The sequence below is a fragment of the Triticum aestivum genome, chromosome 7A (genome assembly GCF_018294505.1).
Source record: "Triticum aestivum cultivar Chinese Spring chromosome 7A, IWGSC CS RefSeq v2.1, whole genome shotgun sequence".
Taxonomy (NCBI): Eukaryota; Viridiplantae; Streptophyta; class Magnoliopsida; order Poales; family Poaceae; genus Triticum; species Triticum aestivum.
This window is the reverse complement of record NC_057812.1, coordinates 628,783,185-628,854,705: the sequence shown is the minus strand read 5'-3', so window position 1 is coordinate 628,854,705 and position 71,521 is coordinate 628,783,185. Positions and strand designations below refer to the sequence as shown.

Sequence of the window (71,521 nt, the reverse complement as noted above, 5' to 3'; positions counted from 1 at the left end):
CCACCAGGGCACATGTCTTAATTCAGGGAAGGTATTATTAATTGGGGGTTGCTCCCTGTTGATGGACCTTCGTTGGGCACGCTTGATGGATGGGCATTGGGCACTGAACATAGGCAAGAACATGTGGATGTATGAAGCAGCATGGTCTCTCGACTATGATATGAGCCATACCTGGAGTACTAACCGAGAGGTTGAAATCTAAAAAGGGAATAAGAAATAAGAATAGAGATCATTGGATGGAGAGATCCAGATCCACCATGCAAGACCAGACTGATGGAATTACTATCGGAGTATGGAGTTTTCGAACAATTGTTAATAAAGAGGTTTGTAACAAGTTATGCTCGGATGCGCTAGGAGATCATGATGAAAGTTATGAGGATCAATGAAAGTGTGCTTCAACAAGCATTTAACACTAGAAAATGCATATGATCCGATTTGATTGCCCGCAATACAGGTTCAGACATTAGTCATCTTAATTAGATTTGCATCCCTTGTTATTTAATTTTCATTTGTGAGTACTTCAAATTCACTAAACATAATTAGTATTTTGTTTTATAAACATTATGGGATTCCGTTACATGTTTAATAAATATTTTCTCTACTTGCTTAATGATATTTGTAGAGATCATTTGCTCCAAAAATGAAGCGAACCGATCCAGAGATCGAGTCGGCATCTTCAGCAAAAAAGGTGCAAAGCTCCACGGCCCGCTCAGTGATTCCTACTTCATGAACCAGAAAGGTTTTTTTTGTGGACTCTTTACCTAAATAATGGGATCTTGCTAATTTCCTTGAGCCTATTGATGGAAATAAATGATGTTTCATTGTACCTCGAGCCGCAAGTACTTATAGCCTGCTTACATGGAAATTTTGTCCATGGTGGCATCCACCGCCATTCCAGCTGACATCGGAGTGAATGGCGTGGGCCCACGGAGCCGTCGACATGGTCATGGATCTAGAATTCGCAGAATTTTAGCAAGAAGTACGTCCGCCAGGGGGATAAGGGGGGATTGTGAAGATTGAGGGTGATTGGCACGTGATCCTGGATATGCACATGCGAGAGGTTGGCAGCGGTGTCCAGCTCAAAGATGGCGAAGGGATTGCGATCCCCGGAGTGGGAGGAGCAAGGCGAGGCCATGGTGAGATGGAGGTGCAAAAGCGTGGTTGTGGATCAGCAATGAACGTCTGATGCCATGAAAGAAATTGAGGGAGAAGAGATTGTGCGGCAACTTGATGTATTCAATTTCAGGAATTTTATACAAATTACAACAGCTAAAGGATCGGCCTAACATAATCCTAACTATCAGCAGATGTGGTGTGGGAGGTGGTTTAGCTATCAAGGAGATTATGATTCGTACGTGCGCTAGCTTATCGACTACCGTGGCAGGTGAAATGGCTGCCATGGCAGTGGTATACAAAGCCTGTTCAACCATCCTGCGCTACCCGGGTTGGTTGACTTTTGGTACAAAACTCTGTGATAGCATCTGACAATATTCTTGTTGACCACAAATTGAGTTTCCTACTACCTCCTATTCCCAAGTATTCTTGTGGTCTCAACAAGTCAAACTTTGCATCAACTTCCATGGATGTCCTCCCCATGCTTGCACAACTAACAACGTAGAACACTTTCCTTATTCTTATGAACTCTGTAGCACTACCAGTGTCTGGTTATTTATCAACTGAGTGATGAGGGCAAGGGTGCATAAGTGCAACACAAGTGCCTTCACCAACTGAATATTGGTGAAAATAAGCGCTAGTTGACTATCCGGTAGATGATGGTTGATGGATGAATTTAAAGCATCACAATATCTTCTTCTTTTATTTACCGATGAAAGCAGCAGAATTGTATTAACTAAGTCTCCTTATTTTTAAGCATTTGAAGTTTCATTCTTCTTTTACGTGTCCAGTAGAGTTTCGTTATATTTTTTGTTAAGTTTTAGCCACCTTTGTGATTTCAGTTACTTTTTTTAATTTTCAGTCACCCTTTTATTGTTACTTAACTAGTTTTGCATTTGTTGGAAATACATTTTCCTTTTTGTGGAATTGCAAGATGCACAGCCTCTGCATTGCAAGAAGAGAAGGGGGAGACAATGAAATCTTCGGTAAAAAAGAAGAGAACTTCACAACTGTTGTAATAAAAAAAGAACATAATATCACAGCTGTGGCAGCAATGATCATCAAGAAACGGCCGCATTCTCATCTGGCCACATTAAAGACTAGGCAAAGAAACCGTATCGGAAAATATCATGTATACATCACAGGAACACATCATTCTTAAATGCGGTGAAGCAAAGGCGGAGAGAAACAGAGCGAGGGATGCAGAGAGGGGGGCACCATGGGCATACTACTGGATACGTACATGTTCTTGAAGAACAACTATGGGAAGGAACCCATTTCTCTAGCCCTTCTCTCTCTCTAAAACATAGACTTTCTCTCTACTTCCGCACCAGGACATGAAACCTCTCATTAGGGCTGGACACAAACCTCTCATTAGGGCTGGACCGAAAGCTCATAGTCGGCCACCACAAGAGAGAAGGTTCGTCATCCATCCTGCTAATATCATGTCAATGTTTTGGATGATGGGTCAGAGCAAATGTTGTGGGATTTCGTTACTGGAAAGCGAAATTCTGAGGTAGGTGCATGGCAGAGAGATTAGGGCAACCCAAAATGTCCATGATCTCATCCGCCGTCATTTTTTCAATATTGACTGGAATGAACGTGATCTTGTGATAATTAATTTCAGTTCCGAGAAGTCTGAGAAGCATGTTAAGATATGCTTGGTCATATGGGCTTGGTCAGTGATGCCATGAACACGTACCAGCATGCCATGTGCATATTTTAGCACCGGGAACGTGCCGTGTCTTTCCAACGGGTGATTTTGCTAGCCATTGTTGAACTCTCTAGTACACATACACTGCAAGATGTTGGCAGCCAAAATGAAAAGACATGGGGAAAGAGAATCACCCTGCCGAACTCCCAACTAGAAAGAAATGGCTTCCCCAGGGGTGTCATTGGTTAGAACCTGAAAATTTCGGTGACCCAAGATTTCATGCAGGTAGTCCCAAAGAAATGTAGCAAAGACCTTTTTTTAAATCCAACTTCAAAACAATCATCGGCAATTTCCTCTTGAAGCTGACTAATAAATCTTTACTGCACAACATCAATAAGCTCCGCAATCAATTTTTGTAGTCTATCTGTTGACACCTTTGACATGATTTTTGTTGTAGATCAAAAAGTTCCACACCATTCTGCACCAAGACTCTGATCTTGTTTAATTAGTGGCACACATAACTGATCATACAAAAAGTTAAGACATCCCAAAAAATCCGGCAAAATCAGAATCTTTGAATTGTTGTCCCATGAAAAATGTTTCTACCCGCCAACCCAAACTGAAAATAACACAATGCCATCAAATCCAGGACAAATTTTTATAGACAATAGAAATACAATTATCAACTTTGTGTTTCCTATTTGATGAGATTTTAACCAGAAGATCGTGGAGTTGCCAGAGAAACATGGCATATGCAAACATCCTTAAAGTAGCGACCAGAGTTGGTGACACACTAGGGAGGATGCTCCTGGGGGTCAATAGCACCTCCACTAGATGTAGCAGTTCGCTACAGACACACTTCACAATTCCTCTACTTGTGTCTCCTTTCTTGATGTCTGTTACAACAATGTTCTCTGATAGGATCCAACAATCTTCTTGTTGGCGACAAATCAAGTTTCCTGCTACCTCTTATTCCCATCTATTCTTGTGTTCTCGACATGTTAAACCTTGCTCAACTAGCAACATACACCATTTTTCTTCTTCTTATGAGCTATGTAGCAGTAGAGGTGCCGATTATTTATGAACGAGGGGTGAGGGAGAGGGTGCATAAGTGCAACACAAGTACCTTCACCAACTGAATACTGGTAAAAATTAGCGCTAGTTAACTATCCGGTAGATGATGATTGATGGATGAATTTAAAGCAGCACAATCTCTTCTTTTATTTATGGATGAAAGCAGCAGAATTGTATTAACTAAACTCTCCTTATTTTTAAGCATTTGAAGTTTCAGTCTTTTTTACGTGCCAAATTGTGTTTCAGTATTTATTTTTGTTAAGTTTCAGTCAGTTACTTTTGTGAAGTTTCAGTAACTTTTCTGAACTCTCAGTCACCATTTTATTGTTACTACCTTTGTACAAAAATATATTTTGGTATAGAGGTAGTACTTCACAAGTTTTGCATTTGTTACAATTACATTTTTCTTTCCGTGGAATTGCAACTTGTCCTCGTTGTAATTGTACTTCACCTTTTTTGTAGTTTATTTTTGTTTCCTTTTTGCTACAATCGCACTTTAGTTTAGTGCAAAAAGAACAATATCCCTCTCATCATTAAACCCCCCCCCCCCCCACACACACACATCAGTATCTCACTTTATAGTAACCAATGAATTGTTATCCACGTGCAAAGACCTCTTCTGACTGGGTCCGCCGGGTAACCAGAGGAGAGCGGCATTGAGATTTCAACGACAAACCAAGTGTCTGGCGCTGATGTCCCCAGAGTTCTTCTTCCTCCACCCTTTCCATTACAACCACAAAAATCCTGCCGTGCATGCTATGCAAGAGGCGATTCATCTTCACCGCTGGAAAAAACTTTTGAATTTGCGGATACTAGTTTGGATGCTGGGCTTAACTCCACAGTCTCAACATTTCAAGCCTATGCACATCAACAAGATACCCTCTTCAGGCTCTCACCACCTAAAGTTCACCATGACCGCCTTCCTCGTTGTTTTCACCATCCTCTTGTGCGCACGCTCCCCAGCGAGTTCCGCTGTGACAGACACCATCTTGCCCGGCCAAGCACTTGCCGTCGACAACAAGCTCGTCTCTAGCAATGGCAGGTATGCGCTTGGCTTCTTCCAGACTGGACACAATGCCAACTGGCACCTTGGCATATGGTTTAACATGGTACCGAAATTGTCGTTGTAAACTGGCACCTTGGCATATAGTTTAACACGGTACCAAACGCCAATTGTCCCCTTGTCATACTGATCTCCCATGATGGCAACATTGTCGTCGTAAACCAGTCCACCAAGTCCGTGATCTGGTCTGCAGAAGCAAACATCCAACAATAAGCTACTCGCAAAGGGCGCCGCCTCGCGATAGCCATGTCATGAGCGCGACTATTCGGCTATGTCGAGGAAAAATACCAAGAGATAAACACAGCGATTGCCTTGTTTCCTTTCCAAGGAAGGCAGCTCCGAATCGTGCCGCACGTGCTCGTCTTCCTGTCCACCTCTCCCCAACACACTGTTTCCTCCTCTTCCTCGGCGCCGCCAGCCGCAGCCGCCGTCTCCCCCTCGTTGTTGAGCCTCCTATTGCGCTCATTCCTCTCTAACTAGATGATGTAACTCTAGTTGAAATTCAGTGAAGAGAGGGCCTTTTATCAGAAAATGCGAATAATCTGTGTTAGCTGATTTATCTGTACAATGGTTGTCCGAATCTTTCCTTGCTGCAAAGGAGGGTAGTAATTAGGGATGTCAATTTTATCTATGGATCTGGGTACCCACGGATACCCTGCCCAGTTGGCCAAGGGTATGGAGCGTGATTCTACCCATGGATCCATGGATCGGGATACTCGTGAACAGGCTGGTTGGGCATGGTTATAATTTCTGCTCCATGGATATCCAATGGATACCCATATAACATGTGGGCACATATGTTTATCTGTTTTGATAGCTTCTTTGTTTGCCAGGATGAATGTGAATCCATCATTACGGAAGACTAAGTTGGAGCCAAGTGTGCGCATGCTGACATGCGGCTGGATCCAAGTACTACTAGAAGCACATAGTACTAAAACTGTAGGGCCATTTCGATTTCGAATATGCTACTCCCTCTAATCCAAATTAAGTGTCATGGGTCTAGTTTTGAACTAAAACCATGACACTTAGTTTGGATCAGAGGTAGTACTAGTTGTGATGTAATAAGAATTCACAACTTTGGTTTGTGATAATATTTAAGACAAGTGTTCTAGTATGAGATTATTTGAGTCATCATTGTGTGGTCAATGTCTTAATAGTGTACTTGTTTTCTATTTATGCTTGTAGGTTGTGACTTGTTAATGAACCTGATAAATTAATTTGATGTTTGTAAGGCTTTGCAAGGTGATTTTTCTATGCCCATGGATCTCCATGGGTCCCCAGGTATCCAATGGGTTTGGGCATGGACACAAGCTATGCCTATGGATAAATTGATGGACGGCCAGAGGGTAGGAAGATGGGTCATGGGTTCGATTTGGACCAACTCCACCCGACCGACCCATTGTCATCCCTAATAGTAATGATGCTTTCTTTTTTAAAGAAAAGGTTAAGCTTTTGTGTTTGATGATTTTATTCTCCCTTATTAACTGCAAAAGATTGAAGATAATTTTTTATTTTTAGAAGGAAAATAAAAGGAGGAACATATGTTTGAAATTCTCTACAAGATGTTGTTAAAGTTCATTTCCCTGATGAAAGCCAATGACCAAACTTGATCCGGCACAATCGCACTGTTGTGGTGGTTGATGCTGCATTTGCCCAAAAATCTAATTCACAACTTGCTCGCTTTAAGATCTTCATTCTTAGATACATGATCCTTTGCGACTTCTGGCTGTTGTGAAATTCATTGGGCCGCCTGCACTTAAGCTTCAAGAACATAAGCAAAATATGCATCCAGATACATGAACATGTCGGGCTACTATTTTTTGATCAATGAATCGTAAAAATAAAATATCAAGGTTTTGAATGCCATGTGGCATACAAGTGATAATTTTGTGAGCTATCCTAGAATGAGTGTACAATGAGAGTAGAGAAGGATATCAGACACTTCCGAAAGACATGCAAACCATGAGTTAGCAGAGGATGAAATCGAGTATGAAAATGTTCTCGACTATAGGATGGGGTGTAGAAATAGGAGACTTGTAAGTAAAACCAGAGGTGTTTGCAAGTTTAATGTACGTTGATGTAGCACAATGACCAAAACCCACATGTATCTTCATTCAGGCAAGATGTTATTATTTGGGGGTTGGCCCCTGCTGATGGCCCTTGGTTGGGCACTCATGATGGATGTGCATTAGGCATTGAACATAGGCTAGAACACATGTAGATGTAGAAAGTCACATGGTCTCGACTCTGATGTGAGCCATATCCCGAGTAATAATGAGGGAGATTTACATGTAAAAAGCACCCACCATATATAAATACATAATCAATGAATGAATACGAGCAAATTGGCTCAAACTACATTGCTTATAAAATAATGGTTGATAGATGAATTTAAAACGACACACAATTGTCTAACTAGCTTCTCATAATATGAATCATGTCCTCCAACACTATTTTTGTCAAACCTAAATCCTCATTTCCCATGAACTCTCCAAGGAGTCAAGCTGTCCTCCAGGTGTTATCCAAGTTACCATAGATAGGTACTCCTTGACACCTCCCACCTAGAACATTGGTTTTACTCACAATATTTAGAATTAGGTGATAATCAAATACTAAACATATCGACATTAGTTAGGTAAGAACAATCACTACCTTATTGTTTGACCTTCCAAATTTTGGGTAAGGAAAAATATCCACAAATAAAAGCTGAAAAATTGATTATAATGGAAACGGGTGCCAATACCATCGAATATTTGGCAGTGTTAGCAGATTGAAACATAGGATTTACTTTTGGCTAACTCAACATGATAGAATTAACAGGTCAATGCTCAAAATAAAATGTTTTTTATGAATGACTACAATTGCCCTTTGTGTAACAATGCCACTGAAGAAACTTTACTGCATCTCCTATGCCACTGATGTTGATGGGATACCTACTTCCAAACAGGAAAAAGAGTGGCCTTTGTTTATGAAGACACCTTACTAATAATCAGTATGCTACCCAAGGCCTTTAGAATGGAAATTTTCTACGGTACAGGGCTTTAAAAAACAGGCCATCACAACCAGAGCTTCATTGGTGGGTAGGATAATCTGACAACGGAATAGGTAAATGTTGCAGACGGATTTATTTTCAAACCATCTAAGTTTACTCCCTATGGTTAGCATTTTTTCTCTAAGACAGTTGTAAACCACATCTTTTTTTTCTCCTTATCCTCTTTCACGCGGCGGCTGGATCGCCTCCACCACATCCTACACAAGAATGCCTTCCCCCTCTTCAGAGTGCCCCCACGTGCCACCTGTTTCCTCACAATACCTTCCGGATCTACCTCACCATGGAAGGAGATGGCTTCCCCGCACTGCCACACCGAGTAGGTAACCATAGGGTCGTGCCCCTGTGGAGGAGAAGGGGGCCACACAAGCATGCCCATTGGCTCGAGCTCGAGGGCAGTTTTCGACACAAATCCAACAGGAGCTTATTCCAGTTGGTCTTAGATATAAATGTATAAAATGTAATTTATTTAATTACTAACACGCACAACTTATCATGTTGATAGTTGGACACTTATCACCAAAATAGCCGGCAAAATCGAATAATCTTTGAATTGTTGATAGTTGGACACTTATCACCAAAATAGCCAGCAGACGCAAAATAACACAATGTCATCCAGAACAAATATGATAGCCGAAAAAATATGACTATCAACTTTGTATTGTCTGGGTCACGAGGTTTTAACTAAAAGATCGCAAAGCTACCAGAAAGGTGAGGAATAGTCAAAGTAGCGATCAGAGTAGGTGACACTCTTGGGAGGACGCTCCTAAGGGTCAATAGCACCCCAAACGGACGAAGCAATCATTGCACACATGTGGGTCACACTTCAAAATCAATCATGGGGCCTTGTGTTCCGCGACAACGTCCCATGATAGGGACTGACAATATTCTTGTTGGCAACAAATTAAGTTTCCTGCTACATGTATTCATGTGGTCTCAACATATCAAACTTTGCATCAACTTCCATGGATGCCTTCCCAATGCTTGCACAACAAACAACGTAGAACACTTTCCTTATTCTTATGAACTCCGTAGCACAAGAGTGCCGATTATTTATCAACGAGGGGTGAGGGAGAGGGTGAATAATAGCAACACCAGTGCCTTCACCAACTAAATAGTTGTCGTACAAATCATCGTTTTCTATTTGCTAGATGATGGTTGATGGGTGAATTTAAAGCATCACAGTCTCTTTTTCTTATTACGGATGGAGAAGCAAAACTGTATTAACTACAATCTCGTTTTCTTAAGCATTTAAAGTTTCAGTCCTTTTTACATGTCCAATTGGGTTTTACTTTTTTTGTTAAGTTTATGTCAGCTTTGTGATTTCAGTTACTTTTGTTAAGTTCCGGTCATTTTTCTAAACTATTCACCCTTGTATTGTTACTTTACTAGTTTTGCATTTGTCGCAAATACCTTTTTATTTTTGTGGAATTGCAACTTGTCCTCGTTGTAATTTCACTTCACCTTTTTTAAAGATCTGTTTTGTTCCCTTTTTGCTATAGTTGCTCCTCCGTTTCGTACGTGCTCAAACGGCGTCATGGTAGTGATCATAACAGTCAAGTCACCAGGAGGACGCTCGGGGTCAATAATAACATGTTCTTAACTGGGCTAACTCCCTTTCTATTAAAAGCATAACGAAGAAATATAGTACAAAGATTACAGGATGCGAGTATGAAGGGAAAGCAAGTCCAAGCGCTACTGGGAAACCCACTGCACAAGCTCGGCATCAAAACGTCATAGAACATCCAAACATCCAGCTTAATAACAATGGTTGTCGAGATCCTGGGGCATACTCAAACATATGCAAATTTGCGATCAAACAACTGCAGATTTGTAGTTCACAGTTCCTCAACGAAGATCTCCTACATTAATTGCAGCCCAAAACCCATCACTTTTGCCAGAGTTCTTTCTTGTTGTGCATAAATTAAGTTTCCTGCCAGCTCCAACTCCCATCTATTATTGTCTCTCAACATGTCAAACCTTGCATTAATTTCCATGGATATCTTCCCCATGCTTGCACAAGCATAGCTAGCAACATAGAAGATTTTCTTCTTCTTATGGACTCTGCAGCACTAGAAGTGACATTATTTATCAGCTGGGGACGAGGGAGAGGATGCATAAGTGCAACATAAGTGCCTTCACCCAACTGAATAACAGTCTTTTCCACAAATACAATGAGGGAGCTGGAAAAAATCAGAACTAATTCACTATATTGTAGATGATGATTGATTGACGAATTTAAAGCAACACATACTTGTATTAACTAGATTCTCCTAATTTAAAAGCAGTGCTAAAATGCAGGCACCGTTTTATTTGTTTTCAATGTTTTTTGTGTCTTCAATTGGGTTTTAGTCACCTTAATTTGGTAATTTCACTTACTTTTGTGAGTTGCAATCCCTTTTCAGAATTTTCAGTCACCATTTTCTTGCTACTTTGCTAGTTCTATTTTTGTTGCAATTACACTTTTCTTTTTGTGCAATTGCACCTTGTTCTTGTTGTAATCCTACTTTCACTCTTTTTGGCATATTTGTTTTATTTTTGTTGAAATTGCACACAATTATTGTGTGCAGTTGAACTTTTAGTAGTTGCAATTGCATTTTTCTTTTTCATGAAACTGCATTTTAAATGTTGGGGCATATGAATGACACATGCATTATAGACTCTGCCTGAAAAAAATCCCAATTTCAAGGAGCACAAATCAATATTGTCGTTCATGCTTATATTTTTTTGATAACTAAAACCCTCTTTATTCATTGGTGATAACACTTACATCTTTAAGTAAAAGAGGAAGAAGCTCATTAGGAGCAATTTCAATCCACTCGCTACAAAATTTAGATCTAGCTACACTAGCTAATTCATGAGAAACAACATTTGCTTCTCTAGGACAGAATTGAAACTGAATTGAACTAAACTCACATGCCAAATGGTAACACTCATCAATGATGGCTGCTGCATTGCCCGCATACTGACCGTCCATGTTCATAATCTCCATTAGTTCCAGACTGTCAGAATTAATGACTAGCCTATTACACCCTGCCGTGGAAGAGAGTTGTAAACCGAGTTTAAAAGCTAATGCCTCTACAGAAAGAGGGTCATAATAGGAGTATTAGTTTGTTTCCGAAAACTATGAAATGACCTCTGTCGTCTTTTATAATTGCTCCCATAGCTTCATGTAGCGCGTCACAGTCAAAGACGACATCTATGTTCAGCTGAAAAAGGGCATTAGATGGTTTTCTCCATCCATCCTTCTTTAGTACTGCCTTCAGGTCACCTGTAATAACAAAATTTTCTTCCCGCGCTCTCACAGATTGTGATGTTCTTTTTGCATCTTGCACATGCTCCTTGTGAACTAGTTTTCTTCTTTCCCACCAGAGGTACCAACAAGTGATAGACATGAGCTCATAGAAATTTTTAACGCCTAGAACGAGTGCCTCCTGTGCGAGAAATTCAGCAAATAAGCAAGCACTGCTTCCCCCACTCGAGCCACTTCGCATGCATGCACTATAACATCCTCCAGTCCTAGGAGGAGCCACACTTCCTTGGCTTTTTTTTTTTGCATCGGAACCACACATGCAAAACATCATCCGCACTTTGGCCACATGCTAGACACGCCGGTCTAACAGGTATATGATGATTTGCAAGAACAACATTACAAGGCAAAGTTTCATGTAGTGTTTGCACGAGAAAGATTTAGCATACAATGAATTTAAGTTTAAAAGGTTTGGCATTTGTGCATTAAACTATTAATAAATCAAATACATGTACACGGAACAAAAGGAGCAAGTCGCTCTTATCATTAAACCACACTTACACATCAATATCTCAACGTCGGCATCCTTCTCGGCTACACGTTCTACTACCCCTAGGCCGGACTGCCCATTGTACGTCATCGGGGTGCTTCTTAGCGATGCAAGCGAACGCGGTTGTCTGCGAAGAAAAACGAAGCAGTTAATCACTGCTAATTTAATAGTAACCGTGCTAATGCAAATTGATGAATGTGGACGCTCGCAGGCTTCATGGACGCGTCCATCTGCATGCCTAGTGCTTCTAGAGTGCGAAGAAGCAACGTCCGTAAAAAACAGGTTACATGTTGGTTTTGCCACCGGCATTCACCTTTTTCTGAGATTGCCGCACATAATTGAGAGACTAGTAACAGTTAGGGCATCTCTAACGTCGATCCACAAACCGCCCGCAACCATCCGGATTGTGGTCCATATGTGTTGTACCATCCAACACGGTTTATATCGGTCCGCAGAGCAATCCAGACGTATTTTCTGCTGTAAACCAGAGACAAATGTGGGGGGCTTTGCGGACGTCCGGACAACACTCAAGCCCGCTTCCGACCACACTGGCCCACCCAAATCCCCTCTTCCCTCGCCCGCGCATGTTCCCGCCCTATGCCAGTTGTCCGCATTCATACCGTTGTAGAGCGTGCCGCTCCACATTGAAGACGGCTCAAGACGGGCATGACCTCTCGCTGCCTTCGCGGTGCGCCGGCCGAGGGCGCCGTCCCTTCCACGTCCGGCTGAACATGCCTCCTCGCCGCATTCATACGCCTCCATTAAACCCGTGTGGAAACTGAGAAACCTACTTCGCTCACACGTCCGCTCAGGGACGGGCGGCATTAAACACAACATCGGGCAAGCTTCTTCCTCCCATCCGCTATTTAAAGGAGGCTACACGCCGGGCAAGAATTGCACCACTCCGCCGCTCCCATCTCCATCTTTCGCCATTTTCTCTACCGTTTCGATGGCATCCGACGAGCAGGAATAGCAGTTTCTACGGCATAAAAGCCGGCTAGGTAGCCCCCCGAGCCTGCTGGATACGAGCGAGGCAGCTCGCTGCTCTACCTCCAAGTCCGACAGAGCAAGTTGCCACTCAAAGCCGGTGAAAGGTTCAGCAACTTGCTGCTCCAAGCCAACTCGCGGAGGAACGACGAGTTGCTCCAGGACAGCACGACCACGCCATACACCGTTAACTTCGCCCTGCCGGCAGAGAAAGAAGCCGGCTGCGCGGAGATCAATGAGTCGGTGGTCAGTGCGTCCGCGTCCGCCGTCAACATCGAGGAAAAGTAGAACACGGGAGGCTACCACCACTTTTGTCCAAGGAAGGCCACCGCCCGGCGCGTTGCCGGCTTGTATAGTCGGTGATTTGTCCGGTTCTTTATCTCATACCATCATGGGCCCCCGTCTAGACTCCACGGAAGCAGAGGAGCCACCCCTTCCTCTCCATTTGAAGAACCCTCTTTGTCACTCCCATGAGCAGCGCAGCCGGACATATGGAAGATGCGGGGGGAGAATATACCTCTAGGGCTCCCGGCAATCCGATGAGCGGGCTGCCGGACATGGAGAAGACAAAGGGATCCGCCGTGGCCGGTCGACCACTAGTGTAGTGTATCCGTGTCGTGGGAGTGGAACTCCGCCCCGTACCCGCACATAGTTTTACTTTTTTTACTTAAAATATATCCAGAATGTAGACGATTTCGACCGGATTATATGGAATACGCTGTGTTTGAATGAATTTCATCTGATTTGTTGAAAAGTGTTTGAAATATATGCGTACAGTGTTGGATGGCGGTCTTCCATATCCGTGTCCGTTGACTGGTCCCTCTTTGGGCGGACGCGGAAGGAAATTTACGGATTGCCGGAGATGCCCTTAAGATTAAGATCATGTCAAGTTCATAAACCTAAACACACCGAAAATCCTAAGCCTATGAACATGGGTTGCAGACGTGGGCTAATTGGGACACATCCCACTAAACACACTCCTACATACCATGACACTTAAAACTAAGAAAAAAAAAAGGTAAGCAAAAATATCTATGCTAGCTTCCAACGGGCTACTGTCTCTGCATCCTGAGCTCCTTGCGGAAATTGCCGATGAACCTCTCCGTGTTGGCGAAAAGCTCCTGCCGACTCATCGTCACGTCGCCGTCCAACAGGTCGACCTGAAAATCATCCTGCTCCTCTTGCCGTCCCTTTTCCTCTCCGCCGGCCTGGCTGCCGTTCAGCGCGCTGAGGAAGAAGATGCTCGCCGTCGACGGGCACTTCTTCAGCACCTTCAGCACCACCTCCTTGGTCTTTGTCTTCAGCTCGATTATATTACTCGCTACATAAGCAGGAACCACCACACGATCATCATCCGCAACCGTCGTCCGGTCGTCGGGACGGACTGATCCAGCCCTCTGGAACGGCGAGGCGGCCACGCCTACAGGCGCGACAGCGTGATCGGTACTCGAGGACTCGTCGGCGATGGAAGCTGTGCTGCCGACGAAGGCCTGGATGCCGAGCGCGAGAACGATGCCGTTGAAGAGGAGGTAGCCGTAGGCGACCCTGAGGAAGGCGGGCAGCAGCAGCGCGAGAAGGAGGAGGGCGAGGAGGGAGCCCAGCTTGGCCACCTGGGAGAGCAGTGCTTGCGCTGGGAGCGTGAGCTTGACCGCCATTAATCGACGAGCTTTGCTGACTTCTTGCCGATATAACTAGCGAGTGGTTCAGGTCTATGGTCTGGACTCGGTCTCTATCGGTCTAGCCCGCCGGCCCAGTATATATAGACAAAATTCAGATATTTTCTTGCGGTAATTAATTTAAAAAATTCAGATATTTTCTTTCTGGCTAAGAAAAAGAAACATACCTGTCACCGCACTGACGTAGAGAAATTTGTAGTGGGTATACCTGCCGGTTGCTCCACTAGTAGGAGACCAAATTAATTAGCGGGAGAAAACAAAGCGTTGGCGAAACATCAAAGCTATGCTGATCTAAACAGATCACTGCGTGCCCTTACCATTTTTCCTCAACGAAAAAAAATACGTAACTGCGTGTCTGTGCTGTGCACCAGCAATAAGGCCATAAGGGATTCCATGCCTACCCAAATTCGTGCATATTCTACACTACACGCACGTACAGAGCCGGCCCTAGGCCTAGGCAAAGAGTGCGACTGCCTAGGGGCCAGCCAGGGGAGGGGCCCATATCTTATATTCTTATGTTCTGTGTATATACTACAGAGCCAGCCGTTGATACTTTTTCTCTAAAGAAACACATGGACGCTTCGTTTTTTCTTCTTTCTTCCTCTACTTTCACCCCCACATGGATTACCACAAGTCTCAAAGAAGGCAGGGACCCAACGATGCTAATTTAATGATTTTTCTAGGTGTATCACCACCTTAATCTTTCTCTTTGTTATCAAATGGATTTGTTCGGTTGCACACTTGCACTAGGGCCTCAGAATTGCTAGGGCCGGCCACGTACATGTAGAATAGCGCGTTAGACGGCATGTGCTATGTACAGTCGCCATCACACACACAAGAGCTAGCGTGGCGGTCAAAGTCATGACACGCAGGCTGCGGACAGGCCATATCGGCATGTCGACCAAGATTTGTGGCAGTAGAATGTACCAGAGGTTGCTTTCAACTTGCTTCTATTGAGAAACGATCTTGCCGGGTTTTTTCTTAAACACAGACGCAGACGCGCTCTGCTAGTTGAACCCGAGTGACATTATTGATAGGAAAGGTACGTGCCTGCAAAATAGAATTTGTGCCCCTTGATGTGGAAAGCTCAGATGTGTACATGCATGTATATTTGTTCTCGGTCTCGGTCACGCTCTGCTTCTTCGACGGGACGGAGCCGTGGACCTTAACCTTCAAGGCCGTACTCTGGTTTTCTCTCGGCGATCGCGAGTTTATGATGTTCTGGCGTCACCGATGGATGGATGGCAAGGGGGTGGAACAATTGGCCGTCCATCTTCTGCAGTTTGTCCGAAATAGGGGCATTAGGGGCCCGATTTCTGTCCAGGCGGTTGCCGGGTACCTCGTAGTTTGGGCACCCTGCGAATGGTGAGACCGGAGGATGACTCTTTCTCTTGACGGCTTGCTTCGCATGGAAAATACTCTGCAAGATCGGCATATCTGGCTCTGTTTTTGGAGCTGAAGTTGCACCGTGCGTGGTGAAAATTTTCGCTTGACTGTCCGTGGAATGGACCGTGGATCGCCTCGCTCGACGGATTACAACATCCTGACGGCCGTAAGTTGTGCGATCAACTACCTGAGGACAATGACCATATGCTGCTGGGATGTCCTTCCTAGAGGGAGGTGCGGTTCTCGCTGCTGATGCCTCTCCGGCTACACTGATTCACGCCGATGACCCAAGTCCGGCTCCATGAATGGTGGCCACGGGTGACCACGGCGGTGCCAGGCAAGCAGCGGAAAATGGTAAACTCAGTGATCACGGCTTGCCTCCAGTTCATCTGGCTCGAAATAAACAGAAGGGTCTTCGACCAACAATCCACTTTGCCAGCCGAGGTCGAGCTCAGCTCTCTTTATGGAATATATGGTATGTGGTGGCGGAATAGGCGACGATATAGTGAACTTCCCCATTCCTCCTATCCCTATATGAGTTCGAGCACATACACAAACAATTCATCAAGGTATTTGATAACATCACTGGTGGTACGCAGGATCAAGAACACCATTGAACCGTAAGTGTTGAACTCCCTCGTATGCAAGGCGATAATTATGAAAGGTATGGATGTGTGTGGAATGGGTGGGAATAAGGAAAGGGGCTCCTTTTATGGACATGAGGTGCACATGGATCTTAAAAGGCAGGGGCAAATATATGTGTTAGAGGGTACCAAAACAATGATGGGGATGAAGAGAGGTGTGTCATAGCCCGAGGCCACGACTTCGTCGAACAGAAGGTGGAGGATATAAATACATCTTGTGGAGAGCTGCGACCTTGGGATACTTGCTGCTTGTAGAGAGCAGACACCAAAAAGCAGAGGATTCGGAGTAGAACGGGAGCAGGGCAGGGGAACAAGACAGGTTCAGTCCTTTCTGTTTGATGTCTCGCTTGGCTAAAACTGCTTTCATTTGTAGCTAGCGGAGCAAAGTCACCGGCTCTGTCCCACAGCCATCGGCCCATGTCCATCACGCCCAATACACTCCCATCGACGGGTATGACAAGGTGTGGTAAACTAAAAGTCTGAAATGTAAAAGAAAAACAAATTTGCTCGTCCTAGATAAGGATACTTATCTGAGATATGTAGATGGTTCACCTATGAACATTTGGGTGCTTCACAACTCGTGGAGGGTGCAAGAGGGGAGGTTGTCACGTACTCATGTGAAGTTAACTCCGGGGGTCACCCTCCTTTTCGAAAAAACAAAAAAATGCCTAACTATCTCTACATGTCGGATGGCATGTACAATAGACATGGACAAATGTAAATTTGACATAGCACAACCAACTTGAACGTGAGCTAGGGTGGCAAATCGAGCCCCTAATTAAAGGAGGGCTACCGACCCTACGTAGGAAGAAAACTGAGAAGATTATTGGGAGACCTCTTTGAGTTGTGTTGTGTTTTTAGTTATGAAAAATAGACAGAAAAGTAGAGCCTTTGGATATATTAGTTGCGGCTAATTTGTGTTGTGCTGATTTATCTATTTGGTGGTTGTCAGGATCATTCCTTGATGCTGAGGCTGGTAGTAATGATGCTTTCCTTCTTCAAGAAAAGGTTAAGCTTAATGATTTAATTCTCTCTTATTAAGTGCATAATGGTTGAACACAATTATTTATTTTCAGCAAGAAAATAAAAGGTGGTACATTTGTCTGAAAAGCTCTACCAGATTTTGTTAGTATTCATTTCCCTGATGATAGTCAATGACCAAACTTTTATCCAGCGTGATTGCACTGGTGTGGTGGTCTCTTGTAGATACATTTCACGCTCATAGATACATGATTCTTTGTGACTCCTGGATGTTGTGAAATTCATTGTGCCTCCTACGCATCAAGAACGCAAGGAAAGTATGCATTCAGATAGATGAACATTTGGTCTACTATTTTTGATCGATGGATCATAAAAATAGGCAATCTATGAAGATTTTGATTGGGGGTTGCTCCCTATTGATGGACCTTGGTTGGGCACACTTGACGGATGGGCATTTGGCATTGAACATAGGCTAGAACATGTGGATGGATGAAGCCGCATGGTCTCTCGACTACGATATGAGCCATACCTGGAGTACTAATCGAGAAGTTGAAATCTAAAAAAGGAAATAAAAAATAAGAATAGAGATCATTGTATGGAGAGATCCAGATCCACCGTGCAAGACCAGACTGATGGAATGACTATCGGAGTATGGAGTTTTCCAACAATTTTTAATAGAGAGGTTTGTAACAAGTTTTGCTTGGATGCGCTAGGAGATCATGATGAAAGTTGTGACGATCACCGAAAGTGTGCTACAACAAGCATTTGGCACTAGAAAATACATACACCATACATATAATGTGATTTGATTGCCTGCAATACAGGTTCAGACGTTAGTCGTCTTAATTAGATTTTCATCCCTTGTGATTTAATTTTCATTTGTGAGTACTTCAAATTCACTGAACATAATTAGTATTTTGTTTTATAAACATTATAGGATTCCATTACATGTTTAAGAGATATTTTCTCTACTTGCTTAATGATATTTGTAAAGATCATTTGCTACAAAAAATGAAGCAAACCGATCCAGAGATCAAGTCGCTATCTTCAGCAAAAACGTGCAAAGCTGCACGGTCCGCTTAGTGATTCCTACTTCGAGTCGGCATCTTCAGCAAAAAGGCGCAAAGCTTCACGGCCCGCTCAGTGATTCCTACTTCATGAACCAGAACCGTTTCTTTCGTGGAGTCTTTACCTAAATAATGGGATCTTGCTAACTTCCTCGAGCCTACTGTTCTGATGAAAATAAATGATGTTTCATTGTACCTCGAGCCGCAAGTACTTATAGCCCGCTTACATGGAAATTTTTCCCATGGTGGCATCCACCGCCATCCAGTTCACATTGGCATGCATCAGGCGCCGACGGAGCCGTCGACATGGTCATGGATCTGGAATTAGCAGAACTTCAGCAAGAAGTACGTCCGCCAGGTGGAGAAGGGGGGCTTGTAAAGATTGAGGGTGATTGGCACGTGATCCTGAGTGTGCACATGCCAGAGGTTGGCGGCGGTGGCCGGCTCAAGGACGACGAAGGGATTGAAATCCCCGGAGTGGGAGGAACTAAGCGCGCGAGGCCATGGCGAGTGAGAGGTGCGGAAGCGTGGCTGTGGATCAGTAATGAATATCTGATACCATGAAAGAAATCGAGGGAGAAGAGTCTATGTGGCAACTTGATATATTCAATTTCAGGAAATTTATGCAAGTTACAACAGCTCATGGATCGGCTTAACATAATCCTAACTATCAGCAGATGAGGTGTGGGAGATGGGTTAGCTGATCCAGGAGAATATGATTTGTATGTGCGCTAGCTTCTCGGCTACCGTGGCGGGTGAAATGGCTGTCATGGCAGGGTATTTGGGCTGCCACGACAGCGGTATACAAAGCTTGTTCCAGCATCCTACGCAGCCCGAGTTGGTTGGCTATTGGTACAAAGCTCTCTGATAGCATCTGACAATATTCTTGTTGACCACAAATTGAGTTTCCTACTACCTCCCACTCCCATGTATTCTTGTGGTCTCAGTATGTCAACTTTGCATCAACTTCCATGGATATCTTCCCCATGCTTGCACAACTAACAACGTAGAGCACTTTTCTTATTCTTATGAAATTTGTAGCACCACTAGTGCCGGTTATTTATCAATTCAGTGGTGAGGGTGAGGGTGCATAACTGCAACACAAATGCCTTCAACAACTGAATATTGGTGAAAATCAATGCTAGTTAACTATCCGGCAGATGATGGTTGATGGATGAATTTAAAGAAGCACAATCTCTTCTTCTTTTACTTATAGGTGAAGGACGCATAACTATATTAACTAACTCTCCTTATTTTTAAGCATTTGAAGTTTCAGTCTTTTTTTACGTGCCCAGTTGAGTTTCGGTATATATTTTTTGTTAAGTTTCAATCATCTTTGTGATTTAAGTTACTTTTGTTAAGTTCTAGTCACCCTTTTATTGTTACTTTACTAGTTTTACATTTCTTGCAAATACATTTTATTTTTGTGGAATTGCAAGATGCACGGCCACTGCATCGTAAGAACAGAAGGAGCAGACCATGAAATCTTGGGTAAAAAAGAAAAGAACATCACAACGGTCGCAGCAAAAAAAGAATCGAAGACCATAGCTGTGTAGCAGCAATAATCATCACGAAAACGGACGCATTCTCATCTGGCCACATTAAAGACCAGGCAAAGAAACCATATCAGAAAAGATCAGATGTACTGTACAATACAGGAATACATCATTCTAAAATTTTCCTCGAGGACCTGCAAGATACCCGTGACTCTTACGCTGGCCCCTGGCTCCTCGGCGGTGACTTCAACCTCGTTTCCTCATCCAGTAACAAGAGTAACAGGAGGATAAACAGGCGTACTTCCAACCGTTTCCGTCGCTTCATTGCTGATATGGAGCTGCGCGACGTCTACATGCACGGCCGCCTCTACACCTGGTTTAATGAGAGGGACTCGCCCACGCTTGTGCGTAACGACCGCTTTCTTTGCACCTCCGAGTGGGATCTCACACAGCCTCATGCTATTCTCCGCTGCCTTGCCACGACGGTGTCCGACCACTGCCCGCTTTTCCTCGACTGCACTCCGCGCTCTGCTGGCCCGAGACGCTTCCACTTTGAGCGGTTTTGGATCAAACTTGAAGGCTTTCAGGACACGGTGGCGGCTGCTTGGGGCTCCGTCCACGACCCGGACCCTTTCCGGCGCATTTACCTCTGCCTCAAGATCACGGCTCGCCGTCTCCACAGTTGGGGCGCGCGCACTCATGGCCACGTCTCCCTGCAACTTATGATTGCGCGGGAGCTTATTGCCGGCCTCCGCGCTGCCCAGGACATTCGGGCTCTTTCCCCCTCTGAGGTCTGGCTTCGACGCAGCCTCAAGCGTGCCTACCTTGGACTTGCTTCGCTCGAGAGATCCATCGCTCGTGAGTGGGCGCGGTTTGGCTGGCTTAAAGAGGGCGAGACTAACACCGCCTTCTTCAAAATCCACACGGCCCACAGGCACCAGAAGAACCGCATCCTCTCCCTTCAGCATGAGGGCGCTACGGTCACTGAGCAAGATATGGACAAGGCGGCATACCACCACTTCTCCTCGCTCCTTGGCACTCCAAGACCCCATGATTTCTCCCTTGACCTGCAACAGATCGACGACCGCTCCTTTGATCTCGAGGAGCTTGAGCTGCCTTTCTCTGAGGAAGAAATCTGGACTGCGGTCAAGGCGCTCCCCCGTGGAAAAGCCCCGGGCCCCGATGGATTCACGGCCGAATTCCTTGTGGCGTGCTGGGATACAGTCAAAGCCGACGTCTGCGAGGTGTTCGACAAGTTCTACACCATGAACGGGCGCAGCCTCCAGCGCCTCAATGAAGCCCTTATCACGCTGATCCCGAAGAAGCCGGACGCCTCCTCTCTCTCGGACTACCGCCCCATCAGCCTAATCCACCTGATCGCGAAGCTCATCGCCAAAGTCCTCTCGCTTCGCCTTACTCCTCGCCTGGGCCAGCTCGTCTCCTCCAACCAAAGTGCATTCATCGCAGGGCGGTGCGTGCATGGCAATTTTATGCTGGTCCAGCAGACCGCCCGCCAGCTTCATAACCTCCGCGTGCCTCGTGTCCTTCTCGAGCTCGACATTGCACGTGCATTTGATACGGTATCTTGGGCTTTCCTCCTTGATGTGCTCCGCCACCTGGGCTTCGGTCGGCGGTGGATCGAGTGGATTGCCATCTTGCTCTCCACGTCCAGCACGCGCGTCCTCATCAATGGATCCCCCGGCCCTCCCATCGCCCACGCTTGCGGGCTGCGGCAAGGCGATCCCGTGTCCCCGATGCTGTTTACAATTGCCATTGATGCTCTCAACTCCCTCCTTCTCCATGCCCACCGCAGCGGCCTCCTTTAGCGACTCACCACTCAGCACGCCTCTTCGAGCATCTCTCTCTATGCCAACGACGTGATCATATTTTGCCACCCCTCAACCCGTGATCTCCGGGTCATTCGGGAGCTGCTTCGTGTCTTTGGCGAGGCTTCCGGGCTCTGCACGAACTTTGCCAAGTGTTCGGCAACCCCGATCCGCTGCGACGACCCCACGCGAGCTTCCATCGCGTGCGAGCTAGCTTGCACTGTCATGGACTTCCCTATCACCTACTTGGGTATTCCCCTCTCGCTCCGAAAGCCGTCCGCCTCGTCGTTCCGGCCGATTGTTGAGAAGCTGGCCAAGAAACTTTCCTCCTGGCGTGCGATGCTCCTGTCCCGCGGCGAGCGTCTCGCCCTCGTCCGCCACGTGCTGTGCGCGATCCCCTCCCACATCATGGTTGTCATCGTTCTCTGCCCGACGATTCTCAAGCAAGTGAACTGAACGATCTGCGAATTCCTCTGGCATGGCAATAACGAGACCCGCGTTGGCCACAGGCCAGTCAGCTGGCAGCGCGTCTGCCGCCCCCTCCATCTGGGCGGCCTCGGCATTTCGGACCTCCATCGGCAAGGGATCTCCCTCCGCGTGCGCTGGCTGTGGCTGCAGCGCACCGACCCGGCCAGACCGTGGGCACACCTGCACTTGCCCTCTGATGCTGACTCCTCCTCCATCTTCCGCGCATCCACTACTTGGGTTCTCGGGATGGAAGGTCTTGCCGTTTCTGGACTGAAGCATGGATTGATGGCATGGCCATTGCGGACATCGCCCCTGCCCTCCTCCCCTTGGTCCCCCGTCGGCGACACAAGCGCACCGTGGCAGATGGGCTCCAGGACCGTTGCTGGATCGCAGACCTACGTGGCGCGCTCACGCCCACTGCGCTGGTGGAGTACGTCCAACTCTGGACTAGATTCCGTCACCTTCACCTTTCTGCCTCCCAGACCGCCTTGTCTGGCGCTGGACTGCGGATGGGAAGTACTCCGCCAGATCATGCTATCGAGCCCGCTTTGCCGGCTCCACATCCGCCCCATTTTGGCGCCTCGCCTGGAAGTGTTGGGCCCCCTACGAGTTAAGATGTTCACCTGGCTGGCTGACCTTGACCGCTGCTGGACTGCCGATAGACTGGCTCGCCACGGTCTCCCCCACAACCACAGATGTGCTCTTTGCGACCAGGACGCTGAGACCATGCAACATATTATCATCGCCTGCCCCTTCTCCAGGCAGATTTGGCATGATGTCCTATCTTGGGTGCGCGCCACCGTCCCCCCTCCGTCCGGTCCCGAAGAGTTCCTCCCTTGGTGCTCCTCGATGATCATGAGCTCCCCCACAGGGCACCGCAAGGGGCTTGCCACCCTCGCAACCCTGACGGCTTGGTCTATCTAGAAGCAGCGCAACCACCTCCCGGCTTCTTGAGCTTATCCAGAACGACGCACGTTCCTGGGATAGGGCTGGAGCTCACGGTTTAAATGCGCTGCTGGCATAGGTCCTTAGCCATGCATCCGGGCTGAGCAGCCCGTCATCACTGCTCCCCTGCTCCCTGTCTTGCCTGCGCACTAGACACTGATCACCCCCCCCCCCTTGTATTCTCTCTTTTTCTTCCTATCAATGAAAAGATACGCTCTCAAGCTTATTCACGAAAAAAAAGTTTTTCAAAAGACCACATCATTCTGAAGTGCTGGTGAAGCAAAGGCGGGGAGAAACAGAGAGAGGGATGCAGAGCCACAGAGAGAGAGAGGAAGAAACTAGGGGCATAGTACTAGAGCACTCAAAGGGAGGATCACAAAATTCTCTCTCTAGGGATGAGGAACCACGAAGGAACCTGATGAGGCACAAACTAGCGAGATGCTAATTCGCGCGCGTAGATGGCCCGATCTTTCACGGCGATGTTTGATGAGCAGTCCGTCTCCCTGTTCCTCCTTGCAACCTCCAAGAATAATTTTCACCCGTGTACAAAAATACACGAACAAAAATAATGATCCCCTCGGATCAACACGTAGGCGGCGATATTGATGATCAACCCTCCGTCGCTAGAAAATTTCCACGATGGGAAAATCTCAGATGATATACAAGATATAGCCGCCCAAAACCTGGACGTTTTACTGTGTTATTCCTGTCTCGCAAATAAACTCCCAAAAACTCAAATCTCTACCTGGCCGAAGCCATGCCTTTTAACATCAAACAGACCTCGCCTAAACCAAGTCTCACGTGATTCCCAAGTAAACTAGGGATAAGGAAATATTTAAAATGGAAAGAATCCTAACAAGCCAAACAACGTGAACCTACCTATAATATTATAATAACTTAATTAACTGTGCACGCATGTGAATCAGCATGTCACGTACATACGCGCCGTCGAGAAAGCCAACTTGGAGGCGTATGGAAATTGGGCTCGACCAAAGGTAGTGTTGGCTCCTTATTAATCTCCGATATTTTTCTGTAATGCGGCCGAATAGAATGATACAATTTCCTTTGAATTTTGTTCTGGAAGCTACCTTGATCTCTTGACTTGTTGGGCCATGTTAATCCTCCCCAGCGTCCCATTTTTTTATAGTCCAAATCTGGTTGTATTATGTGTGCAGGACCGTGCAGAACATCTCTTGAATCTAATGCATGCACCGCGTCATTGGTCTTTGGTCTGTTAATTATAGAATTAACTCTCGGTCCACACAACTGACGCAAGTTACCATCCTTTCCTTGATGAAATATGGATGCATGCACTTCATTATTTGCTGTAACTTTTTCATGGCTTAATTCTGTAACTAGCTCAGCTTGAATAGTATCATCAGTCACTGGTACCATGGCCGTATCAGAACCTACTTCTCTCGCCCTTCTCTCTCTCTGAAACACAGACTTTCTCGAAAAGGGAGGGTGGGGACAAAAGGAGGACAATGCGAGTATGTATGCATGAAGCCTACACAAGAACAGATTAAAAATAGGTTCAGGGGAGTATGTATGTATGTATGTATGTATAATTGCAAGATGCACACAACCATCCATTGTTGCGAAGTACTGGCTTAAGCTTAATAATGGGCCAGGAGTTGTTAGCAAACTGAGATTTCAATGAGCTGCATTTGTCTATGGCGAATGAGAAGAGCAGATCAGCAGAATACAAACAGTGGAGGCAGAATGATATGTTAGAGCCGTCAACTGGTGCACAATGCGTGGCATCCATGACCACCAGAATCACTAACTTGAGAGTCCTCCCAAGCAACAGTATCCAGTTTATGCTTAGCAGGGTTGAAAGGGCGATCGCATGAAGCTTGAAGCCAATCCCAACATGGAATACTGCTGCCCTGCAAAACGAGGTTCATTAGCTTGCACAACATTGCAGAGTTGTGTGCCACTAGATTGCGGACGCCCAAACCGCCACTCTCATTGGGTAAGATCATATAATCGCATGCCACAAGGCAATGACTCCCATTAGAATTTTTCCAGAGGACCGACCGACACAGCTTGTCAATTTTTTCGACACTCTCTTCAGACAGCATCATGCAGGATATGAAATATTCAGCGATCGCTGGTAAAACGGCATCAACCATCTGTAGCCGGCCACCACATGAGAGAAGGTTCGTCATCCATCCTGGTAATACCCTGTCAATATTTTGGATGATGGGTCGGAGCAAATGTTGTGGAATTTTGTTAGTGGAGATCGGAACTCCGAGGTAGGTGCATGGCAGAGAGCTTATAGGGCAACCCAAAATGTCCACGATCTCATCCGCCGTCATGTTTTTAATATTTGATTGAAACGAGCATGCTTTGTGACAATTAATTTCCAGTTCCGAGAAGTCCGGGAAGCCTGTTATTAAGATGTGCTTGATCATATGTGCTTGGTCAGTGGTGCCATGAAGAAGTAGCAGCGTGCCATCTGCACATTTCAGCACCGGGAACGGGCCGTGTCTTTCCAACTGGTGGATTAGCTAGCCATTGTTGAACTCTCTGGCACACATACACTGCAAGACATCGGCAGCCAAAATGAAAAGACATGGGGAAAGAGAATCAACCTGCCGAACTCCCAACTCAAAAGAAATGGCTACTCCCCGCCGGACCGCCGCGTCCCCCCACCGCCGGGCGTGCGCCGCTATGATCTGCTGATACACGTAGACCGAGTTGAAGACTGGACCCCGCTCTCGCCTCGCTCTTCGCACTCGGGCCAGAGTGGGATCCCCTCCTCCGATGACGACGACAACCGCCCCTACCCCCGCGTCGTCGAGCCCGGCTCCTGGACGGGTGGTGTCGAAGATGGCCAGGCGCAAGCTCGCCGCCCAGAGGCTTGGCTGGCCACCGCTGCTTGCCGGTTGGCTCCTCGGCCGATCCGGCGCAACCACGACGACGATGACTCCGGCGAGCAGCGACGCTCGTGGCGTGACACGCTCCTGGGCACCTCTTGCCATGCCAGGGGCAAATCCACTGACGTCATCGAGGCGGCACCAAGGCGGCGCAGCAGGACTCCGGCGGGCAGGAGGCACGGCGATCAGGAGGGGGGACACGCCAAAAGCAAGGCGGCGACTGTGGCGACGCCGCTTCGGGCCACCCCGCCGCTTCCCCTCCTCCAGAAGCCGGTGGCCACGCGCGGAGAAGCCCTGGAGACGGACCCCGTGGCCGCCTTCTTTTCCTTCCCTGGTGGTCGCGCGCTCCCCCCCCCCCCCCCCCCCCGCCGCGCACGGATGTCATGCAGCTTGAGATCGAGAACGCCATGATCGACGCCCTCAACTCCCCGCTGGCCTTTGAAGATGGTGGACACTCACCCCCGCATGCTCGCACGCGCTCTGGTGTGATGGAGGAGTTCCACGAAGACGACGACATCCTTCCGTGCATCGCCGACCTTTCGGTCCCGCTATCCAGCCCCTGCGTCTGCTCGCCGGCAGCGGCCGCGGTGGGATTCCACGTCGAAGCGATCACCCACAAGGTCGACAGCCTGCAGCTTGGAGGAGCGCCTGCCCACGGCCCTCCGGGGCCAACGGACGGCGACAACTGTGGTGCGCTGGAGCTCTTCGCTCCGGTGCCCCAGGCAGTGCTGCCCAGCCCTCCGGTGCGGCCACGGCCCTCTGCTCCACCCAAGGTGCGGGCCACCTCGGTCCCAACGTGCCGCAGTGCTAGGCAGGCAGCAGCGGCCTCCCCCGTCCCGGTGGCGCAGAGGGCGGCGATGCGCCTCGTCCAGGAGCTTGGCGGGCTTGGGCCTAAAGACAAGATGACACCAAAGGCTGCTGCTGATCTCCTTAGGCGTTTCCAGGAGCCCCTCTCTATAAAAGACATCGCTACCATTGCCAAGCTCACAGGCCTGGACTGCGAAGCTCTGAAGATTGCTGCGGGCATGGCTGGAGCGAGCGGCGAGGATGCATCAGTGCTGTGATCATGCTAGTTCTTCATCGTAGTCTTCGTCGACGGCTGGTCTTAAACCAGTTTGAGTTAGGTTTTATTCCAATGTGTCGTGCCCAGTGTAAGGTAGGAGTAGTTAGGCGACGCCGAAGTTTGGGGTCTATTGGTGGCTGGTGTCGTTCCCAGCAGGATTGTAAGGCTTGTGTGCTCGTTTTTACCTTCAGTAGCTATGTTAGTCGACGAAGAGAAATCCCCTGTCCCCATGATTGATACGAACTTCAGAATCATGTCCTGGAACGTGCGGGGCCTAAACTCCCTTGCAAAGCGTTCGGCCGTCAGCGAAGTGGCTCACGCTAACAAAATCACGATCCTAAATCTACAGGAAACAAAGATCGAATCCTGGTCTTCACAACTAGCAGTAGAAGTAGGGGGGCCTTCACTTCAGGGCTGTGTGGTGCTGCCCGCGACAGGCACTAGAGGCGGTGCCGCAATTTTTTGGGATAAGCAGGTGGTTGACATAGTCTCGCACATGATCGCTATTTTCTCCATCACGGTTAGGGTCCAGTTCGTCGGCAGCTGCGATTTCTTTTGGATGACAACCGTCTACGGGCCAACAGAGGACGATCAGAAAGAAAACTTCCTTTCTGAACTTGCCAGCGCGGCCCCTTCCCCGTCTGAACCTTGGATGCTTAATGGCGACTTCAACATGATTTACCAGGCGAGCGACAAAAGCAATGGACTGATCAATAGAAGGATGATGGGCCGTTTTCGCCGGGCAATCCACTACGCAGGGGTCAGAGAGGTCAAGTGCAAGAACAGGCGATTCACTTGGAGTAATGAGCGAGACGAGCCTACTTTATGCAGCATTGACAAGGTCTTTTGCAACTTGGCATGGGAAGACATGTTCCCCGACGTGTTGCTTACAACGGCTTCCACGTCCTTCTCCGATCACTGCCCCCTGCTGTTAGCCAACGGTGCGCCGCCAGTTAGGAAAGCAAGGTTCAGGTTTGAAAGCTTTTGGCCGCAATTCCCACACTTCCATGAGACAGTGCAGCACGCCTGGGATCGGCCAGTCAACCACGACTGCCCGTTCATACGCATCGGCAGGAAACTACAGAGGACAGGGGCTGACCTGAAAATCCGGAGCAGATCGCTCTTTGGAGGCGCCAAGATGCAGTTCCACATCGCAAACACGGTGATATTACAGTTGGACATAGCGCAAGAGACCAGACATCTGACGGAGCCGGAGCGTGTGCTACGCAAACAACTTAAACTCAAGGTGATTGGACTGGCCGCAATCGAGAGAGCCAAAAAGCGACAAGCATCCAGGATCATGTGGCTCGGGGCTGGCGACGCAAACTCAAAGTTTTTCCACGCAAAAATCAGAGCAAGAAGGAGGAAGAACTACATTCATTCGATCAGGGTGGGCAACACTGTCATTACTGAACAACAGGAGAAGGCATTGGCCGCGTGCGATCACTTTACAGAGATTTTGGGAAGGAGCCGGCAGCGCAACTGCACCCTAAACTGGGACGAACTGCACTTGCCGGTAGTCGACATGACGGGCCTCGATCTACCTTTCACCAAACATGAGGTATGGGCGGCAATTCAGGCCTCACCGGCGGAAAAAGCGCCTGGACCAGACGGCTTCACCGGGCGTTTCTTCAGGGCTTGTTGGAACACCATCAAGCATGACATTATGGCAGTTTTCTAGAAATTCTATGATCTAGCAGGAGCAAACTTCGACGATCTAAACAGAGCGCTCATTGTTGGGGATACACATAATAGGTAGGCCCACGAATGGTTGAAATATCATAAAGCATGGGGTCCACACAACATGTGGGTCCAGATAAATTTTATACAGGCATACTATCCACTCGGACAAGCAGCATACTATCCACTCGACCAAGCAGAATACCATCCACTCGACCGTACGACTCACTCGGATATATGAAGACCAGCAGACAGCAAAGCAGTCGGCATCATTCTCATAGTGAGGGCTTGGTAGTGGGCTGGTATTATGGCATTCATGCCCCACTTTGTAACATAGGAGGTGAGGGGTGGCGCATTCTATATAAGCCACCCCCCACCACTAGACGAGGGGGCTCTCTTTTTCCATCTCTCTCTCTCTCTCTCTTTCACCATTAGTCTCAGGACTACGGGGATCCGTTCCTCTCTCATTGTAATCTTCGGATACATACTAAGATAAAACAAAGCCTCTCCGGAGCACGAGACGTAGGGTTGTTATCTCCACTGTGGGAGGCCCGAACTCGCTAAAACCACCGTGTCACCCATATGCATCTCGATAGATCATGCTCCTTTATCCTACCCCTCTCTTATTATCGGAATCGTTACCACGACACTCATAGCACTGCTGCCTAAAAAGGATGGAGCAACGGAGATGAGCCACTTCAGGCCTATCAGCCTCATACACTCCGTGTCAAAGCTGATAGCTAAGGTTCTATCTATGCGGCTGGCCCCAAAACTCAAGGACCTCATCTCACCGACGCAATCTGCTTTCCAAAAGGGCAAGTGCATCCATGATAGCTATCAGTATGTGCAGGGCTGTGTTAGAGCGCTTCACAGGGACAGGAAATCGGCCCTTCTTTTCAAATTGGACATTGCCAAGGCCTTCGATTCAGTGTCGTGGGAATACCTACTGGAACTGCTTCAGAGAATGGGTTTTTTAGCCCACGATGGAGGGACTTGATCGCCATGCTGTTATCCTCCGCCTCCTCCATCCTGATGAACGGCGAACCGGGTGAGAAGTTCTGGCACCGACAAGGCCTGCGTCAGGGAGATCCTTTCTCCCCGCTCCTTTTCATCATCGCCATTGATCCACTTCACCGCCTGCTAGCAGCGGCTTCCGAAGGAGGGACGCTGACCCAGTTGCCGGGTCGGGGTGCGAGCATGAGGGTCTGCCTTTACGCAGACAACGCGGTCATATTCGCCAATCCATCCAAGACGGAGGTGGATACGCTTCTTGATCTGCTGACGAAATTCGGAGAAGCAACAGGGCTGCAACTCAACCAAAGTAAATCTTCAGTGGCAGCCATTAGGTGCGAAGACATCGATTTGTCGGATGTGCTACAGGGTTTCGGCGGCACTCTGATTGGCTTCCCCCTGACTTACCTCGGCTTGCCGATCTCGACGGCCAGGCTGAGGCTAAGCCACTTCCAGTTCTTGATTGACAGAATTAAAGCGCGGCTGGCGGGTTGGAAAGGAAAACTGCTCAACTTGGCAGGTAGGAGGGTTCTGGTACGTAGCGTCCTCTCCGCCCTGCCAACCTTTGCCATGACTGTTCTAAAAGTGCCAGAGAAGATCATTCGAGAGATGGACAAGGCCCGAAGGCGATTCCTATGGTGCCAGGATGACCAGCTCGCCGGGGGTAAGTGCAAGGTGGCCTGGTCGAAGGTTTGCTCCCCGGTGCGTATAGGAGGGTTGGGCATCCTAGACCTAAACAAGTTCAGCATTGCCCTTCGCCTCAGATGGCAGTGGCTAACATGGGATCAACCAACAAGGCCGTGGGTGTAGCTAAAGCCCTCGGTGTCGGAGAAGGACCGAGAGATTTTCAGTTTGGCAACAAAAGTTCAGATCGGGAACGGCCGCAAAGCAGGCTTCTGGAAAGACAACTGGATTGGCGACTACCCGCTGGCAATCTCATACCCAACAGTCTACAATCACGCCCGCAGAAAAAGTAGAAGCGTTGAAGCATCCCTCCGGAATGATCAGTGGATCAAAGATTTGCAACATGGTGACACCATGGCCATTGCACCCGATTTTCTGTCCATGTGGCGTATGTTACAGGCCGAAAACACGGTGCTGTGCCCACAAGAGGACGACCGCATACGATGGAGGCACACCAGCAATGGCTGCTACTCTGCAAATTCAGCATACAACATGCAGTTTCAGGCCCCGGGTCAGCCCATGTTCAACAACCTAATCTGGAAGGTCTGGGCTCCAAACAAGCACAAGATGTTCATGTGGCTACTTCTCCAGGACAGGCTTTGGTGCAACGATCGACTTCAGAGGAGGGGTTGGCCGAACAATTACTTCTGCCAATTGTGCCTTCGCAATCTGGAAACGTCCACACATTTGTTTTGGGATTGCAGTTTCGCGCGGGAAATTTGGCTGCTCACGGCAAGGCGTTCTGGATGCTCCTCTCTATCATCATTGACCGGGGGCCTCACCTCATCAGCTCAAATATGCCAGCAGGCCATCAACCAGACTTCACCACATAACAGAAGAGCAATCAGATCAATGATCATTATGGTTCTGTGGGAGATCTGGAACGAGAGGAATGAATGCACCTTCAGGGGGGCGACTCCAAGTCATCAGCGGATATGTGCAAAGATCAGTAGTAACTTAGAACAATGGAGATTGGCAGGAGCAAAGAAATTAGAGGCCCCGTTCGGGGAAATGTTGGGAGAAGATTGATTTCAGTGTTTCCTGCATAAGATGACGGTCGCTTGACCGTCTCTTCTTATTTTCTATTCTTGATCGATCCGATCAACCTTTGTACTCTCCTTCCTGCTAAATCAATGAAGCCAGCAATGCTGGGTCTTTCAAAAAAGAAATGGCTTCCCCCAACCAAGTGGTGCCACTGATAAGAACCTGAGCCTGGCCAGATCGGAGCATGGTTTGGGTCCATTTAATCCAGCCATCAGGAAAACTTCGGTGACGAAAGATTTCAAGCAGGCAGTCCCAAAGAAATGTATCAAAGGCTTTTTGAAAATCCAACTTCAAAACAATCAACGGCAATTTCCTCTTGACAGCTGACTGTACAAGCTCCGAGGCAACGATAACTCTTTCGCAATCGAACGCCCCTTAATAAAGTTGGACAAGATAACATCAATAAGCTCCGCGATCAACTTTTGCAGTCTGTCTGTTAACATCTTTGAGATGATTTTTGTTGTAGATCAAAGAGCTCCACACCATTCTGCACCAAGACTCTGATTTTGTTTAATTAGTGACGCACACAACTGATCATATAGAAAGTTAAGACACTCATCCCAAAAATATCCGGCAAAATCAGAATCTTTGAACTGTTGTCTCATGAAAAATGTTTCTGCCTGCCCACCCAAACTCAAAATAACACAATGCCATCCAATCCAGAACAATGTTTTATAGATGCTAGAAATACAATCATCAACTTTGTATTGCCTGTGTCGTGAATTTTTAACCAGAAGATCGCAGAGTTGACAGAAAAACGGGGCATACTCAAACATCCTTAAAGCGACCAGTGTAGGCGACACACCAGGGAGGATGCTTCTGAGAGTCAATAGCACCTCCACCAGATGTAGGTGTTCGCTGCAGATCTGCAGGTCACACTACACAGATCCTGCACCTTTCTCCTGTGTTGATTACTGTTGAGACAACGTTCTCTGGTAGGATCTAACAATCTTCTTGTTGGCCACAAATTAAGTTTCCTGCTACCTCCTATTCCCATCTATTCTTTCGTTCTCGACATGTTAAACCTTGCACAACTAGCAACATAGACCACTTTTCTTCTTATTATTTTTTTGACGAGTTTTTCTTCTTCTTATGAACTATGTAGAAGTAGAAGTGCCGATTATTTATGAACGAGGGGTGAGGGAGAGGTGCATAAGTGCAACACAAGTGCCTTCACCAACTGAATATTGGTGAAAATCAGTGCTAGTTAACTATCCGGTAGATGATGGTTGACGGATGAATTTAAAGCAGCACAATCTCTTCTTTTATTTACGGATGAAAGCAGCAGAATTGTATTAACTAGACTCTCCTTATTTTTAAGCATTTGAAGTTTCAGTCTTTTTTACGTGTCCAATTGTGTTTCAGTATTTCTTTTTGTTAAGTTTCAGTCAGTTACTTTTGTTAAGTTTCGGTCACTTTCCTGAACTTTCAGTCAGCATTTTATTGTTACTACCTTTGTACAAAAATATATTTTGGTATACGTGTTGCAAGAGGGTTGGCCTACTTGCATGACAGTTGTCGAGACCGCGTCATACACTGTGATATCAAGCCAGAAAACATACTTCTTGATGCTTCACTCCTTCCAAAAATTGCAGACTTTGGGATGGCAAAGCTTTTAGGAAGGGATTATAGCAGAGTATTGACAACAATGAGAGGAACTACAGGATACCTTGCGCCTGAATGGCTTACCGGTGTTCCTATTACACCAAAAGTCAATGTTTTTAGCTACGGGATGGTGTTGTTGGAAATAATATCTGGAAGGAGGAACTCATGTCCGACAGGTCCTAGCGGTGGCAACACTGATGTTTACTTCCCTGTGCATGCCGCACATAAGCTTCTTGAAGGAGACGTCGGGAGTTTGGTAGATCACAAGCTACATGGTATTGCCAATCTAAACAAGCTTGAAATTGCTTGCAAGGTTACATGTTGGTGCCTTCAAGACAATGAGCTTGATCGGCCAACAATGGGACAGGTGGTCCAAATTCTCGAAGGGCTAGTTGAGATCACATTGCCTCCGATACCAAGACTGCTCCAAGCTATGGCTGAACCGCTGAAAGCTCACATTCAACATCCTCCTTTTTTGTTTCAGGAAAACGAGCTGCATTGTGTGTCTAGACATCATAATATATGTCTGTCTTAAGACTGAAGTAGTATTTACTATACAATTGTAATGTTTGTGATTGAAGAAACAGCTGTGTTCTATATAAATTTGTAACTATATATCTTGATGTACCCTCACTGCATCATTATAATCTGGAGCCACATCGAAATAGGTGTCATAGATATTTCAGTTTTTCTCTACTTAACATGGAATTTCTAGCTTTTAAGATCCAACTTGGAAGCTTATCTTAGCGTTGTTTTTTTCTTTTTCAGAAATGATAAATCCCAAAAGTTCGGGATGTGACCATGGCAAATCGAACGTTTGTTATGGCAATTTTAGTTGACGAGGGTCATGGTCAACAAATATAAATTGCCACAAAGATGTTCGATTTGTCATGATCAAATCCTGAACGTTCGGGACTTATTGACGTCCTTCTTCTTTTGAAAGAGCTTAGCCTTGTGTAACACCTAGCAGGGTGCTGCATAATCTACATCCTTACAGGATACTGGAAATGGCCGGCGTAATGATAGCCATGGCGGCATGGCGCGGTCATGAAGGTTAAGCCGTGTAGGCAATGCAACTGCCAAAACAGCGCGGTCATCTTCGACCACGGTATCCCATAAACTCACCAGCATAGGAAGCCGAGCAGGCAGGACGGCGGGAGCCGCAGTTTCAACCGGAGTTGGTGGAGAAGACGGCCATCTCGATCTCCGGTGCCGAAAGCTAGAAATTAAGCGAGGCAAATATCAGATAGAATTCAGTGTCGCACTGTGACGCGAATGGGATCGGACGGGGCTCACCGGTGAGGGAAATCGGCGGTGTGGCGTGGGACTCCATTCCAAGCTCGCCTCAAGAGCTTGAAGGATTGTCCTCAGCCTCTGCTTTTGCGGTCTCCGGGCACGGCAAATCGCCGTGCTCGATCGGTGCACGGCCCGCGCGACAGCGGCGGCCGAGGAGGGCGGCGATAGCGGCGCTGCTTCGCTGCCGCGGAGGTTGTGGATATGTCTGACGAGTGGGACCCGGAGGTTGTGGCTCCTCCTTCACAACTCGGTTCTCACACGGACCTCTTTGCGGTAGGGTAGGCCATGGCGCCGTTGCCGTCGCCCGCCGCGTCGGCGGCCCTCCGCCGCGAGGACCTCCTCCGCGTCGCCTCCCCGCTCCGCTCTCTCCTCGCCACGGCGCCCTACGCGCCCCCGGAGGGCTCCGACACCTCCGTCAAATCCCTCCTCGCCTCACTCCTCCCGTCCCCCTCTGAACCCCCGACGGGCGGGGCCGGCAAGGAGGCCGTGGACCTCCTCCTCTTCTGCGCCACCGCCCGCGCGGCCTCCGCGGAGGCCCCCGCGCTGCACTGGGTCCCGGAGGGGCTCTCCAAGGCGGCCGCCGCAGCCATGGAGGAGATGGCGGCGATGGGCGGGTGGGCCGGCATCGGCGAGATGTTGGTGGCCATGATGCCGGAGGCAGTGCTGCCGCTGAAGGCCGTGCTGAAGGACACGAGCGTGGACGCCAATGATGCCATGATGATGGTTGGCGCCGTGAAGCCGCCCAAGGAGCACGCCTTTGTCGCTGCGCACCAGTTCCGTTGGCTGTTGTCTCAGGTTTGTGTTCGAATGCTAGTTACGCAAGAAACATTCTCTTTGCAATCAGTAAATTCTAGGACCATCCATGGCTAGATTGTAGTAAGGAGTAGTTTATTTAGGAAAACTTGACACCTGCTTGAATCAAAATGTTCAGATTACTGTGAGAAACAGAAAATGTGTTGCAGTAACTAACTTTGAAGTATTTCAGCATTAAAGGTGTTTACTGAAGTTGCTTCATCGAATGTTTCAGGTTAATTACCCCAAGCTTGGCGATCTGTGCTGGTTAGTCATTCCATGTGCTTTGACGGCATTGGATCATTGGTCACCGGATGTTAAGGTATGGTGATGTCCTTTTTTGGTTTCTCTATTGAGGATAACTCCAGTATCTGCTGAATAGCAGTGCAACTTTTTCTTTAACCGCATTCAGCTTGACCAGTAGTGCTTATTTCATTTTCCCCTAAATTGCTGTTGGTGGGCATTTTGAGTGAGAATGATCCATATGATTGACAGGAATAAGGAATGATTAGCTTCATGCACATAGCAAAGAATGTGAAAGTAACAGAATTAAGTTTGTATGAAGATGCAATACTGGATGCTTGTTGCCATAACATTCCTGCAGATGATGAGTTATATGGTATCGTGTTATTGAGGTATCAGTGCTGCTCTTGACTTGCACTCAGAGAAGTAATCCACATAGCCCTTGGTACACTCTTTTCCTACTTGTAAATTCTCCGTTTTATTCCTGTTGTAAATTCTCGGATTTTACATTGGAGTATGGGTATTTTGAAATGTATAAGATATTTATTATATAAATGTACTACTCATCTGCCACTTTGAGAACTGTGGTATAGCCTTTTTCTTTTGCACCAAAATGCAATTGAGGTCCTGGTACTATATCTTGATGGCCCCTGGAGATCCATATTTACAAATGGAATGGCGATGGCTCTCGCGTGCGCTGGCTCTGGCGACGCCCTAGTCGCCTCGGCGGCGCCGCCGCCGCCGCCCTCGCCCCTGGCCTCGCCCGCGGCCGGCCCGCCGGCGCCCCCCTCGCCCGATTCCCCGCCGTCTCCTTTGGCTGTTCCTCCGCGCGAGTCCTGGGCGGACCTCGCCGAAGCTGCCAATGTGGCCGCGGGCCGCCCCATCGCCTGCCGCAACCGCATCCCGCCTCGCGCTCCGGTCCGGCCGCCTCCATCCGTCCCTGCCAGCGGCCTGACTCCCAGGGGTGGGAGTTCGGCCTCCCGCGGGACCGATTGGCGCCACCGGCGGCCGTCTCCTGGGTCGAAAGGGGACGCCTTGGGGTCTCGGGCCCCTCCCCGGCGGCGTCGTGCTGGCGGCTGGGGCGTCGCCGGCCGCGCCGACCGCGGTGCTGCGCTCGACTCCTGGCGGTCCCCCGCGTTGGCGGCATCCGCCTCTGCTCCGGCCGGCCAGTCGCCGGCGGCGGTGCTCGCGCTCTCGAGCATCCTTGTCCGGAGAGCCCCCTTTCGCCCGTTCATTTCCTCCTTCGGGGCTGCTCCCTCCCTGTCTCCGACCGGCCGGCGTGTCGTGCCCTAGCCGCGTCGCCCCCGTCCTGCCCCGGTGGCGACCTCCGCGGCGGTGCCTGGGGAAACCCTCGTGCCCCGGTTGGTTGCCTCGGGCCGGTCGTTTTGGGCTGCGCTGCTGCTGGGCCTCCCTGGGGCCCAACCGGGCCTTCCCCCGGGCTGTCGGCTGCTGGACCCCCAGGTGGGATGCGGGCCGCCGACCGCTGCGTGGGCCGGCCGTCCAGCCCGGCCGCGCGTGGTGTGGCCCAGCAGCGCCCCTCGGCGCGGTCTGGCCCGTCCCGGCGCTCGATTTGGCCCCATGTAGGGTTTCCCCGTGCCTCGCCCCTCGCTCCCCATCCCGCCGCCACGCAGGCCGCCTCCCTTGTCCCCTCCGGCCGCCGCACCCCCTCGCCCCCCCTCCCCCGCCGGCCATGCCCCGGGACTGGGGCGATGCCGAGCCCCGCCCGAAGCGGCGTGTGGATGACCGCCGGGATCCTCCGCGCTCCTCCCCCGACGGCCTCCGGCGGGAGGCTGACCTTCGGAGCCAGCTCACCTCCCGCCCGGCTCGCCGTTCCCCTGCTCGCGACCCCCGCCGCTCCCCTCCCTGCCAATCACGCCGCTCCCCGGCGCGGGATGACCGCCGCTCACACTCGCCAGCCCGCCGGGATCCGCCTCGGGAGGACTCTCGGGACCGGGCCAACTTGCCTGCCCGAGGCCGGTCACCGACCCGGCGCTAGCCGGCCCGTGACGGTCGTGGCTCCCGCCGGCCTTCCCCTCCGCGCCAGGCTCCTCCCGCCTCCGGGTCCACCGCCCCTGAGAACCGGCATTACCAGCCCCCGTGCGCCCAAGCCGCTTTTCCGCCATCTAACGGTGGCAACGGGAACCGTGGGCGCCCGGGCACTAAGAAGAAGGGGCCGCCTCGCCCTCCACCTGCCGCCTCCTCCGCCGCCGTGGTGACCCCGGCCTCGGGTGCCGTCGCCGCCCCCGAGGGTCCGCCGTGCTTCAACTGCGGCCTGCCCGGCCACTTCCAGGTGGCTTGCCCCAACCCACCGACCTGCTACCTCTGCAAGGAAGCCGGGCACCCTGCGGTTCTCTGTCCGGAGCGCCCGGTCACGGAGGAGATCATGATGTACGGCCACGGCATCGAGGACATGGGCTTCTTCCACATTGAGGTGCCGGAGCTCCCGCCTCCCTCCCCCTCGCTCCTGGCCCTTGTGACGGTCGTGGGGGAGGGCGTCGCCACTCCGGAGCTGATCGAGGCCGAGCTCAACCACCTCTGCCGATGCAAGTGGGATTGGCAGGTGACCTTCACCGCGCCCAACGCCTTCTCGGTGATCTTCCCCGACGACCTGAGCATGGGCCTCTGCACCCGTAGCGACAGCATCACCTTGGCCCTCAACGGGATTGTGGTGAACATTTCCGAGCCGAGGTGGGATCCCAAGGCTGTGGCGGTCCTCGACACTGCTTGGCTCCTCATCGCCGGCCTCCTAGACGTGGCCCGGTCTGAGCGGGTCATTCGCAGTATGTCCAAGATCCTGGGCAAGGTGGTGGTGGTCGACGAGCTCTCTCTGCGCAAGGAGGAGGTCCGGGTCAAGGTGAAATGCCTGGACGCCTCCAAGCTCCACACCACGCTTCGGGTCTTCTTCAACGACGACGGATACGACCTCACCATCTGCCCCGAACCGCCGAACCACATCGGCCGCCCCCGCCTCTTCGCCAACAGCCTCCAGGGGGGCGGGCCCGCGGATGCCGATGGCTCCCACCACCGGCGCCCCCGCCACTCCTGCTTCGATGACCACGAGGAGGACGACGACATCTCTGAGCGCTCCCGCTCCCCGTCTCGTGAGCCCGCCAACCCCCCCTCGGGTCGCGGCGGCTCTGGGCAGGGCCACACCCGAGTGTCTGCCGCTGACCTCGCGGTGGCTCTTCAGCTGGCCGCACCCCCAGTGGCGCCCTCTCCCCCTGCCTCGGAGTCGGCCAGTGACATCTCGAGTGTTGGTCTGCTCGTCGTGCCCCCCTCGTCGCCCCATTCTCCGTCCGCCAACTCCGCTCGCCGCTCCTCTCCATCGGATCCGGAACCACCGTCCCCCCCGGCCCCGACCCCTCCGGTCCTCACGGGTGGTGACAGTGGGACCCCTCCCCTCGGAGAGCCCTCTCCGGTGCTCCCGCCTGTGGGGGATGCGTCTGGTGACACCCTGCTGCTCGTCGCCCCGCTTCCCCCGCTGGTGGCCCCCGACGCCCACCCCACTTCCCCTGCCTCCCCGGCTTCGGCGGTGGCCGTGGTCATCACCACTCCGGTCTCCGCGATCCCTCCCCAGACGGTGGCGTACACCAGGCGGCCCCGCTCCTCCTCGACGCCGGTGACGGCGTCTCGCCGCAGCACCCGCCTCGATGCGGCCCGCCCGGCCAATGCCTCGGTTCCGTCCATCGCCGAGCGTGCTGAGATCCGAGCGGCTGCCCGGAACCTCGAGTCAGGTGTGGATTCCGCCCTCCCCAGTTCTTCCTGTTGTTCCTTTTCCGCGCTTGAGGCCGTTCCTCTTGGACACCTTGCCAAGATGGCCACTGACTCGACCATCGTTTTCAGGGGGGAAGTGGGTCCCCCCTTAGAGCAGATCGCGGCCAATAGGGCTCGCGAGATCCTGGATGGTAAGCTGGCTGAGACTCGGGCTCGCCTGCGTAGGACCCCTGAGGACCAGACTGCCCGTACCGCTGTTCAGGCCCCTCCGGTGGTCGACGGGGCTATTCGTGGGCGCACTCGGTCCCGCACTGCTGCTCTCCGCGCCCAAAGCGCATCTCGTGTCCTGGGGTCAAGCAGCCCCCCGATGGGGGCTTAGATGCAGGCCCTTTTTTGGAACATCCGCGGCTTCGGTCATGATGGCCGACGCCGCCAACTAGTCGAATACATGCGTGACGAACACATTGACATCATTGCGATCCAGGAAACCTTGCGTACTGAGTTCTCCCTCCAGGAGCTTGACTGCCTCAGCTCTCACCTCTTCGCCTGGCATTGGCTCCCTTCTAGTGGGACCACGGGCCACTCCGGTGGCATCCTTTTAGGGGTTAAGGATGCCACCTTCGAGGTGGGCGGCATGGACCGGGGCGAATTCTTCGTTAGCATGGAGATTCTTGAGCGAGCTCTGAACTTCAAATGGGAGGTCGTGGTTGTCTATGGTCCGGCGGATCACCACCGTTCCCCGACCTTCCTTGTGGAGCTCCACCAAAAGATCTCTGCCTCCCTCCTCCCAGTAGTTGTGGGCGGAGATTTTAACCTCATCCGTTCTCCGGACGAGAAGAATAATGATAGGATTAACCTCCCCCGGATGCAGTTGTTCAACGACTAGATCGCGGAGCTCGGCCTCCGGGAGATCGAGCGGACGGGGGCGCGATTCACCTGGACTAACCGCCAGGCCGACCCGACGCGATCCGTCTTGGATCGTGTCCTAGTTTCCCCGGAGTGGGAATTGAGGTGCCCCCTGACCTTGCTCCGGGCGATTACCCGGATTGGGTCTGACCACGTCCCTCTCCTCCTATCCTCTGCGGACGAGCGCCCCCCCTCCCGCCGCGGTTTAGGTTTGAGTCCTTTTGGCTCAACCAGGCCGGCTTTCGGGATGCGGTCTCTGCTCGTTGGACTCTTGCTCGCGCCTCTCCCCATCGCTCCATGTCCGCCGTTGACTCGTGGCACTTCTGCGCCAAGCTTGCCCGCCAATTCATGAAGGGCTGGGGCGCTAATCTTGGCCGTGACCTCCGCGAGCGTAAAAGATCTCTCTTGTTGACTATTCAGGCTCTGGACGCCCGGGCCGACTCCTCTGGGCTCTCCCCAGATGAGTGGATGCTGAGATATGATCTTGAGGATCAACTCTCCTCCATCTACACAGATGAGGAGGCATACTGGAGGTTGCGTGGTACCCAAAGATGGGTGCTCCGCGGCGATGCGACCACTGCATATTTCCAGGCGGTTGCGAATGGCCGACGCCGGAGAAATTCCATCCACTGCTTGTGGGAGGATGATGCCCCCCTTGTCCGCCCCGCGGCCATTCGGGCTCATGTAGACGGCTTCTACAAAGCCCTCTTTATCCCCACCCCTCGGGGTGGGGCTAGTCTCGCCCCCGACACTTGGACGGGGGTGGAGTTGGTTTCCGACGAGGCTAACACGGCCCTTGTTGCCCCCTTCGCCGAAGAAGAGGTACTCGCGGCCATTAAAGGAATGAACCCCTCCTCGGCCCCGGGTCCGGATGGCTTGCCCGTTACGTTCTGGCAGACAGTCAAACCTGAGGTCATGGCCCTCTTCGAGGAGTTCTATTCGGGCTCTATGGACCTTGGACGCCTCAATTATGGGATCATTACCCTCATCCCAAAGGTTCCGGGCGCCTCTGATATTCGCCAGTTCCGTCCCATCACCGTGATTAACGTGATATTCCGAATCCTGGCCAAAGGGTACGCCAATAGGGTGACCCTGCTTGCTAACTCGATCACTCACCCGAACCAATCGGCCTTCATCCAAGGCCGGTTTATTTTAGATGGCGTGTTGGTCTTCCATCAAGTCCTTCACGAAGTTCGGGTGAAACAACATCGCGCTGTCTTCCTGAAGCTGGACTTTCATAAAGCTTATGACACTGTGCACTGGCCTTTCCTTCGGGAAGTGCTGCTGCATAAGGGCTTTGACGACCGCTGGGTGACTCGCGTGATGCAATTAGTCTCCTGTGGGCGGACTGCGGTGAACATCAACGGCGAGATTGGGCCATACTTCCCCACTCTATGTGGGGTGCGTCAGGGGGACCCGTTCTCGCCGTTCCTGTTCAACATGGTGGTCGATGCTCTGGCCGCCATCCTGGACAAAGCCAAGGGTGCCGGCCATATTCACGGCATTGTCCCCCACCTAGTCGGAGGGGGAGGAGTCTCCCTCCTTCAATACGTGGATGACACCATAATAATGGTTGAAGGTTCTACTCAGGACGTGGCTAACCTGAAGTTCCTCCTCCTGTGCTTCCAGCAGATGTCGGGCCTAACGATCAACTTCGATAAGAGCGAAGTGATGGTTCTTGGTTACCCTCCGGTGGAAGCTCAGGCTATCGCTGACCGACTTAACTATCGGCTGGGTTCTTTCCCCACGACCTACCTGGGGATCCCCATTAGTGATTCGCGCCTCACCGTGGCGGACCTCCGCCCCACGGTGACCCGTATGCAACATCGCGTCGAGCCTTGGAAAGGGCGCTGGCTATCGAAGGCTGCGCGTGTGATTCTCATCAACTCCTCTCTCGCCAGCCTTCTTTGGTACCTCATGAGCTTTTATAGCCTCCATGAAACGCTGCACATGGAAATTGCCAAGTACCAATCCAGGTTCTACTGGGCTGGCGAGGATGACAGACAGAAGTACCATATGGTCAGTTGGCCGGACATATGTAAACCCAAGGACCAGGGGGGTCTGGGGATTTTGTCCTCCCGGCGCATGAACATCGCCCTCCTGACCCGGTGACTATGGCGTATTGCTAATGGTGACAGAGGGCTTTGGCTCACCATCATCCGGAACAAGTACCTCCGTGGACAGCCTCTGGCTTTCTGTCAGCGTTCGGGCGGATCCCAGTTTTGGCAGGCCGTCATTCAGCTGCTCCCTGTGCTTCGCATTGGCACGTCCATCTCGGTTGGGTCTGGGTCCGCGACCCTGTTCTGGTTTGATCGGTGGATCGGCGACACCCCTCTGGCCGCCCGCTTTCCCGAGCTCTTCGCCATTGCTGTTGACCTGCGGGTCTCTGTTGAGACGGCCCTTATTGACTTAGGGCGCTTCGCGTTTCGCCGCCCTTTTGGCCCGCCCGAAGTGGCCGCCTGGGATGCCCTCCTCGAGGACATTGCCCTTCTCCCGATGAACGTCACCGACACCCCGGACGCCATCTCTTGGCGCCTAGAATCTTCCGGACGCTTCTCTACTAAGTCCCTATACGCGGCCATCGCGCCTTCGCCCGCCCCCGAGCCCTTCAGTTTGGTCTGGGATATCCGCCTGCCACTGAAGATTAGGATCTTCCTTTGGCGATGGATCCGTGGACGCCTCCCCTCCGGAGTTGAAGTCCTCAAGCGTAACGGACCTGGAGATGGGCTTTGCCCCCTGTGCGGCACGGTGGAGGACGCTAACCACATCTTCTTCGCGTGCTCCACGGCCCAGTTTCTTTGGTCCAGTTTCCGCGAGACGGTTGGTGGACAGTGGTGCAATTCCAATTTCCCCGACCTTCTCGCAGAGATCCATGCCTCCCCCCTCGCTACCGACATATCCGTTGGCTCTGCGTAGGGGTCCTCGCCTGGACGCTGTGGACTGTCCGCAATAAGCTTGTCATCCAAAAGGTCACTCTCAGACATGCTACTGACTCCATTTTAAAAATGTGTGGGTACCTGCAGCTTTGGCGGCCGCTTAGCCGCCCTCAGGATCGGGACGTCATCAACACCCTCCTCGCCGACCTTCGATCGCTCGCCTGGCGCCACCGCTTCCGCCCCCCCCCCCCCCCCCCGAGCCCGACTAGATGTGCAGTCGTTTATTTCTGTTCTAGGGCTTGTTGAGCTGTGCCCTCAGCATTAACCCTTATGGATCGGTGTGTGTGTGTGTGTGTGTGTTTGAACCTCTGTGGATTGTTGGCTTGGGCATGTGCTTTATAATATAAAGCGGGGCGAAAGCCTTTTTCGGCAAATGGAATGGCTTAAAACTGAAAATCTGCCTTTAAGTTAGTGAGATAAAAGACTATTACATCATCTTCTCCTTCTGTAGTCAATAGTCACCATTGTTTTTAAGGCGTCCTGCCTTGGGCGCTTAGGCATCAAGGCGCCCTGGCAGCTCCTTGCAATTATGCACGCTTTAGCTAGGTGCTTAGGTGTTAGGGCAGTGGGTGCTCGCATTAGGTCGCCTTGCCGCCTTAACAACATTGATAGCACTGTTTAGAAAAGCAACGTAGATGGAATTTGTTCTACTTATATTGAAGTACATCATAATCGTGGGGGAATCTGAGATTAACAGTTATAGTCATTGGCTGAAGAGTGGAAAGCTAGGACAAAGACACTGACTTAAAGTTACTCAGCTGTCTACTAATATGAGTTTTATATAGGTACCATCAGTCTGGTTCATCTCTACTTTAAACCTCAACTACATATCTTGTCCTTTTCCTTCAACTTCAGTTTTCCATTGGTTCCAGGTACGACCGCGTACTTTCTGAGATGTTGGGACACCTGGAACGGCAACCACTAAACAAAGAACGTCGTGTTGCATGGCTTACCCTTATCGGGCCAGTTTTGGATGCTATGGGCCTCTTCCTGTTGGCACATTTTCGTCTCCTGTTCTCTCTATTTTTCCAATGGATGCATGCTGATGATGATAGAACAGTTCTTCTGGTAAGAAGGTTGTCCTGATTATGGACAATGTGATTATCTATGTATTAATCACATTTCTTTAATATTCCAGCCATATATCATTTGCAGGTGTTAGAGCGAATTCATATAGTTATTAAGCTCACCTGGATCAGGAAGTCGCCCTACACTTCAAGGTACTAGAGAATATGATACTCCCTCTGTAACTAGGTCGTGCAGTACTTCTTAGGATTGTTGTCATCTTTTGTTTTATCTACTTGGCACTTGCTGAATCTGGAAATTTCCAACTCACTTTTTTTTTTTTTGTATTTAGACTGGTGGATGAGCTTGTTCTTTTGTATAAGGAGTCGGCCATGAGAAAGAGCCATGAGATCATGCGAAATCACATAATGGATATACTCATGCTACTCCAGAAGTAAGATTATCCTTCACTAGTGATTTTAGTTTTTACATCACACTCCTATTAAATGGCAGCTGTACATCTCTGGGAGTAAATTAGGTTCGGAAATTAGAATAGTACACTGGTTCAGAATGAGTCCTTATCTTGCACCTCGTTGGCTGCCATTCTACTGTCTTGGTGGGCAGTTAAATTGGTTATTCTTCAGTGTATCATGCTTATGACTTTTATGAATTGGTGCTCAAGATAACCTTCTATTATTTCATCCAACCAAGTTAGGTTACGTCTGAAGATAATTTATCTAATCAAACAATGGGGGCCTGGCGCAGTGGTGATATACCCCCCACTTGTGCCAAGAGGTCCTGGGTTTAACCTGGCCTCTCTGAATTGCACTGTGCAGGGGTAAGGTCTGCCTCGTATAATCCTTCCCCAAACCCACACCCCACCTGGTGTGGGAGCTTCTTCTAGCACTGTGTCTGTACAACCAATGGACTAGTTGGAACAAGATTAATCGTTGGAACAATACTTCTGGCCAGGGTAAAAATATTTAATGTTAACCTTAGTATTATGATACTGGAGTGGTGATGGGAGTAAAGTATTCTGATCTTTAGAGTGCACTCAAACCAGGTCAGTTTCTGTCCCGGGAGATACTGGTTATCTTCTGTTGGTTTCTGCCACTTGGATTCAGGTGCAAATTGTTGTTGTCTTAGTATGTACTTATACATATCCAGCCAGAACTCCTACTTAAATATTTTGTACTTTTCCGCATTTCATCATTTTTTCCTCTGAGATCTGTCATTTGGTCTTCTCATGGTAAGATGTACCCTTGTAGATGCAAGGGACAGCAGTTTGAGGAAGCTTGGAAGAAGCATGAAGCTGACCCAGATTTAACATTGCTGCTATCCCGTTTCAAACAACTTTGCACCGGAGATCATTCGCCAGAATTCTGAGCTCAACTGGTATTCTCAATGTACATAGTTGTTTAGCATAGATCAAATCAAGGCTGTTAAATCTTAGCTCTTAGTGTTTGGATTTGTGTGCATTTATTTGCTGGTGGGTTTTTTCCTGTAAGATTTGCCCTCTGTACTCTCAAGGATCAAAGCTCGCTGGAGGCTTGAGTCCTGATGAAAGTGTGATAGCACTAGCTAGATACATGAACTGAGGCAACATACCAGGGGCAGGCTACTCTTATGCTGTAACTTTGCAAGTTCTTTAGAGAAATGTAGGTTTGTAACTTTGTACCAGATCAACACGTAAAATCCTCTCAATTTACTTGAGAGAAGTAACTTTGTTTGTTAACTGTATACCCTGCTCAACATGCTAAAACTGCATCTTTACTTTTACTTTAGGTCGGAGTAGTTTAATCTGGATACATAGTGCAGAGTGCATATATAGCATAGCCATGGAAGAACTCATCGAAGGCTCAAAATGTTGCGGTGAGGCTTCCATCGTCTAGTCTAGGGGAGAATCAAACAGTTTATCATGTCTGTCCATTTTTCTCCTCCGGGAAGCTGAGTATCTGTGGCTGCAGGTACCTCCCGTGGTAGATGAGCCTGGACATGGCCTTGTACGCCGCCTGGGTCATGTGGATGCCGTCCCAGCTCACGTACGCCGACGGGTCCGCACACACCGCCGTCCCCTCCACGCCGCACATCAGCCTCAAGTCATAGTTGTACCTGCCGCCGGCGCCGCAGCAGGCCTTGTGCGTGCTATTCTCGTCGAAGCCGAGCGCCGGGGCGCCCTTGAGGAGGCTGAGGAAGGAGTTGAAGTAGTCGGCGTAGGCGATGGCCGCGTCCGGGTATGACGCCTGGAGACCGGCGACGGCCCGCTGGAGCTGCGCGTTGTGCTTGGCGGCGAAGAGGTTGAGGTCTTTGAGGCAGGCCGTGGAGTCGTATGCCGACGGCTCTGGCGCAGCCATGGCAGTGAGGTAGCTCGGGAGGCAGCCGATGGGGAAGTTGCCCGGGACGATGACTCTGCTCGCGCCCATGTCAAGCACTTCCTGTGTGTGATGAGAGAGGCAACTCGGCAGAATTAGTTCCCAATCTTTTGGATGTACGTGTAAGAGAAGATGTTTGAAGATAGTACCTTGGTGGCGTTGATGATGGTCTGAACCACAGCTGGGATCATTTTCTCCACCTCACTGACAGACTTGTTTGCGTAGAAGGCGAAGTTGTAGTCGTTTCCTCCGATCTCCCCGACCAAAACCAGAGAAGATTGGAGCCTCTTGCGAATTTCTGCACACAGAAATTTTACATAGAGAATTAGTATGCCTGACTGCGAAAACAGTCTGCGTTGAGATAATGTGGGAAGAAAATTTATGAATTGCCTGCATCAGTAGCGAAGGTGGACTTCATGAAGTCCTTGAACCACCGGAGCTGTAGCTTGAGGGAGTTGGAGGTGAAGGGCATGGAGAAGGTGCGGTTGAACAGGTCGGCAGGGTCCATGGCGGTGGCTCCGGCGACGGCGAAGTTCACGCCGTGGTCGAAGCTCATGTTCTTGGCCAGGTAAGGGTTGAGGAACGGGTGGCCCATGTCCTGAGCTGCATTGCACATGAACCAGAGTGTCACGTACGTTCACTACGTGCAGTACTACTCCTGCCGTTCACTCTGAAGCAGAGTATGCATGCACTGCTAGTTGGGACGAACGTGCGTACCGAGGAAGTCGATCATGAGGAGGCCGTCGGAGCATCGGCCGGTGGGGCGGCCGAAGGTGACGCCGTAGGGGAGGTGCTTGATGGTCTCGAACGCGCCGGGCGGCGCCTCCTTGGCCAGGTTCCCCGTGTCCGTGATGGAGTCGCCGAGGCTGTAGATCGCCGCCACGGCGCCGTCGTCGCCGCCTTGCGCGTGGCAGCAGCACACAAACAAAGCAGCGACGAGGAGGAGGAAAGCCGCGTAGGAAGCCATGCAGAAACGGTTGTAAATGATGAGTGCGTGCGTATCTCGACAGGACTCGGAGCTAGCTAGCTACTGAATGGTCGATGAGTTCCTGCTTTGCCACGGCCTCCTTTTATACCCGGCCGGGCGTTCTAGAGAAAGGCGTGGATTGACGGAGGAGCGGTGGTTTTCGTCGCCGGGGCGGCGATGCGTGCGCGTGTGGGTGTGGCAAAGAACAGCGGAAAAACATTCTTTCTTTTTGACAGGATTAAAGGAAGACATTCTTTCTTTTTCGAGTGCCATGCCGCGCGATTCTGTGTGTCCGTCGCTTTGCTGCTGACAAGGATGTCAAGTAGGGTCGGATCCGGTCCGAGATCGTGGGGCTCGCCATCGGCTCTGCTTTGGACTGGAGTCATCGTGACCACAGATACAAAGAAAGGCATCATATCAGCAAGGAAAAGAAGAAAAGGCAACAGCCTCATATGGATACAGATCACATGTACAATGGTGACATATGGATACATGTGCATCATAATAAAAAGTAGTTTGAAGCATCTATATCGATTTTTTCTCCCCAATGTATGCTGCTATTAGTGGGGCCTCATCAAAGAATAGAAAATAAAGACTCCCACCACACGTGCATCTCTACTCACCATTTTAACATTTTCAGCTTTACGCACCAGACCACACTTTTTCTTTCCAAACACCCGCCTCCTGCAAAGGATCCCGCTGCTCCATCTGAACCTACTTTTCCTGACATCCGATCCTATGTGGCCTACGGGGCATCACCCTGGGGCTATGCATTGGTCATGCCCTGAAAACCCAAGCTGTCGGAGCTGCGTCCCCCCACCTCCTTCTCCCCTACCCCGCCGCCGCCGCCGTCGATGACGTCCGGGTAGTTGGGGTTTGGCTGGTCCGAGCGGTGCTTGCGGACGATGAGTACCTTCTCCCGGCATGTGCGGTGGGCCTCAGTGGTTATCGTGATACTGCTACATGGTCGGCTAGCCCAGCATCCACGACAACGAGTATGACATTGTGCGCGCTTGCTCGGCAAGGCCGTCGGTAGTATCAAGGTCGTCCCTCCCCCCCCCCTTCCCGGTCCACCAAGACTAGATGGGGATGCAGGCATGGACGCCTCCTACGGTGGAGATGTCGAGCCAGGCTCCCGGATGATGTTGGAATAGGAGTGAACGGATGCGCCTTTCATTTCTTCTACCATGGTTGGGAGGTTGTGTTGAAGATTGGCGGATTCTCGGACGTGGATGCCGGTCCACATGGGTGGTTCTCCAGCGGGCTGCATCGTCGTGGTGGCGGCTATCAATCTTGGTAGTGTGGGCAGCAAGAGGTGTGCGGAGGGTGGCTTGGGTGGTCGTTTTGTCTTGCAGTGACGACACCCTGATCCAGACCTAGGGAGCTGGTCTCGTCGCGCTTGTCCTAAAGATACATGCTATAATCTATGTCAATATAATAGCGCATACACGTAGAGGGAGTCAACGGCATGTACCGATGTCTGGGTGGCCGATGTATGATATTGTGTGGAGGAGCCCTAGGCGATATATAGCCGCTGAATAGTGAACCTTCTAAACAAATCTCGATGTTGTGGCACGTGCGATTGCTTGATCTCGATAGATCGACGCCGGCCTCAGATTATCGAAAAAGGCTTTTGCCTCGCTTTATATATAAAGCAAAGATCAACCACAACCCACATACAAACGCACCCCACGACAACACACGCACACACACCCAAGGTGGGATACATAGGTGCTGAGCGCAGCAACACCACTCCTAACACTACAAGAGCAATCGAGGACCTCCATCGTGAACACGCCACGGCGAAGAGATGAAGCCGCATATGACGAACCGTGAGCTCCAAGGCGGCGCCTCCAAGAAGGTTACGACCCCAACGCGCCGCCACTGCCCGACCCGGGGGTCAGAGTTTCTCCTAGAGCGACACAATGACCGGTGAGAGCCGCGACGACGCCTTCAAGAAGGAAGCGATTACGCCGCCGCCGGTTCGTCCGAAGATAGAACAGGTTTTCACCCCAGCAAACACTCACCGCCACCGAACGCCACACCCCTGCCACCATGCCGCCCACACGGCCATGGTCACCGGGCAGCACCAAGCCACGACCTCTGTCCATGAGCACCGCACTACCACCACCAGGGCCGCCGCCCCGACATCCAAGACCTTGACACCACCTCACCCGAGACCCGTCGCTACCCCAACCAAAGAGATGAGTGGAAAGGCCACTTCTTTTCACACCCCTGGGCGGCCCCCACGCCGAGACCCAAAGGGCCGGCCAAAAATGGCCTTCATTTGCACCGGGTGCGAGACGAGCTCGGTCCTGCTGCCGGGCGCGAGACGGGCTCGGTCCTGCTGCCGGGCACGAGACGGACACAGTCCTGCTGCCGGGCGCGAGATGAGCAATGGACCGCAACTGGGAGCAGTCCCGCCCTATGACGAGGGTAGAGCCCGGACGACGAGGGGAGGAATCGAAGGTCGAGACAGGCCGCTCACTGACGGCCGACGCCGGAGGGGACCAGCCGCGACCGTGAAATGATCCAGACCACCACCATGAGCTACCACCACGCCGTGGCAGCCACATCCATGCCGAGACCCCGAGGAGCAGCCCCGAGCCACCTTGCAACAGCTACGACACGCCGCCAAAGACGCAGCCCGCCTCCCCCCCCCCCCCCCCCCCCCCCCCCCCCCCCCCCGGCCATGGACGCCCGACGCCCCTCCACCCCGGAAGGAGCAGCCTGACCGCCGGCCGCCCTGCCACCACCTTAGCCAGGTCGCCGCCGCCACCCACACGTCCACCGCCGCCACCAACCGGAGCCGACAGAAGATATGAAATTCGCTATCCGGCCTCAGATTATTCGGACGTGAATGAGCCGCATGTATTACTGATGTGGAATATACAAGGATCGAGGTACAGAACTTACTAGGATGCGCACGAACGCACGACGGAGCAAAGTGGAGGATATCGGCGTGCCACTTTTTCTTCTTGCACGCCGACTTTGCGCCGATACGGCGGTGGGCGGTGGTGAGTGGAGGATGATAGATCTGCTCGCCGCCGCGCGATCGTAGGGCCGGGCGAAAGCTTGTGACGATTGGAGCGACGGAATCCTGGCATGCACTCGCGTAGTCGATGGAACCTGACAAGCACCCGTGTCCATGGCATGGCTTGGTCGGCGAATAATTGGCGGTGCGCGTGTGACGATGGCCACTGTAAAAGTGGATCTCCTGTACGTAGCGTGCGTGCGCTGGTATGTACAGGGGATCGAACGGCAGACTCCGCCGGCCCGTGCTCCAGGTTTCGGAAGAGGGCGAGAGCGAGTGGCCGGAAAGAAGAGAAAACGGAGCGCATGTCCTGGGGAAGAGACACCCAGTGGGCGACGTACATGTCCATGTTGGCGTATCACGAATCATAAGCCATGAAAGCATTTCCGATGTGATGTGTGGTGTCCTTTGCCCGGTGCTCGAGGTTACAGTGCAGTTTGTGGATGTGGAGTACGTTCTCCGGTCCCCGTGGCACCAGGTCGTTCACGGTGGAGCGGGTCTTTGTGTTTTTTCTTATTTCAGAAAATTAAACACACCAGATTTTGTGATGGTAGAAATACAAGGTTTAGAATGGTAATATGACCGACACTATGCTCCCTGCGGTTTGAAATGTGTTCTTTCTTTCTCCATGTCACACGGTTCATTGATCGCCAACACCATTTCAGCCACAATCATCATGAACATCGAACAACGACGGTCCTCTTTGGCTCTTTGCTGCCTTTCTGTTATTGAAGTTGATGTGTTTTTTTTATAAATGGTGCTTTTATTGACTTAAAATGTAGCAATAAATGCATACAAATTATATGAGCAACATGTCTCTTCAACTGCATACACGCTAACCAAAAAAAACTGCATACACGCCGCATTGAGCAGCGGTTGACACTATACCTGGCCATGGACCGGGCTTCGGCCAGGCCTAAAAAAGTCCATGGCAGAAATCTAAGGCCCAGGCCCTATCATCGGGTCTACTTTTCAAGCCCAAGCCCGACCCATATGGTAAAAAGCCCTGAAAAGCCCTTAGGGCTTAGGGCTGTGGGCCGGGCCTCTTTTTTAAAATGCCAATATGCCAAGCCCAAGCCCGTCCAGGCCTTGCTGGTGGGCTCAAAACTCAGGCCCAAGTCCGGCCCACGGGCAAGCCCATCAGGCCTAGGCCCTGGATTTTAGGGCCGGGCCTGGGTGCGCCGACAGGGCCGGGTCAGAGATGGCCAGGACTAGTTGACACTTTGTTTGATGTAGTGTAGACCATGTATGAAGCGAGTGCGTACAGCGAAGAATAACCAGCAAAGGACAAAAATGTATTCATAAAATCAAATCATCTCTACATAGTCAAATTGAGGATAACAAGACATACACTCCCATTTTTATTAGCGTTTTGAACTTATCTGAAATACCGCCTAACCAATAACCAAAAATATTGACAACACTTGTACGTGGATGGATACAAATTATATGCTACATGAATGGCCATGCAGAACGCGCAAACTTGCTATGAAAAAAAAAGTTTGGTGGTCTCATAGTCAGTACAAAGCCACACTTATTGCTTTCGCCAATTGTAAATGCGGGAGGTTGTCTTTGATTAGCATAACTCCCCTCTGAAGATATCACTTGAAGATTTTAACTTTTTAGTGGAATCCTTGACTTTTATATTTTCTTATTATTATCCACTGGAACCTCCGAATGCATGCGATACATAGAGTCGATTGTTACCCAGATATAGTGAAATCCCAATGAAACTCATCTCGCCTATATGTGTCAGGTTAATCGACTCCAATCGAGATAGAAGATTCTGCCATGAAATAAGACAGAGGCTAATCAAATCTGACCTGAAAGAAATATCTGGTGGGGATTAACTGAGCGCCTACACAATACTACCATTCTTATCACGAACAATGTGGTACAAAGCAGGATATTGTTCTCGAAGACTGGTCTTAACAAGCCACTAGTCCATCCCAAAATTGTGAGTCAACAGGTTTGTAATAGGCGTGGGACACAACTTTTTGGCCAAGATACTTATTGCGCAACAGGTTTTGCCATACATCATCCTTAGTAAGTAGTCTAAATACCCATTTACTAAGTAAGGCAATATTCTCAACTATTATTCAACATTTTTCAAATACGTTTTCAACATTTTTTGAATTCTTGTTCAACATTTTCAAATACTTATTCAATATTTTTTAATACCTATTCAACTTTTTTCAAATACTTGTGCATCATTTTTAATACTTATTCAACATTTTCAAATACTTGTTTAACAGTTTTCAAATTCTTGTTTAATATTTTTCCCTATTACCGGGTGTAGTTACTCCCATTTTTGTTTCATACGTTCTAGGTAGTATCTATCATATCAGAGAGTATCTACACATAGTATGTAGTATATAAAAATATTTAGGTAGTATATATACTACCTTTCTGGTAGTATATATATCATATTTTGTGCATACTTCATTTCGCGTACAAATATGTACATATTTCACAAATACAATAAAACTATGAGCTCACTTGCAATTTTTTATATAACTCACTTTGAAGTATCTTGGATATAATATATGAACATAATAAAAATAATAAAATAAAGTATATACTACCACATAGTAGTATATAAGAAATGGGTGTAGCTACGCCCGATAGTAGGATGCATTTTTCCTATATATATATATATACATATATATATATAATATTATTTGAAAGTATAAAGAAAGGTACAAAAATAAAATAAAATAAAAACAAAAAACAAATAGGCTGCGGCTCCCATGGCTGGGCCGGCCCATCTGGGGCGCCCCAAAGCGAGCGCATCCCCCTCGTCTCGCTGAAATCACTAGTTGAGGAGTACTCATTGCAAAGATCACTACAACTTTCCAGGTTGCGACAAGTGGCGCATATGTAGCGCGCCACTTGTCGCAACCTGGGAGTTTTTCCTTTTTTCGTAGATTCATTTATTCAAAATGTTTTATCTCTCAAATCGTGCGTCCAAATCTCAAACCGCTTTCACCGTTGGATTCCTCGCATCGACATCTTCAAAACTAGATCCCATGTTGATAGGTTTTGACGAACTTTTTTTACAAAAAACCCGGCCGAAAACAACTGGACGAAAATACCGAACCGGGAGCACTGGTTTTTCCCCTTTCTGAAAGAGGCACGCCCGTGCCTCTCACGAAATCACAATCGTGCCTCTCACGGAAGAAAAACCGTGACTCTGGCGGAAGGAAAAAAAAGGAGAAAACACATTTTTTTCGTTTTCGAGAATGCACGGCCGTGACTCTCGCGAAAGTACACCCGTGCCTCTCGCGAAAGCAAAACTGTGACTCTCGCGAAAGGAAAAAAAATAGAAAACATGTTTTTTTTCGTTTTCGAGAGGCACGGTCGTGACTCTCACGAAAACACAATCATGCCTCTCGCGGAAGCAAAACCGTGACTCTCGTGAAATAAAAAAACAAAAAACACGGTTTTTTTCGTTTCCGAGAGGCACTGCCATTTCTCTCACGAAAGCACAACCGTGCCTCTCGCAGAAGTAAAACCGTGACTCTCGCGAAAGGAAAAAAAAAGAAAACGTGTTTTTTTGTTTCCAAGACGCATGACCGCGACTCTCACGAAAAAAAATAGAAAACGCATTTTTTCACGCACAAAAAGGTTTTTCCCAAAAAAAATGGTCAAAAAGCTAAAAAAGACCGGTGAAAAAACCAAAACGTCGAAAAAACCTGAAAACCCTGTTTAAATAGCCGAAAACGCGTGCGGAAAAATAAATAAACAAAATCCGGAGAGAGCGCCCAGAGCGGGACACGTGGCGAATGACCGAGAGTGCGTCAAGTGACGCTGATAGTTGCGAGGCTCCCGAAAGAGCGCTCGTTAACTAGTGGCTCCCTCGTCTCGCTGAGCGCATCTGGGGTGCCCGCCCAAATCGTACCTCCTAGGCCGCGCCTATGTTTGGCTTCACACTAGATAGAAGGATATTGGGCTGTCAGTAAGCAATTAGCTGTCCTAGTGGACCACAAGGCTTCCCCTTTTTTTTTATTTGTGCGCAATATTCTTAATATATCAATTAGAGTTAAATGCACTGGAGGTCCTAAAAGTTTCGTCGTTTTCTCACTTTAGTCCTATTTCTTTGAAAATACACCTTTAGGTCCCAGTTCTTTCATAAGTGGTTCATCCGAGGTCCTTTTCTTCACTAGCGCTCGCTGACCTGCCCTCGTGGTGCTTTGACCCATGCCACGTCGATACAGGGCCCATTCGCCAGGCGAGAAATTTTGCAATAAGCCCCTCCTGATCTATTCCCCTCTCAGTGGCATCCCATCTCCCCTTTCGGGGCTAATCTGGCGACACTAGAGCTGATCGGCGGCGGCACCGGCGATGATTTTCTGCATGCAATGGCGATTTCCGCCATCGGCGACGAGCGGAGGTGATCTGGAGGGCAATCTGAGAGGGTGCCTATCAAGATGCCCCCTCTGCGACGGCCAGTGGGCGATCCTCCTCCCTCTTACGGTAAGAACCCTAATCTTGTCGCTCCTCTGCTCCTATAGTGCTTCTAATCGGCAAGGACTGTGCCATAGTCATAGATTACTTCGATTTGCACTGTCACATTTAGGATTCCTAAACCGCATGCTCTGATTTGAGGTTAGGGTTAGGGTTTCAGTTCTAAATTCCAAAATACCACTTCTTTTGTAATTTTTTCGCTGCAATACATCAATTGAAATTTGACAAATTGTTTCCATTGTAATGATAGGACCAAATGAAGAAGTGTTTTCTATTGAAATCAATTATGGTGGGCTGTTTTGTGGATTTGGGTCAAACAAGTCTTATATTGATGGAAAAAATGAGTATTTTGATGGATGTGAAGTTGAGACATGGTCTCCACTTTGGATCAATGACTTTCTGGTGCAGCTAGGATATGATATGGCCCAGTGTAATGTTTATTGACTGCTCCCTGGTATGAATTTGAATACAGGACTGCGGATTGTTGACAGGGATACAGACACACTTAGCATGTCTACTGTTGTTCCTAAGTTTCAGCATTTTCAGCTATATTTTGATCACAAAGAATTAACTAGTAACATAGGCTTTGATGATGTGTGCATAACTGGATCTACAGAGCTTCCACCAGTGCTTAGTCCAACAAAGCATGGTGTGAGCTTTGTTGTTCTACATGTCAATGCATTCTTGTGAATGTTTCAAAAGCTAATCAGCAATGCGGATGATCGCCTCGACTGTCCGGAAGACCAAAAATGAGCTAACCATCATTGTGGACGATCGCCGCGACCGTCCGCATTGACCAAAAATAAGCTATTCAAGAATGCGGATGATCGCCGCGATCGTCCATGAAACCAAAATAAGCTAACCATCATTGGGAACGATCGCTGCGACCGTCCATGTTGACCAAAATGAAGCTATTCATCAATGTGGACGATCTCCGCGACCGCCCGCGAGACAAAAAAGAGTAAAAATAAGCTAACTTTCATTCAAATCAAACACTTCATTTAGATCAAAATGCTTCCAAATTCTCAATCTTGCTCTTCAGTTCAGATTAAACACTTCATTCAAATAGTTCATCCTAATAGCGCTTACATGTACTTCATTCATTTCAGAGCCACTACATAAACCATCACAACCAACAAAGTGACAATACAAAACAAGAACATCCTAACTAAGCAGATCAGATCATCTAGCTTCTTCACAACATCAATCATCACACCATTGCAAATCTTCTGGACTTCAACACCTCTGTCTTCTTCCTCCTCTGCCTCTTCACTTTCTATGTCGCCCAATGAATGACCAGAGATACCTCCAGATCTTCCTGTTCTTGCAATAGATATGTGGCCTTTCTTAACCAGAAAATCAAAATAGTTATCTGGGCCATCTTCCCAGTAGTAGTGCTGGCATGGATTTGTTCCAACCTGGACGAATTTGACACATTCAGAAAAAGAGAAATGGGATAGAATCAAAGATAAAGGCTTCAAAACATCAAACTCTTGGTTCTTACACGATGGTTGGGGCACTTGTGGAACACCCGTCCAGGGTTGGCAATAGATTTCGAACGGAGCACAATGGTGTCACGGACATGGTAGCAAGGACAAACCACGAGCGACAACATACCAGACGAAATTGGAGCTTGTACCGGAAGCGACAACGACGCTGACGACGACGCTACCATGCTCCTCTTCTTCAACTACTTCCCCGCCGAGGAGCTTGAAGTGCCGGCCATGGCTAGGGTTAGGGCACGGGAGAGACAGAGAGGGATTTGGGGAAGAAATAGAGCAAGGGACCAGGGAATGTGAAGAAGAGTGTTTCTAGGGGGTTTTTAGTAAAAAAGAGCAGCCTCCGCAGCCCCTGTGTCGATGTGGCGTGGGTCAAAGCGCCACAAGGGCAGGTCAGCGAGCGCTAGTGAAGAAAAGGACCTCGGGTGAACCACTTATGAAAGAATTGGGACCTAAAGATGCATTTTCAAAGAAATAGGACTAAAGTGGCACAACGACGAAACTTTTAGGATCTCCGGTGCATTTAACTCTATCAATTATAAAAATTAATTTATGTACAAAATATGAAAAATGTTAATCACACAATATAAAAATGTTTCTAATGTATTCGAAAATGCTATAATGTGTATGAAGAAAATGCTATAATGTGTATAAAAATGTTTCTAATGTATTTGAAAATGCTATAAAAAATTCTAATCATGTTATTCAAATGTTAAAAGAGTATAATTTTTTTCTGATGCAAATATACAATGTCAACGAAAAACATACATGAAAAATGTAGTTTTTGACAATGTTAATCATGTATTTCGAAAATATTAAACAAGTACAATTTGTATGGAAATATTGACATAAAAATATATGTTTTGAAAAAAAACAATAATGTATTTGTAAGATGTTAAACGTGTATATAATTATTATTTTTTATGTATAACAAAATTGGACTTAAAAAATTATATGTTTCACCAAATGTTAATCATGTATTTATATATGGTAATGTGTATATAAAAAAATACTTCCAACGTAAAAACATGTGCAATATGTATGAAAAATAAACTGAAATGAAAAATACGAAAACCCCAAAATCTGTAAGAACTAACGGGCTGGCCCAATTTTGTATGTAGCGCAGCGGAAAAGAGCTAACTATCGAGCTATGCACCAAATAAGTTTCCCCAATTGACGTCAATAAAAATGGAAACTCCCTAAAAAATGCGAAACATAAGTAAAAAGTTGACCTATTGACGTTTGACTATTAGACACATTCTGTTAACTTATAGAACAAATATGAAACTAAACATATTTTAAAACAATAAAAAAATTCATAAGCTCAAAAAAATTGTGAAAAAACGAAATCCTTGGATAGGCCATAAAATTGAAAAAACTATCATAAATTAGAAAAAACGAAAAATTGAAAAGGTTCATGAATTTCAAGTTTTTAACAAAATTATATAAAAACTTTGTGAATTTTAAAAAGGTGACAAATTTGAAAAGTGCTCATTTATTCAAAAATAGGTCATGAATTTTAGAAGCTATTAATTATTTTGTAAATAGTTTACGGATTAGAAGAATGGTTATAAATCTGGAAAAACACGGCTTGGAAAACATTTCACAGGTTTAAAAAAATTCAAATTTTAAACGGTTCATTAATTTTAAAAATCATCACGAATATAAAACTGTTTGTGAATTTTTGAAAAAATTCTAGAATTTTGAAAACTGTTCACAAAATGTAGAAAAATAATTTATGGAAAATAGGGATATATGAAGGTAAAATGAAAAGAAGAAAAAGGAAAAACACGAAAACACTAAAAACCATGGAAAACGAATAGAAAATCGGTGAAAATGGATACTACAGAATCCATGCCCCGTAAAATTCAAGATATTGGGCTGCAACCTACTTACATCTAGTCCCTCCCATCGACATAGTGCCGGTGAACTCTAAATGGGCTAGCCCACCACATTTTTTTTCTATATCAAGCGATCTACTGTGGTTTCCCTCGCGTTAGGGTTTTGTGCTCTCGGCGGCGACTCTGTCGCTCCCGTTGAGATTGAACTTATTCCCTCTCGTCGACCGATCATCGAGAAGCGGCTGGGACTCTTGACCCCTGCTGCCCCTCTCTTGGACGGCGGCTCGGTGTATGGCAGAAAAAGTTTTCGAGTAGCCTGACGTTTGTGCAGCAACGGGCTAGGGTTTGGCTTATGGCAGAGAAGATGGGATCTGGATCGACGGCGACCGATGCCTCATCATCTGCGTCGGAGGTAGAGAAGATGATGGCGGAGCTAGGCCTGTGTGAAGATGATATGGATGATGTGGTAGTTGATGAGGGGTCTATCCCCCAAGACGCAACTAGATGGATGGCGGTATCTAGGGTTCATATTGATAAACCCTATAGCCAAGGTTGGTTTTTCAGAAACATGCGAGCAGCCTGGGATCTGGCCCAAGTGGTGAACTTCAAACCTCTGGAGGCGAATCTCTACACATTGCAATTCTGATGCTTGGCCATTGGGAAAGAGTCATGCAGGAGGGCCCGTGGAACCTTCAAGGACACACTGTGATCATTACCTCGTATGTTGGGGTGACTCAACCAACTCAAGTCAAGCTTGACACTTGGACATATGGATTCAGATACACGATGTTCCTAGCCTGTATGCACATCTGGTGCCGACGCTGGCATCTAAGGTGGGAGAAGTGCTGTTCGCTGAGACTTCCTCGCATGATTTCACTTGCAATTTTTATCGTGTTTGGGTGAAGATCAACGTCTACAAGCCCCTGAAGAATGTGGTGTCACTTGTGAGGGATTCTAAGAGGCAGATATACAGAGTCAAGTATGAGCGATTGCCGGATTGGTGTGCGGTTTGTGGTCATCTATGCCACACGTCTAAGGAACACGGCGACGGGATTCACCCCAAGTCCTCACTAGTCTTTAAAGATCTTCGCGCCTCATAGTCTATGAGACGGTGCGGTGGCCCTGGAGGGGAAAGGGGACGACGCGTAGGACGTCGAGGAGGCCGAGGTAGAGGAAACAGAGGGCCACCAAGAAACGACGAGGAAGAATATTGGAGAGACGATGATCATGAGGAAGGGCTGTGTGATGCCCCCGATTTGACCGTACACTAATCATACACGCAAGTGTGTACGATCAAGATCAAGGACTCACGGGAAGATATCACAACACAACTCTAGGTACAAAATAAAATAATACAAGCTTTATATTACAAGCCAGGGGCCTCGAGGGCTCGAATACATAAGATCAAAAACACAAGAGTCAGCGGAAGCAACAATATCTGAGTACACACATAAGTTAGACAAGATTGCCTTAAGAAGGCTAGCACAAAAGCAACAATGGTCGAAAAGGCAAGGCCTCCTACCTGGGAGCCTCCTAACTACTCCTAGTCATCTGCGGTCTTCACGTAGTAGTAGGCATCCTCCAGGTAGTAGTAGTCATCAATGGCGTCGTCTGGCTCCTGGGATCCGTCATCTGGTCGCAATAATCGGGTACGGGAGAAAAAGAAGTAGCAAAGCAACCGTGAGTACTCATCCAAAGTACTCGCAAGACTTACATCAGATCTAAACTAAGTATGCATCTGTATCAAAGGAATGGGTTGTATCTGTGGACTAAACTGCAGAATGCCAGAAGGGAAGGGGAAAGCCTAGCCTATCGAAGACTAGCATCTTCAAGCATCTTCAAGCATCTAGAAGAGTACAGATCAACATAATGTAAAGTAGTAGTGTTATCAACCTCGGCCAGAGATCCTTTCTCGACTCCCTGCGAGAAAGCAATCCCAGAGCCATACTATCCAGTTATCATCTCATATCCAAGTCTCATCTCCATGTCTCATCTCAAGTATCCAGTTCTAGTTGTATCGATCGGGATACAACTCCAAGTGTCCGTTACCATAGGACATGCTATCGGTAGATGTTTTTTTTTCCTACAGGGGTGCACCAACTTACCCACCACGCTCGATTAACTCCGGCCGGACACACTTTCCTGGGTCATGCCCGGCCTCGGCCAAACAATACGCCGCAACTCGACCTAGGCTTAATAGAGAGGTCAAGCACGCCAGACTAAACCTATGCCCCCAGGGGTCATGGGTAATCTCCCCGGGAACTCCTGCACGTTGCGTACGCGGCCGGTGAGCAGACCTAGCTACCTCCTTCAAAAAGGCAGGTGCTTACGCAGTCCAACCCGGTGCGTGCCGCTCAGTCACTGATGTCTATTAAGCTTCGGCTAATGCATACGACGCAGAACGCCCATACTATGCCCACGTGATGGTTAGTGCTATCAGGCCAGAGGCCCCCTCGGATCAAATATCCAAATCGTAGTGGATTAGGAACGCACGGTAACAAGCAGAGACTCACGAAAGATGTGACCCCGTTGCCCCGTCTCGAGGACTTGCGGCAAGGGCTAGGAATGCCCGGCCACGCCTCGTAATTATCTCGCGGGCACCCTCCACGTCAACCCGTCTCCACATCACTCGCAATTAAGCTCACGCCGGTACCCCTCAGGGCCGACCAGTCTTTAGTAACATGGTTCAGTGTAAAGTCATAGTAACCATAGTAACTATGTGTCCAAACATCAAGGGGAAAACCCGAGGAATCACCCCTGGTGAATTCCACTCGATGTAATCATCAAGGTGAACGTAAGAGCATCCACCCTCGAGGTTCACACTTGAGGGGTTGCACGATGGAGCCGTAACGGAAGTGGTTAAGGAGGAAATCACCCTCGATGACCTTGACCTTATAGCTACACTACAGAGATCTCATCAGGAGTGAGGTAAGAGGTTCCACCCTCGGCACTCGATGGTAACTCTGCAGAGTCGTACAACTAGGGGGGTGATGTGTGGTGCTGGGGCCTGGACGTCGATCATGTTGATTGAGTCATCGAACATAAAGCGAGGCAACTGGGACAAGGTGGGGTCACTGATGGGTCACTAACAAACCTATACTAAGCAGTTTAGGACAAGCAGGTAAGGTATGAAAGCAGGTAACAACAACAGGCTATGCATCAGAGTAGGATCCTACAGAAAGCAGTAGCAGTTCTAATGCAAGCATGAGAGGGAAAGAAATAGGCGATATCGGAATGCTCAAGGGGGGGGGGTTGCTTGCCTGGTTGCTCTGGCAAGGAGTGGACGTCGAGGATGTAGTCGTACTCAGTCGCATCAACGTCGGTCTCGGGGTCTACCGGAGAAGAAGAGGGGGGAGAAACAATAAATATGGGGCAAACAAGCATCACAAAAATATAACAAGGCAAGACGCAGTGCCAGGGGTGACCTAACGCAGTACTAGGCGATATTGGCGAAGGGGGAAAACATCCAGGAAAGTTTTCCCGGAGTTAGGCATTTTCAAACAGATGAAACGAAGGGGAAAGGTTGCACGTTCGCTATGATAGGGGCATGTGGTGGACGAATGGAGCACGTATCCGGATTCGTCTCGTCGTTCTGAGCAACTTTCATGTACAAAGTTTTTCCATCCGAGCTACGGTTTAAAAGATATGATTTTTTAAAGTTTTATTAATTTCCTAAATTTATTTATTTAAATCCAACATTATCCAGAACAGTGGACGATGACGCAAGCATGACATCAGCGTGATGTCAGCAGGTCAACTGGTCGGTTGACTAGTCAAACCAGACAAGTGGGTCCACTGGGACCCACATGTCAGTGACAGTGCTAACTAACAGAGTTATGTTAACCTAACTAACCTAATTAGTGAGAGGGGCCCAGTAGTCAGTGAGAGATTAAGGTTTTAATTAACTAAACTATATAATTAACTAATTATTCTTTTATTTATTTTGGTTATTGAGGTGGGGTCCATAGGTCAGCGGGACAGGGGTGTCCCAGTCAGCAGTTGACTTAGTCAACTAGTCAACAGGGGCCTCGGGCCCACCAGTCAGTGGCACGGGGCGATGCCACGTGGTTGCCAGCTCGGCACCGGCCAGAGAGGCGTCGGAGCTAACTCGGGCGACCAATCCAACAGCGGAGCGATATGGAGAGCTGCGGGATTCGTCCACACCGCCCCATTTTGGGCGCGGCCGGGCTCGTTCGAACGGCAAGACAACGACGGAGCGATCTGGGTCGGTGGCGGAGGCTGCGGTGGCCGGAGCTGAGCGCATCGAGCTCATCGGCGGCGAGGTTCTTTGGGCGAGGTACGGGAACGGGGCTACGAGGCGCAAAGTGAGGTGCGCGAAGTGCCTACGATGCCTACTCGACGCGAGAAGTGGAACGGTGACACGCACGGGACCAAAAGGTCGCCGTGGCCACACCGGCGACGAGGCCAGGTGGCGGCGCATTCGGGTGAGCGTGGAACGGCCACTACAAGCGATCAGAGGAGGCAGGGGAGGGCGCATCCGGCGCAGAGGCTCACCGGGGGAGCGTGGGGTCTGGGCAAAGGGCTCGGGGAGGACCGACAGCGTAGATCAAGGACGAGGACGATGCGATGGCCGAGCCGGAGAAGAAGAAGAATGCGGTGACGCGAGGGGCTTCGGGGCTCGATCCAGCGATGCGGTGGAAGCAGAGGACCACTGCGGAGCTGTTGGACTTGCTGGGGCGACGAACGGACGACGGTGGCCACGGCTACGGTGATCGACGGCGATGGGGGTGCTCGGGCATCTCAAACAGAGGCGAGGAAGGAGATGAGAGGGGGATTGTGGGCCTGCTAGGGTTCGGGGGAGAGAGCGGGGCACGCGGGCGAGTTGTTAAGAGTGTCGGGGAACCATGGGATTGGCGAAACGGCGACGAACGCCGGTCAGATGCGCGCGTGTGCCGACGCGTGCGCAAGGAGGGAGACGGGCGCTAGGTGGGCCAAGCCGGGGACTATAGCAATAGGCTTAAGTGCACAGTAGTTCTTTAGGCCTTTTTCATTTTTCCTTTTGTTTGTTTCTTTTCTGTTTTTTTTTGAATTTTAGCTACTATTTTCTATTAATTTGTAAAACTAAAAGAGTTTTGTTAGAAAGGAGACTTGCCAAATAAATCAAGCACATTATTTCCACGAGTCACAAAATGTTCGAGGCCAAAATGAGTTGTCTAACCATTTCTAGAAATTGGAAAGGCCAATTTTTTTTATGTTGGCAGACCACTAAATAAATTTCCAGGGGCACTTTGGAATCCCAAAAGAGGTTGGTTCCAACATGATAAATAACCAGAGAATATTTGCCACACTTTGAACATTTTACTTTTCATGTTTGGCAAATTTGAATTTTTGATTTTAAATTGGATTTGAATTTGAATGGTGATTTGGATCAAGTGAAGATTAGCAACAGTAACAAGATGACATGGCACCATTAACAGGTGAGTACTGTAGCATGACACTGGGGGTGTTACAAATCTCCTCCACTACAAGAAATCTCGTCCCGAGATTTAAGTGCGGAAGTAAAGAGTAACTTCGGAGAACTGACCCTTATAGGGTTAACTATCTAGTGAACAATTCAGGGAATGTGGCAGAAGTATCTCTCGAGTTGAAACTTAAGAAAACATCAAGAGCAAAATAAGAAGGTACAATAGGAAGTTTCAAGCGAATGGGAAAATGATCGATACCTGAACAGAGTGTGAGAAGGGGGGTTCCGAGCATCGGGAAGAGATCATCTCTCGGACGGTGGCTCGTGACAACACACAAAGCCAAGAGCAAATGATACTTCGGAATAGAGGATATATAGGAGAGTCAGGTTTCGATCCTGTGGAACTGTGGGTTATGGGCCCACCATGTGGGTTAACAACAAGAATGCACTAATCAATTTGCACGGTCATGATAGCAAGGCAGGTCAGAGTATAGCCTATTAGTTATGTTGGCAACAACGCTGGTACCAAGGGCAAGGGACGAAGAGAACCATTTTCCTGCTCGTTGAACGAGGCGGGCCGTTAGGCAAAGTTCTCATCCATCGGTGGCTACCGGAATGTCATCAACAATAGTAACAGGGTCTTTACTAACAGAGTTGTACATTGAGGTGCTTACCTAAGCAGGAAACTATCTCTACTGAGATAAGTTAGTTTACCGGGAGGGTTAAACAAAAGAATGGAAAGGAAAAATATGATTAGTATATTAATCAGAACAATGGAAAGGAAATTGTGTCTAAACACAATTATCAGGAGTATATCCTTCCCAAGGACAAGCAGAGGATGATATCCATGACAGGATAGTAAGTAGATAACCAATTAGGTAAAGGGAAAGAAATTTCATGACATTACCCATACAACGGTGTTTGGATAATTGATAAAGAAAATTTAGTATCGTGCTTCAAATGTTCTTATTGGAGATCAGATTACCACAGACATGCTTCGAGATAACATTGACATGGTTTCAAGCAAAGGTCAAACTTTGGATACACCAAGGATCCATTGGAAACAACTTAGAAAATAAGTCATACAATTTTAGCAGGGAAGAGATGAGGGTGTGGCCAACGGGCTCAACCACAATCCATCGACATGCCAAAAAGGATGTATTTCCAAAATTATATGAACAAGTTTGTGTTGGGGAAGGCAAGAATGTTATGATGATAACATAAATCATCGAGGGGGAAATTGTATTTCTCACCATGAATTCGATTGATATCCTGGAAAAGCTTAGAATGTTGATGATGATCACGACACATTTGTCGAGAGATTTCAAGAAGATGTCACTGAGCAGAAAAGGAAGGAAGAAGTGAAATGCTATGAGAACCACGAATTTCGACACAAGCTCATTGTCAAGCTTGTTGTTCAAGGTGAAATGATAAGATGAGGAAGATCGACGTAAGCTTAGCTCATCGTCGGAAGTTGCTCCGGGCATAAGTGTAACGCCCCGAGACCAATGTGCCAGGTGTCGTCCAGTTATTCGCTGTTGTTGCCTTGCCATTGCTTGCGTGTCATGCATTGCATATCATGTCATCATGTGCATTTCATTTGCATACGTGTTTGTCTCATGCATCCGAGCATTTTCCCCGTTGTCCGTTTTGCATTCCGGCGTTCCGTTCTCCTCCGGTGGTCATTTCCACCTTCTTCTCGTGTGTGGGGATTAAACATTTCCGGATTGGACGAGACTTGCCAAGCGTCCTTGGTTTACTACCGGTAGACCGCCTGTCAAGTTTCGTACCATTTGGACTTCGTTTGATACTCCAACGGTTAACCGAGGGACCGAAAAGGCCTTGTGTGTGTTGCATACCAACACCCTTCCAAAGTGGCCCAAAACCCACTTGAACCTCCTCCATCGTCTCGGTCGTTCGATCACGATCGCGTGGCCGAAAACCGCACCTCATTTGGACTCTCCTAGCTCCCTCTATGCCTAAAAATACCCCCCCTCCGAAATTCTCGGTTCCCTTCTCCTGAAAACCCTAGATCCATTTTTCCCCGCCGCCGCCGGACGAAACCCCGCCGACGGACATGTACGCCCGCGACGTTCGCCGCCACGTGTCGCCGCCCGAGTGGCTCGGCCGCCTCCTCCATCGCGCGGCCCAGGGAGCCCATCACCGGCCCCCGAGGGCCCAAACGCCGCCGCTGCCTGCCTCCTTGCCCCGCCGCCCGGACCGCTGCACCGCCGCCCTGTTTGCCGGCGTCCGCCACCGCGCCGCCATCTCCGCCGCCATCGCCAACCATCGCCGGCGCCGCGCCGTTCAAGGCCGCCGGTCGCCGTAGCACGCCACGCCGTTCACCGCGCCCCGCGCCTCCCCGCTCCTTCTCCGGCCAGATCCGGCCGCGGGAGGGCCGGATCCGGCGAGCTACGCCCTCCGGTGACCTCCATCTCCACCACGGCGACGTCTCCGGCGAGCCTCGGTTCGCGTGCAAGAACCCTAGATCTGTTCTCGGAGTGGTAATTTCTACTAAGTCCCCGAGATTTCCATGTTTCAAATGCCCATGTTCATCGTGCCGTAACTCTGTCGCCGCTACTCCGTTTTGGGCGTGTAGCATATTAAAATGTTCGTCTCAGAGAGCACATCATTTCATCTTATTGCATCATTTTCATTTGAGCTCATCTTGATGCCCGAAATGCTGTTGGAAGAGAGCTATTTGAGATAGTTGCCAGATCTGCTGATCCAAATAGCTATTTGTCATTTTTGCCATGTTTAATGTGTGCATGATATGCCCCTGAGCTCTACATGTATTTTGTTATATGTTTTGCCATCTATCCATAGGTGCAACCCATGTATTTTTGTGATGTGTGTGGTGACTAGCACAAGCTTGCAAAGTGGTGCATTCGTTAATGCTGATTTCAGGGACTTAGCATTTCCACTAAGTCCTTGATCTGTTTATCTCAATATGCCATATGTTCATGTGGTTTCCTAGTGATCTGTGCCTCTTTTGAGGATGATCAGTAAGGATGTTTTGTTAATCTTGTAGTGCTCTATCCATCCATTTCTTTGCTTGCAATTATGGAGCACCCTAGCTTGAGTCAATTGAGCTCTACTTTTGCTATTTCGTGAATCTGGGCAGACTGTCTACTTGTTAGCGATTTTGCTGGGGATGTTGTAGTTGATCCGTGCATGTTATGTTATTGATCTTGCCATGTCTAGCTTGTATAATGTGTATTCTTGATGGGTGTATGCTTAGTTTTTCATGCCTTACTCTGTAGTGAGTGCATCGAGCTCATAAACATGCCTACTTGATATCTGATTTTGCATGCTCCAGTTTTTCACTGTCTGTAATCTGATTATGTTGTTGCCATGTTCACATGCTTGCAATTATATTTTCTGACCCCTTTTGGCTCAAGGTCACTAAGGAACTTTTGTTAAGATCTTTGAGTAGCTCCATGCCATGCTTTACTTTGCCATGATAAGTTCCTGTAGCATCTAGTTTTCATGCTCCAAAGTGTGCTACCTGATCTGAAATTCCAGACAAGTGTTAATTTCACTAAGTCTGAAATCTGTTTGCCAAATGCATTTTTGCCGTGCTTGTTTGAACCTGTTAATGGATGAATTGTCCGTAGCTCAGTGTTTATCTTTTTTTAAGAATCATGAATGGATCCCTGCCATGTATTTTGTTGCCATGTTTGTGTGCTGTAGCATATTCATCTTGTTGCATTTAGTTGACTACTTGCTGTAAATCGCAGACCGTGGTCATATTTGAATCGCTTGCCATTTCCAAACCGTAACTCCGATTCCGGTGATCTTTATATCATTTTCAAGCGATTTCATCTCACCTTTCCAGTGGCACACTTAGATTTCCAAGTTGAGGCCAGGTTCTTTCATTCCCTTGAAAATCATGCATATGCATCGCATACCGCATCCCGCATATCATATCATGTTCATGTGTTGGTTGTTTACTATGTTGTGTGCTTCTTTCCGGTGTTTGCCTCTTCGGGTTGGGTCCGGTAACGTTGCGTCTGTGAGGATTCGTTCGTCTACGCCTGTTTGTCTTCTTCATGGACTCGTTCTTCTTCCTTGCGGGATTTCAGGCAAGATGACCATACCCTCAAAATCACTTCTATCTTTGCTTGCTAGTTGCTCGCTCTTTTGCTATGCCTATGCTGCGATACCTACCACCTTTCTTATCATGCCTCCCATATTGTTGAACCAAGCCTCTAACCCACCTTGTCCTAGCAAACCGTTGTTTGGCTATGTTACCGCTTTGCTCAGCCCCTCTTATAGCGTTGTTAGTTGCAGGTGAAGATTGTAGTTTGTTCCTTGTGGGAACATGGAGATGTTGTTCATTGCTGGAACATGTTTACTTGTTGGGATATCACAATATATCTTATTTAATTAATGCATCTATATACTTGGTAAAGGGCGGAAGGCTCGGCCTTATGCCTGGTGTTTTGTTCCACTCTTGCCGCCCTAGTTTCCCTCATATCAGTGTTATGTTCTCGGATTTTGCGTTCCTTACGTGGTTGGGTTATAATGGGAACCACTTGACAGTTCGCCTTGAATAAAACTCCTCCAGCAAGGCCCAACCTTGGTTTTACCATTCGCCACCTAGCCTTTTTCCCTTGGGAGTCGCACATCCCGAGGGTCATCTTTATTTTAACCCCCCCGGGCCAGTGCTTGTCTAAGCGTTGGTCCAAACTAGAGCCCCTTGCAACGCCACCTCGGGAAAACTCGGGGGCTGGTTTTAGTTGTACGGATTGCTTATCCGGTGTTTCCCTGAGAACGAGATATGTGCAGCTCCTATCGGGATGTCGGCGCATTGGGTGGTCTTGCTGGACTTGTTTTACCATTGTTGAGGATGTCTTGTAGAACCGGGATACCGAGTCTGATCGGAATGTCTCGGGAGGAGGTCTATTCCTTCGTTGACCGTGAGAGCTTGTCATGGGCTAAGTTGGGACACCCCTGCAGGGATTTGAACTTTCAAAAGCCATGCCCGCGGTTATGGGCAGATGGGAATTTGTTAATGTCCGGTTGTAGAAAACCTGTAGTTGACCTTAATTAAAATACATCAATCGAGTGTGTTACCGTGATGGTCTCTTTCCGGCGGAGTCCGAGAAGTGAACACGGTGTTGGAGTTATGCTTGACGTAGATTGTTTTAGGATCACTTCTTGATCATACTTTCTCGAACGTGCTTTGCCTTCTCTTCTCGCTCTCATTTGCGTATGTTAGCCACCATATATGCTAGTCGCTTGCTGCAGCTCAACCTCATACCTTTTACCTTACCCATAAGCTTAAATAGTCTTGATCGCGAGGGTGCGTGATTGCTGAGTCCCCGTGACTCGCAGATACTTCCAAAACCAGCTTGCAGGTGCCGATGAGTCTGTGCAGATGACGCAACCAAGCTCAGGAGGAGCTCGAGGAAGATCTTGTCCTTTGTGTTGTTTCGTTTCAGTCGATCAGTAGTGGAGCCCAGTTGGGGTCGATCGGGGACCTTGTCGCATTTGGGGTTCTTCTTTTATTTTGGTTCCGTAGTTGGACCTTGATTGTATCTGGATGATGTAATGCTTTATTCATGTAATTGTGTGAAGTGGCGATTGTAAGCCAACTATGTATCTTTTCCCTTATGTACTACATGGGTTGTGTGAAGATTACCTCACTTGCGACATTGCTTTCAATGCGGTTATGCCTCTAAGTCGTGCTTCGACACGTGGGAGATATAGCCGCATCGAGGACGTTACAATAAGGACTAGGTAGCACAGTTAAAAAGCTGACATGATAAAAATATAGCCGACCAGGCTAGGAATGATGTGATGGGGTATAAGGCTTCCCAGTATCAAGTACTAGGTGTAATGCCAGAAGGTAAATCAGGGTAGAGGTTGGACGAGGGAATGATTTGCAGAGGATAAGTAATTGTAACTTACCCAGTAAATGGGATCAAGGAGGAAATATGGTCGGGACCATAACTGCAAGGGATCCAATTTACGATACCGGAAGGATATTCAAATGATTAATATCCTTGCAAGAAGCTTTCATGATAAGTCCCACACCGTGTCTGTGGGCATGAACACAAAGGTTCAGGGTCGACTCCCACTTCTACAATGCATAACCCTTCATTTTACTTCTCGCTCTTGATGAAGCTATAGTTTTGAAATTTTATCTGACGAAAAGCCAGTAGAGTATAACCCGCATAACTTTCGAGTTCACACAGGTTAGGGAAGGCATGGGTTCAACCCATCGGGGCATATTAGGATCATATATCATAATTTCAAGAATAAATAACACAAGCTCGGTAGTAGAGCATGCTTGAGAAAGCAGATGATACAATTTACCAAAAGTATTATGTATCCGAGGAAAGGCTCACAAGCTTATTGAATATGAAGGACGTTGTCAGATAAAATCCGAAAAGGGGGTTTGGTGGTCCACAAGGGATCTGATGTGAGCATCAATACTCAACCAGTGGAAGAAAGAATGCAAGGAGATCAGATTATAGAAACAACTGACTAACTCAAAGCTCAATTGCAAAGGAATTATGAATTCCATGACAAGGGATCAAAAGCAATGCTCTGATTAGGGATGGATAGGTAGAATAGCCTTAGGGGTACAATCGATGGTGATTTGATTGGTCGAGATCCAGCACATGCCAAATGACATCTAGGCCGGAAGGATGAATTCTAGGATCTGATTGAGGATTGCGTGCATTCGCAACATATTGTATCAATGGACTCAAAATTATAAAGACAAAGGATGACAATAAGATTACTAGACTTATGGTATTAACCATAATGCAAGCAAGCAAGAAATTCAAGAACAAAAGGCTCTTGAGGATTTTCACAAGAACGAATGGTATTACGAAGATTTTGTGAAGTACATGAATCAACTGAGGATGAGCGGATACTCGATAGGTGCACAAAGTTATCCGTAGGGGTATTCAGGTGACAAGGAACTGCAAGGCAGTAAGCTCAGGGGATTCTTGGAACAACGGAGAGCAGTTCAGGGCATCTTGTAATACAAGATCAATGGGATTGAATTTAAGAATGACAGGTGTAAGCAATTATCAATAGGGATATAACAGTGGTAGGGAATTTGCAAAGGCAGTGGGTACGAGTGTCTCGGGAGAACATCGTAGAGTAACCTCAGAATCTTCTGGTGCAGCAGACGATCATCTGAAATAAGGGGCTCTCCGAGCGGATGTGATCACGAGATCCTAATGTTCGAGTTAGTAAAACCATTTAACCCGAATAGAAGAGAGATCAGAGTCCCAGAGTATAGACGATGAGTAAAAGATCCTAATACCACCCAAATGGCAATGTGGGCCCGTAAGGCACACAACCATGTTAGTAAAAGTTTTTCAGTGACTAGACTCAACTTCGGCCTAGGAGTTTGGAAGGGGGATTCCTACAGGCAGTCAGCTCTGATACCAACTTGTGACGCCCCCGATTTGACCGTACACTAATCATACACGCAAATGTGTACGATAAAGATTAAGGACTCACGGGAAGATATCACAACACAACTCTAGGCACAAAATAAAATAATACAAGCTTTATATTACAAGCCAGGGGCCTCGAGGGCTCGAATACATAAGCTCGAAAACACAAGAGTCAGCGGAAGCAACAATATCTGAGTACAGACATAAGTTAGACAAGATTGCCTTAAGAAGGCTAGCACAAAAGCAATAATGATCGAAAAGGCAAGGCCTCTTGCCTGGGAGCCTGCTAACTACTCCTAGTCGTATGCGGTCTTCACGTAGTAGTAGGCATCCTCCAGGTAGTAGTAGTCATCAGTGGCGTCGTATGGCTCCTGGGATCCATTATCTAGTCGCAACAATCGG

General features: G+C 48.7%; 3 protein-coding genes and 1 pseudogene across 4 annotated transcripts; 1 reads left to right on the top strand and 3 right to left on the bottom strand.

Annotated features, from left to right (window-relative positions):
- Window positions 1-13,504: 13,504 nt before the first annotated feature.
- On the bottom strand, window positions 13,505-14,549 carry LOC123148774 (uncharacterized). The gene has a single exon (XM_044568259.1). The coding sequence runs from the start codon at window positions 14,393-14,395 to the stop codon at window positions 13,793-13,795; it is 603 nt and encodes a 200-aa protein (XP_044424194.1). The 5' UTR covers window positions 14,396-14,549; the 3' UTR covers window positions 13,505-13,792.
- An 8,903-nt stretch (window positions 14,550-23,452) lies between these two features.
- LOC123148775 (uncharacterized) lies at window positions 23,453-34,767 on the bottom strand. Of its 2 annotated transcripts, none has more exons than XR_006474120.1 (3): window positions 34,495-34,767; window positions 34,324-34,417; window positions 23,453-25,113 (listed from the first exon to the last, which is right to left on the bottom strand). XR_006474120.1 is itself a non-coding variant. In XM_044568260.1 (3 exons), exons 1-3 carry the CDS (start codon window positions 34,529-34,531, stop codon window positions 24,764-24,766), a joined length of 486 nt encoding a protein of 161 aa, XP_044424195.1. In that variant the 5' UTR covers window positions 34,532-34,767; the 3' UTR covers window positions 23,453-24,763. The 2 variants fall into 2 exon arrangements, 1 of the variants encoding a protein (XP_044424195.1); XM_044568260.1 differs by having other exon boundaries at window positions 23,453-25,118.
- LOC123148771 (uncharacterized protein At2g39910-like) lies at window positions 34,412-46,295 on the top strand (annotated as a pseudogene).
- Window positions 45,775-47,787, bottom strand: LOC123148773 (acetylajmalan esterase). The gene is made up of 4 exons (XM_044568258.1): window positions 47,180-47,787; window positions 46,853-47,065; window positions 46,612-46,760; window positions 45,775-46,525 (listed from the first exon to the last, which is right to left on the bottom strand). The coding sequence occupies exons 1-4, from the start codon at window positions 47,427-47,429 to the stop codon at window positions 46,007-46,009; spliced, it is 1,131 nt and encodes a 376-aa protein (XP_044424193.1). The 5' UTR covers window positions 47,430-47,787; the 3' UTR covers window positions 45,775-46,006.
- Between the last annotated feature and the right edge of the window lie 23,734 nt (window positions 47,788-71,521).

Excerpts from the sequence above, each read along its gene's own strand:
- LOC123148774 (XM_044568259.1), bottom strand. The coding sequence starts at position 14,395 with ATGGCGGTCAAGCTCACGCTCCCAGCGCAAGCACTGCTCTCCCAGGTG.
- LOC123148775 (XM_044568260.1), bottom strand. The coding sequence starts at position 34,531 with ATGGAGTCCCACGCCACACCGCCGATTTCCCTCACCG. Across the intron at positions 34,418-34,494 it reads ACCGCCGATTTCCCTCACCG|CTTTCGGCACCGGAGATCGA; the intron begins GTGAGCCCCGTC and ends CTTAATTTCTAG. Across the intron at positions 25,119-34,323 it reads CTGCTCGGCTTCCTATGCTG|GGCAGCAGTATTCCATGTTG; the intron begins GTGAGTTTATGG and ends CTCGTTTTGCAG.
- LOC123148773 (XM_044568258.1), bottom strand. The coding sequence starts at position 47,429 with ATGGCTTCCTACGCGGCTTTCCTCCTCCTCGTCGCTGCTTTGTTTGTG. Across the intron at positions 46,761-46,852 it reads CACCTTCGCTACTGATGCAG|AAATTCGCAAGAGGCTCCAA; the intron begins GCAATTCATAAA and ends TTCTGTGTGCAG. Across the intron at positions 46,526-46,611 it reads CCATCATCAACGCCACCAAG|GAAGTGCTTGACATGGGCGC; the intron begins GTACTATCTTCA and ends CATCACACACAG.